This window comes from Phoca vitulina, unplaced genomic scaffold (genome assembly GCF_004348235.1).
Source record: "Phoca vitulina isolate PV1807 unplaced genomic scaffold, GSC_HSeal_1.0 scaffold109, whole genome shotgun sequence".
NCBI classification, from domain to species: Eukaryota; Metazoa; Chordata; class Mammalia; order Carnivora; family Phocidae; genus Phoca; species Phoca vitulina.
The window spans coordinates 1,617,194-1,671,195 of NW_022589812.1; the positions used below are offsets into that span (position 1 = coordinate 1,617,194).

General features: G+C 41.9%; 2 protein-coding genes across 2 annotated transcripts in view; both read left to right on the forward strand.

The window, feature by feature from the left end:
- LOC116628023 (acyl-coenzyme A synthetase ACSM2B, mitochondrial-like) overlaps window positions 1-11,698 on the forward strand; it is a 38,331-nt gene extending 26,633 nt beyond the window's left edge. Inside the window, exons 9-13 of the mRNA XM_032398063.1 lie at window positions 6,033-6,134; window positions 7,056-7,183; window positions 7,305-7,404; window positions 8,504-8,623; window positions 11,594-11,698. Coding sequence (XP_032253954.1) covers window positions 6,033-6,134; window positions 7,056-7,183; window positions 7,305-7,404; window positions 8,504-8,623; window positions 11,594-11,698 — 555 coding nt within the window. The remainder of the gene's footprint in view (window positions 1-6,032; window positions 6,135-7,055; window positions 7,184-7,304; window positions 7,405-8,503; window positions 8,624-11,593) is intronic.
- A 13,403-nt stretch (window positions 11,699-25,101) lies between these two features.
- Window positions 25,102-52,618, forward strand: LOC116628034 (acyl-coenzyme A synthetase ACSM1, mitochondrial-like). Its single transcript, XM_032398075.1, is given in 11 exon segments — window positions 25,102-25,303; window positions 35,023-35,233; window positions 38,204-38,411; window positions 39,948-40,088; window positions 42,657-42,816; window positions 46,389-46,468; window positions 48,717-48,840; window positions 51,547-51,597; window positions 51,599-51,628; window positions 52,187-52,288; window positions 52,591-52,618. Coding segments are annotated over 11 exon segments (1,314 nt in total). The 5' UTR covers window positions 25,102-25,111; the 3' UTR covers window positions 52,606-52,618.
- The last annotated feature ends 1,384 nt before the right edge of the window (window positions 52,619-54,002 follow it).

A 54,002-nucleotide genomic window follows, 5' to 3' on the forward strand; every position in this document is an offset into this window, starting at 1 on the left:
AGGGGGAAAGCTCTCAGTTTTTCCCCATTGAGAATGATATTCGCTGTGGGTTTTTCATAGATGGCTTTTATGATATTGAGGTATGTACCCTCTATCCCTATACTCTGAAGAGTTTTGATCAAGAAAGGATGCTGTACTTTGTCAAATGGTTTTTCTGCATCTATTGAGAGGATCATATGATTCTTGTTCTTTCTTTTATTAATGTATTGTATCCCATTGATTGATTTGCAGATGTTGAACCAATCTTGCAGCCCAGGGATAAATCCCACTTGGTCATGGTGAATAATCCATTTAATGCACTGTTGGATCCTATTGGCTAGTATTTTGGTGCAAATTTTTGCATCCATGTTCATCAAGGATATTGGTCTGTAATTCTCCTTTTTAATGGGGTCTTTGTCTGGTTTGGGGATCAAGGTAATGATGGCCTCATAAAACGAGTTTGGAAGTTTTCCTTCCATTTCTATTTTTTGGAACAGTTTCAGAAGAATACATATTAATTCTTCTTGAAATGTTTGGTAGAATTCCCCTGGGAAGCCATCTGGCCCTGGCCTTTTGTTTGTTGGGAGATTTTTGATGACTGCTTCAATTTCCTTAGTGGTTATAGGTCTGTTCAGGTTTTCTATTTTTTCCTGGTTCAGTTTTGGTAGTTGATACATCTCTAGGAATGCATCCATTTCTTCCAGATTATCTAATTTGCTGGCATAGAGTTGCTCATAATATGTTCTTATAATTGTTTGTATTTCTTTGGTGTTGGTTGTGATCTCTCCTCTTTCATTCATGATTTTGTTGATTTGGGTCATTTCTCTTTTCTTTTTGATAAGTCTGGCCAGGGGTTTATCAATCTTGTTAATTCTTTCAAAGAACCAGCTCCTAGTTTCATTGATCTGTTTTACTATTCTTTTGGTTTCTATTTCATTGATTTCTGCTCTGATCTCTATTATTTCTCTTCTCCTGTTGGGTTTAGGCTTTATTTGCTGTTCTTTCTTCAGTTCCTTTAGATGTAGGGTTAGGTTGTGTATTTGAGACCTTTCTTGTTTCTTGAGAAAGGCTTGTATTGCTATATACTTTCCTCTTAGGACTGCCTTTGCTATATCCCAAAGATTTTGAATAGTTGTGTTTTCATTTCCATTGGTTTCCATGAATTTTTTTAATTCTTCTTTAATTTCCTGGTTGACCCATTCATTCTATAGTAGGATGCTCTTTAGCCTCTATGTACTTGAGTTCTCTCCGACTTTCCTCTTGTGATTGAGTTCTAGTTTCAAAGCATTGTGGTCTGAAAATATGCAGGGAATGATCCCAATCTTTTGGTACCGGTTGAGACCTGATTTGTGACCTAGGATGTGATCTCTTCTGGAGAATGTTCCATGGACACTAGAGAAGAATGTGTATTCTGTTGCTTTGGGATGGAATGTTCTGAATATATCTGTGAAGTCCATTTGGTCCAGTGTGTCATTTAAAGTCTTTATTTCTTTGTTGATCTTTTGCTTAGATGATCTGTCCATTTCAGTGAGGGGGGTGTTAAAGTCCCTCACTATTATTGTATTATTGTCGATGTGTTTCTGTGCTTTTGTTATTAAGTTCCTTATATAATTGGCTGCTCCCATGTTAGGGGCATAGATATTTAAATTGTTAGATCTTCTTGTTGGATAGACCCTTTAAGTAGGATATAGTGTCCTTCCTCATCTCTTATTACCGTCTTTGGTTTAAAATCTAATTTGTCTGATATAAGGATTGCCACCCCAGCTCTTTTTTGGTGTCCATTAGCATGGTAAATGGTTTTCCACCCCTTCACTTTCAATCTGGGGGTGTCTTTGGGTCTAAAATGAGTCTCTTGCAGACAGCATATTGATGGGTCTTGTTTTTTTATCCAATCTGATAGCCTGTGTCTTTTGATTGGGGCATTTAGCCCATTTACATTCAGGGTAACTATTGAAAGATACTAATTTAGTGCCATTGTATTGCCTGTAAGGTGACTGTTACTGTATATTGTCTGTGTTCCTTTCTGGTCTATGTTGCTTTTAGGGTCTCTCTTTGCTTAGAGAACCCCTTTCAATATTTCTTGTAGGGCTGGTTTCGTGTTTGCAAATTCCTTTAGTTTTTGTTTGTCCTGGAAGCTTTTTATCTCTCCTATTTTCAATGACAGCCTAGCTGGATATAGTATTCTTGGCTGCATATTTTTCTCATTTAGTGCTTTGAATATATCATGCCAGTCCTTTCTGGCCTGCCAGGTCTCTGTGGATAGGTCTGTTGCCAATCTAATGTTTCTACCATTGTAGGTTACATATCTCTTCCCCCGAGTTGCTTTCAGGATTTTCTCTTTGTCTCTGAGACTCATAAGTTTTACTATTAGATGTCAGGGTGTTGACCTATTTTTATTGATTTTGAGAGGGGTTCTCTGTGCCTCCTGGATTTTGATGCCTGTTTCCTTCCCCAAATTAGGGAAGGTCTCTGCTATAATTTGCTCCAATATACCTTCTGCTCCTCTCTCTCTTTCTTCTTCTTCTGAGATCCCAATTATTCTAATGTTGTTTCGTCTTATGGTATCACTTATATCTAGAATTCTGCCCTCGTGATCCAGTAGTTGTTTATCTCTCTTTTTGTCAGCTTCTTTATTTTCCATCATTTGGTCTTCTATATCACTGATTCTGTCTTCTGCCTCATTTATCCTAGCAGTTAGCTCCCCCATATTTGATTGCACCTCATTAATAGCCTTTTTGATTTCAACTTGGTTAGATTTTATTTTTTATTTTTTTATTTTTTTTATTTTTTTAAATAGTAAATGTATTATTTTTATTAAAGTCTATCAATGCCTAGAAACAATAAAGGGTACATTATAAATGTGGATACAAAATAAGTAGGTCAAAGCATCACTTGAAATAGAAAAGTTTGTATGTTATTTTTAAAAGTATATCAATGAAAAAAATGTAAATTTGTTAACTTTTAATGCCATTATATGTATTGTAAGAATGTAAAACTTTAAAATATTCTTATTTAAATTCTTAAATAACTACAGAATGACTAAATATGTTCAGGATCCTTTGGGCATAAAAATTAATTATTTAGAGTCACTTAGCAAGCCACATACATCAACTTGGTTAGATTTTAGTTCTTTTATTTCTCCAGAAAGGATTTCTCTAATAACTTCCATGCTTTTTTCAAGCCCAGCTAGTATCTTTAAAATCATTCTGAGCTCTAGTTCCGACATCGTACTAATGTCCGTATTGATTAGGTCCCTGGCAGTCGGTACTGCCTCTTGTTCTTTTTGTTGAGGTGACTTTTTCCATCTTGTCATTTTGTCCAGAGGAGAATAGATGAATGAGAGAACAAAATGCTAACCAGGGTAACAACGTCCCCAGAAAATATACACTAAACAAATCAGAAAAGACCTGAAACCGGGGGAAAAGAAAGGGAAAGAAAGAAAAAAGAAAAAGATAAAAACCATCTAAAACAAAACAAAAAAAACAGAATATGATCAAATATGATCAGGCTGGTACACAGATCAGTGCCACACACTAGATTTTGTGTATATTTTGGTCTGTTAGAAGAAAGTGCCTCCCAAAATTTTAAAGACAGAAAAACTTATATATGTACAAAAATAAGGGTTAATACGATGAAGGGATGGAATATGACTATAAAGATGAAAATTATAAAAGATTTTATAAAAGGAATTGATAAGAAGTTGGTTGAAAAAAGAAAGAAGAGGATTTAAAAAAAAAAGCGGGGGAGAGAATGTGATCAGGCAGGAGACTAGAACAAAGCCATACACTAGAGATTTAGGGTATATTTTGATGTGTTACAAGAAACTGTATCTCAAAATTTTAAAGAGAGAACAACTTATATATATACCAAAAATAAGGGTAACTACTATGAAGGGATAGAATATGACTCTAAAAATGAGAAATAAAAAATATTTTTTAAAAAAAGGGATTGATAAGATGTTGGTTGAAAAAGGGAAAAAGAAAAATTAAAAAAAAAAAAAAGACAGTTAAAAAAAAATTAACTTTGAAAGACTAAAGAATCATGGTAAAAAAGCCATGAATTCTATGTGCAGTATTCCCCTAGTGCTGGAGTTCTGCCGTTCTCACTGATCGGTAAACTTGGTCTTGGCTGGCTGTTCTCGCTGATCTTCTGGGGGAGGGGCCTGTTGCCGTGGTTCCCAAATGTCTTTGCTGGAGGTGGAATTGCCTTGCCCTTGCTGGGTCCAGGGTAAGTAATCTGCTCGGGTTTGCTCTGGGGAGCTTTTGTTCCCTGAAAACTTTCCCTACAGCTTTGGAGGAGGAGAGTGAAAATGGTGGCCTCCCAATCTCCGCCCCGGAGGAGCCGAGAACTCGGGGCCCCACTCCTCAGTGCACCCCCAGAGAAAAGCAGTCAGTCACTCCTGTCTCCCTGGCCTCCAGCCGCACTCCGTGCTCACCCGGCCTGTGACCGCGCGTTTCTATCTCTGGCACACGACCCCATGTGGAGTCTCCAAACCCAGCAGATCCCTGCGGTGCGCTCCCGCGCCGCTCCTCCTGGGGGAGGAAGGGGAGTCTCCTTGGATCTGCCGCTTGTTGGGTCCCTGCTGGAGGAGCAGTGGCCCGACTGTACTGCAGATCACAGTTTATGACAACCCCGAGCTGAGAGCCCGCGCCTCAGCTCCGTCTCTGCAGCCGGCTTACCTGCTCCGATACCTGGGAGCTCTGCCACACTCAGGCACCCCCGGTCTTTCTGTGACCCTGAGGGTCCTGAGACCACACTGTCCCACGAGGGTTCCAGCCCCTGCTTAGCCACTGGAGCGACGTTCCTCAGCAGAGCAGACTTCTAACAGTTCCGATTTTGTGCTCCGCTGCTCTATCACTTGCCAGAAGCGGCCGATGGAGGCCTCCTCCCCCGCCATCTACCCTCCCGAATATCGCCTCGGATTCACTTCTCCACACGTCCTACCTTCCAGAAAGTGGTCACTTTTCTGTTCAGGGAGTTGTTGCTATTCTTTTCTTTGATCTCTGTTCAGTTTGTAGGTGTTCAGAATGGTTTGATCCCTATCCAGCTGAATTCCTGGGACCAGACGAAATCCAGATCTCCTACACCTCCGCCATTTTGCTCCCAACCTAAATTACTCATATTCTTATCCAGAGAAAACCACTTTGAATAGCCAGCAAATTAAGTAGCTAGCCATTTCTATAAATATATGCATTTTTGAAAAATAAGGGTGAATCTTGACATATCATTTTGTAACATTTTTATCTTGAACAATCTTGGATGACCATCTTTCCAGGTCAAATAATACCTACCTACAACATGAATTTTAATGACTATATAGTAGTAGATTGTATGGCTCCACTACTCTTTATGCCTTTTGTTGGTCATTGGATGATTTCCAAAATTTTCACTAGTAAAAACAACAAGCAAGATGTCTTAGTTAAAATTTTGCTCTTTTCCCTTATTATTTCGTTGGGCTAAATTCCAAGAGAGAGAATTTGTATCTATGGTTATGTGCATAGGTATATGTATCTGACGTATAATAACTTATACTCTATTCAGTGTTATTTCTAATTGCCTGCTTCTCCCTCCCCCTGACTACTATAAATACCTTTTAAAAAATATCTTCCTTCATTCTCATACAGTTCTGTGACATAAGCTGTTATCATCCCTGTTAAGACAAATGAAGGCACTGAAACATAGAGCTCAGGCAGCTCAAAGTCAACTGGTAGGGTAGCAGGGCATACTTTGAGTTTTGATCTGTCTGATGTTCAAGTTCATGGCCCTCAAAGATAATGAGGCTATTACAGGAGGCTATTACATTTACTGAGCTCCTACAGACAGAAGATTCTTCCCAAGCTCATCTGGTCCAGTCTCCATAGGGGGCTTTACCTCATCCATCCCAGGCAGATGGATTAGAAGTTGAGGTGTAAAATTCTTTGCTCTCCTTGGTTTCTGGTTCTTGTTTTCAGTCACCACTGGAGCAAGAGGGTGTTCCATCAGACCAGCTCAGCTCTTCACTCCAGCCACCTCCTGTTATGCAGAATCTTCTTCCTATCTGCTTCCTCCTTCAGGTCTTAGACGACAAGGGCAAGGTCTTGCCCCCTGGCGTGGAGGGAGACTTGGGCATCCGGGTAAAGCCCATCAGGCCTATAGGCATCTTCTCTGGCTATGTGGTGAGGAACCCACTCCTCTCCTCTGTTCCCTGTGGGGCTAGTGGACTCTGAGAGGGTTGGTGGGGGGCAAAGTTATGTACCTTCCTAGAGGTAAACCATGACAGGACATGGGACAAGGGGTGTTCAGTGTCCAAGAATGGGCACTTTGCAGAGAGAAAAAACTGGGTATTCATCCCTGCCATCCTTAACCTACCCCTAAGATTCCTTTTGAAGAATTAATCTTTCTCCCATTACCCTTTTCCACCCCCCCAAAAACTGTTTCATGCCAAAAAAATTTATTGCCCCCATACTACATACAGCAATACTCTCCCAAGGGCAACTCTGCCCCTCTCCAAGTATCTCTCCCCTACTCTATGTCATCGATTTTCTTTAGAGCCATGTTAGACATGACATTGAGACTTACCATATAGTTGAAAGCATCCCTATCTTCAGACCTTGGAATGTTAGAAATAGATGATCCTTACTTCCAACCGCCTTGCTGTACAGGTGAGGATGGATGGTGAAGTCAGAGATTATAAGAGTCAGCCAAGACCGCTACTATTGAAAAAATGGACAGGGAAGACCTCAAACACACACCTTCTGATACCAAGATGATGAAATAATCACTTAAATAATAAATGCAGTGCTAATAGTCCCTGCCATTTACTGTGTGCTTACTACAAGGTAATGCCCTAGAGCATAGGTGAATAAATGCATCAATATTATCCATCAGACTGGACCCTGGGGAATAGGTGAGAGACACTGGGTACAATAATTGAAATAAAGGAGAAAATTCCAGGTCCATCTGAGGGCTGAGGTTGGCAGGTCCAGGGCAAGATCATCATGTGAAGTTGTTCAATCTACACATCTGTTCATGCCAGCCCTGGGGCAGAGGAGTTCAGCTTTGCAGTTACAGTGACTATGACTTGGTATGGTCACTAGGACAATCTTGAGAAGACAGCAGCCAACATTCGAGGAGATTTTTGGATCCTTGGAGATCGGGCAATCAAGGATCAAGATGGCTATTTCCAGTACCTAGGGCGGGCAGATGACATCATTAACTCCAGTGGGTGAGCTTGGTTTCTGGGCTGGGAAGGGTAACCCGGATCTTTATTCTGGCTGGCTCTGAACTTTTGGGCTGGCCTAGAGGTTGCGTGTCCAGTGTTCTCTGAAAGACAGGCTCTTCTGCAGGTACCGGATTGGGCCTTCAGAGGTGGAGAATGCCCTGATGGAGCATCCTGCTGTGGTTGAGACAGCTGTAATCAGCAGCCCAGACCCTGTCCGAGGAGAGGTGACATGGGAGCAGCAGGCTGGAGGTGCAAGGGTGGGAGGTGGGGTGTGCAGATTTTGGAGACAAGGGCACATTGCATGGTGGTTAAGATCATGGGGCTGGAAAGCCCTGCCACTTACCAGCGGTGTGACCTTGGGCAAGTTACTCAGCCTCTTTGAGCCTCAGTTTCCCATCTGTAAGATGAGGTGTTATTGTGAGAATTGAATGTGTTAATATTCATAAAGTGCTTGCAACAAGGCCTGGCACATAGCAAGCACCATATGTGGTCTATTATTATGAGGCCACAGGGATTCCTTGCATTCTGCTGGTTGGCATTTGAATCAGAATTTGATTCCTGACCAGAACAGAGGAGGGATTTGAGGCAAGCGATAGAGCCCCTGAGCCATGGGCTTTACAATGAGAATATAAGGAAGAAGAAAGACCTTTCTAGGGTTATAGAAACAGGCCCAGATGGAGTCCAACAGAACTTGGTATATGTGTAGAGAAAGGTAAGGTACAGAGGTGCGAGTTAATGTCCAAGTACATTTCGACAGGGTACAAGTTGAATAACATCCTATCTCTGGCAGGTATGGGCCATATCAGCATGGAAATCACAGGAGCCACTAGGCAAGGGAGGCCCAAAGGGATCCCCTATTGAAAATCCCTCTGTGCCAAGCACTGAGCTAAGGCTTGCTATATATGATTTCATTTTATTTCCCATGAATTAAGTATGACAATTGGATCACCCTTTTATAGATGTACAAACTGTAGTTTGGATTGGTTAAACAAATCATTTAGATTTATGATCCCAGTCTTTATTTTTTGCTCTTCTCTTATAAGAAGTTTCTCCTTATCACTCTCTATTATCCCTGGATATGAGGTGGGAGTGGTTTCAATTTACAGTCCTACCTGCCCATCCAATAAGCCACTTGAGAGAGAGCTGGGACCTTAGCCATTGTTATCACTACTGTCTCCCTTTCTCTCACCTAGGTATCTGGAGGCACAGTTGAGGAGATATAAAGGGGGTAGCTGTGTTGGAAGCCTTAACCCTGCTACTGCATTATTCCAGGAGATGACAACACACTGATGCCTTCTGTCTTGGCCCTCATCTTTGCTGCAGGTGGTGAAGGCATTTGTGGTCCTGGCCCCCCAGTTTCTGTCCGATGACCCAGACCAGCTCACCAAGGAGCTGCAGCAGCATGTGAAGTCAGTAACAGCCCCATACAAGTACCCAAGGAAGGTGAGACCTCTGAGCTCCCTTGTTCCCCCAACTTGAGGAAGGAGAGCTATTTCTCTTCTTGTATTTCTCTTCTTCAGGCTCTGGATGAGGCCTATAATTCCGAAGTTCTGCCTGATTATCACCATCCAGGAGCTGTCTGGAGGCTTGAAATTTTGCCTCAGCCTTTAGCTTGCTTTGAATTGAAAATTGGGTGCTCCCATGGGAATAAGTTCTAGTCAATACCTCACCAAATTCCTACTCTCTGCATTGGGGTCTCACTATTTTTATTCAGGATTCATTCAGTTGTCAGCAACAGAAATCCAACACGAACTTTATTGCTTGCACAGTTGTCCAGGGGTGGGGGCAGCTTTAGTTGTGGCTGGTATCAGGCATTCAAATGATGTAGTCAGGGATGCTTCTTTCACCCCTTGACCTTCTTTCTGTATTGTCTTCATTTCTTAAAATGCTCCCCCTTTGTAATGGCCACCAGCAGCTCCAAACACAGGTTTTTAGCAATTTAGTAAATCGCAGTAATAAAAGAGCATCTTTCCCCGCAAAGGCACCAGCAAAAGTCTTCAGATTGATTCTCATTGGACCAATTTAGGTCATGGGCCCATCATTAAATAATCCCTAGAACCAGGGTGATGGAACATTCTGATTGGCCAGTTCTGGGTCATGTGCAGGAAAGACGGAGAGAAGACTGCTCTATACCTATGATATGGACTGAAGGGGAGAAGGGTGGCTTCCCACAGGAAAATGGAAGTGCTCTTACCGGAAAAGGCAAAAGGCATAGAATCTCCTCTACCTGTTTTCGCTCTGGGGCAGGGAACTAGGCATGGAAGTTGACACTGAAGGGGGACCCAGTTTTTGGAAGTGGGTACAAGATAGGAGCTTGCCCCAGGGGAAAGGAAAAAAATCTATATTTCTGAGTCTCGGGTAGAGATGAGAGCAACTATGTTAAGCCTAAAGCTACTGAGATGTGTACAGAACCCAGAAGTTCACTGATGCTTTGTTAGCACAGGCTAATTGTCATAGACGGATTTTCTGAGAGAAAGACTCTGGGAAGGAGATTAACATACAAGAGGTTTATTAGGGAGTGCTTTGGGATCAACAACTGGGGAAAGAAAGAGAAGGGAAGGGAAGAGAAGGGGGCAGGATTGGGCAGAAGGTGAAGGTGCACTGTGATGTAGTCTCACCAGGGGGCTTCAGCCAACCCCATGGGGAGTTCTGCAGCTAGGACAACCTTTCAGAGTTTCCTGAGCTACAGGCAAGGTTGGGAGGGTGCTTTATAGCCCCATGTCGATCAGGCTTGGATGCAGCCTGTGCTGGGATGGGGATGTGGCCCTGGGAAGGGCAGCTCTCCTTGGCTGCAGCAGTCTGGCAGTGGGGGGTGGGGGGGGTGGGAGGGTTAAATCATTCTTGTAGGGGGCTCTGAGCAGCACATCAGAGAGTCCACCACACAGACTTTCAGCCTCAAACTCATAGTGAGGCAGTCAATATAGCACAGTCTCTGGAATTAGACAGTTGCATTCCAAATTCATCCTCATCACTTACTTAACAGTCTCTCTGTGCCTCAGTTTCCTTATCTGTGAATAGGGAAAATGGTGTTACCCCTTTCCAGGTTGTTACTAAGAAGAGTTAATAATATTTGTAAGACATAAGGCACTCAGAAGACTAGCATATAATAAGCATTTAATAAGTACTTTAAAAGGAAACTAGAACACTAATCACCCAAAGTATTATGAATTTCGAGTGTAACTGAATATTTTGGAGGACCCAGGAGATCTACAATATAACATTATATTACTCAATAGATGTGTCTCTTTTTAAAAGTCTCCCCCCTAGAATGCTTTGGGCAGCATTCTTTCTATCTCTTCCCTCCTTCCTGAGATCAAACACTTCCTAGATCTCCCCTGTGGCTTCTCTTTACCCTCTATCTACACCCTTTACCCTCCATCTACTCAGTTCGGCCTTGTAGTGCTGAAGCATCCAGAGACCATTGGGAATGAATGAGTGTAGCTGTGTTGAAATAAAACTTCCTTTACAAACATAGGAGGAGGGCTGGATTTTGCCAATCCCTGCTTCATTCCACTGTGATTTTTAACAAACCTGTTCCTCAACAAAGTCCAGTCTTGCCTGTGGAAGACCCCCACATCAGCTTTTAAGAAGATAACTTTTTCTATATTGGTATCCCTATTATTATTATTTTTATCAAACCCATGACCATCTGAGTCCTAGACCAATGCCCTGGCAAGCCGAGCCTTGTAACAGGAAGTCTCAGTGAACTGTCTTCATCGTCCATATCTTGGGATTCAGGAATATTAGACATGGAGGGGTCCTCGACATCAAACATTTTTTCCCCACAGATATGAAAAATGAAATTGGAGAGATTTTATAGTTCTGCCAACAGGAAATGACTGAGCTGGAATTCAAAGTCAGGTTTCCTAACTCTTAAATATTTACTGTCTGTAGTCCAAGTTAATAACCACAGCTAATATTTTTGAGTGTTTACCCATCAAGAATTTAGCCTGCATAATTTCGTTTTATCCTCAAATAACCCAACAAAGTTGTTGCTGCCCTCCAGTTAACTCAGTGGGGAACTGTCTCAGAAAAGCCAAGTGACCTGTCCAAAGCCAGGCAGGTGGTAGAGGAGAGACTGCAGCCCAGGGAGTCTGATGTCAAAGCTCAGGTGTCTGAGGACTGCGTCATGTCGTGTTTACTGTGCTGCTTCTCCCTTGTCCTAGGGTATGTCAAACACCATTGATTAGACCTTTATGTCCCATTCCAGCCATTCTCATCTTGCCTTGGTCCCAGAGCACTTTCCAAAGCTTCTTACTGACTAGGGGCTGCCCTGGGAGTGTTCCAGGCTCAGTCCTCACTCACCTGGAGCCTCTGCCTCAAGAGATTTTTTCACCCTATAGCAGTTCTTCTGAAAAATCCAACCCCACTGAGGTTAGAGATGGCCCACCCTGGACTAACTTTTCCCAACAGGTGGAGTTTGTCTCAGAACTGCCCAAGACTGTCACAGGGAAAATCCAGCGGAAGAAGCTTCGAGACAAGGAGTGGAAGACATCTAGGCAAGCTGTGGCCCAGTGACACCTGCACGGGCATCCCTTTGGGTGCAGTACTTCTACTTACTTCCATTTCCCTTTGGGCCTTTTGCCTTCCCTTGGGGTTATGAGGTTCCTTATGACAAGACAACTGATTTCTGTCTTTCCCTGGTTATTAGCACAAAATCTTGCCATATTAGATGTTGAAAGAAGAAAGGGAGGGAATGAGAGAGAGGAAAGGAGAGGGGAAGAGAGAAAAAAAGAAAGAAAAATTAGAGAAAGAATGAAACAGCAAAAGAAAGCCATTAGGAACGAAAAGGTGGGAGGGCAGGAAGGCGGGATGGAGGGATGGAGGAAAGAAAATTGGAGGAAGGGAGAGAAAGAGAAGAAGGAAGGGAGGGAAGGAGGAAATAAAAAAGCTCAATAAATCATCAAAAGGAATGAGATCTTGCCATTTGCAACGACGTGGATGGAACTGGAGGGTATTATGCTGAGCGAAATAAGTCAAACAGAGAAAGACATGTATCATATGACCTCACTGATATGAGGAATTCTTAATCTCAGGAAACAAACTGAGGGTTGCTGGAGTGGGGGGTGGGGTGGGAGGGATGGGGTGACTGGGTGATAGACACTGGGGAGGGTATATGCTCTGGTAAGCACTGTGAATTGTGCAAGACTGTTGAATCTCAGATCTGTACCTCTGAAACAAATAATGCAATATCTGTTAAGAAAGAAAAAAAGAAGAAGAAGAATGTAGCAGGAGGGGAAGAATGAAGGGGGGGAATCGGAGGGGGAGACGAACCATGAGAGACGATGGACTCTGAAAAACAAACTGAGGGTTCTATAGGGGAAGGGGGGGGAGGATGGGTTAGCCTGGTGATGGGTATTAAAGAGGGCACGTTCTGCATGGAGCACTGGGTGTTATGCACAAACAATGAATCATGGAACACAACATCAAAAACTAATGATGTAATGTATGGTGATTAACATAACAATAAAAAATTTTTAAAAAAAGCTCAATAAAAATAGAGAGACTGAAAAAGAAAAATGATGGAAAACAGGAGAAGGGGGAGCAACTAATGATTACTTCTACAGATAGATAAACAGACAGTGGCAGAGTCCAGCAGAATCCTGGATCTTAGGAAGGAAATGAAAGGTCAAGACACTCCATCTCACCCCTGGACAGGCCTCCATACAGACAGGCTTGCACACGTGGTTAGGACATTGGAGGCCTCCCCAAGTCACCCCAAATCTCAGGATAGTCATGACCAGAGGAGGGGAAATCTCCATTTATTGAGCACTTGCCACATGCCAGACACTGTCCTAGGCATTTTATAAATACTATCATGTTTCACCTCTGTGTGGCATCTACAAACCTCAGAACATAGGTGTGAAAACAGTATAGGTACCTCAAAGAAAGTGTCCCTTCCCCATGGCTCATGTTTGTGGTAGTATCTACTCTTCCTATAATCAAGTAATAAAATCATTTTTAAATCAAGACCATGGGGATTGTCTTTGGAGAAAGTAAAGAAGGGGAGGGTGGCATTGAATGATGAGCCACAAACTTTGTTCCTGGGGCCTCTGGGGGCTTCATTTCCAACCCAGGGATGGAGGATGAATCTTCCTAGCAGGTTCAAGTGAGCTGGAGAAAGCAAAGGATCTCTGAGGGTCTAGGCTCTTCTCTGTCAGAATACTTAGTAATAATAGCAACAACAGTAATAAGAATATCAATCATTTATCAAGCCCTTGCCAAGTATCAGGCACTATGACAAACAAATATATATATTGATTAATGTTCACAGTCACCCCTTGATTCAGGTACTCTTATTTTTCCCATTTTCCAGAGGAGAAAACAAAGACTTGGAGAGATTAAGTGATATTCCCCAAAGTCACATAGCTAGTAAATGACAGCTACAGGTTCAAACCTAGACCCATTTGCCTACAACACCTATGCATCCTTTCCTTTCACTTGCCTTCTCTTCCAGCCCCTGACAAATACCCACTAGGCATGTGATCTGATGAGCACTGGGTGTTAGACTCAACTAATGAATCATTGAACACTACATCAAAAACTAATGATGTGCTATATGTTGGCTAATTGAACTTAATTTTAAAAAATGAAAAAAAATACCCACTAGAATGTGTACATCCTGTGATATACTCCTCCTGGAATCCACTGGATGACACCAGAGTTTTATGTTCGGCCTAGTAGAGAAACACAGTCTCCTAATCAAATAGCAAAACTTTGTCTTTCTCAGTCTGGATTTATCTATGTTTAAGGGAGCATCATTTAACTGACAGCTTCCAAAAATTTAAAATCGAGTAGATTGTTCATTTTGACACTTTATCATTTTTTATCATATCCCCTTCCTCCGTGCCCAGCTCATAGGCTCAGGAATGATTGATGATGGGAACCTGTATCTTTAGGGGAAATGTATGACCTACCCAAAGTATACCATCTGACTGTCCTCCCTCCACTCCGACCCCTTCTCCAGACAGCTTGTATAAAATAATCATAATATTTAGCCAGTCCTTTTCACAAAGATCGGCTTCCTGTGACTATAATGAAATCATTGAATATGGTCTTTTTCAGGATGAGATAAAGATAGACCACCTCATCCTTCCTATCCTTATCTAGCAAAAGCCTGTAAGATACCCCAGTAACCCTGATAACCAAGAAGTAAGGGTTACCAAGTCCCAGTGGTCCAGTATGGGATGTGTACAACTTCCCTGGGCAATCATTAGCTCTAGGGGGATCCCCAGGCTAACCAATTTGTGTGTGTGTTGGTGGCATAAGGTGTCCTAGGCTTGCTGCCATTATTTTTATATGGAAGGAGGAACTTCGCCTGGGAAGGTGCACTCAGTATTATTTCAACATCAGGTTCAAGTTCTGAAGTGATAAAAGGAGGATTATTTTAACACATGCATAAATGGTTTGGACTTCATCTGAAGAGTAACAGTGCATTTCTAAATGATTACTTTAGTAGCTGAAAGGTGAATACATTAGAGGAGAATTTGAGAAATTCTTTTTCCTTTTAATATTTATTTATTTATGTAATCTTTATACCCAACATGGGACTTGAACTCATTCCCCCGAGATCAAGAGTCACATGCTCTTCTGACTAAGCCAGCCAAGTGCCCCAAATTTGAGAAATTCCTAGAAGAAGAAATTCTACTTCTTAGAACTTTGTGACTTAGTGACTAAATAAGGCAGGTGGGGTTAAGGGAAAAGAGGCACTTAAGGATGATGTCTAGGTTTTTGATTAGTTACACTGGGTAGGTGATTATAACACTTTCTGAGAGAAACAGGTTTGAGGTGGGAATATTGAATTCAGTTGTGGTCATGTTAATATAGGTCATAACAAGGCCGGCATATATTTAGTAATCAGTTGGGTATTTAAGTTTGAACTCAGGGGAGAGGTCATGATTTAAATGTGGTTTTGGAACTTACCCAGAGAAAGAGAGAATGAGATTGAAAGTTCATAGGAAACAAGAAGAACTATTCGCTGAAGATAGGTCCTTCGAGGACAAGGATATCTAAAGAGAAGAAAGAGGAAGAGGATCCTGTGGACAATATTGAGATAGAAGACTCAGAAAAGGCAAGGTATGATAACAGAAAGAAGAGAGCAATTAAGGAGTTCATTAACATTGCCCAGAATGGCCAAGGGTCAGAACTGGAAGCAAGAACATTAGAAAACTTACTTCCAGAAAAAAACCCCAAACAAAACAACAGTTTCAATGAGTAAATAAGGGGAGAAAAATTAGCTATGGGTTATGACATATAGAAAAGATGGTAACAGCTAAAGTAGTCTACTCTGTCCAATAACCATTAATTGGAAGAGGAAGGAACAGAAGAAAATACATAATCAAGGAAGCAACTTTTGGAGGAGGGAGACACTTGAACAAGTGTGGTGAACATTGCTTTTCTCCTGTTGTTATGGCCTGAATTGTGTCCCCCCAGTTTCATATGTTGAAACCCTAACCCCCAGTACCTCAGAATGTGACTGTGTTTGGAAATAAGGTGTTCAAAGAGGCAATTAAGTTAAAATGAGGTTATTAGAGTGGGCCTCATCCAACCTGACCGGCATGCTTAAAAGAAGAGCAGATTAGGACCCACAGAAAGATACCAGGGGTGCATTGCACAGACGGATTACCATGTGAAGAGGTAGCAAAGAGGATGGTTATCTGCAAGCCAAGAGGAAACCAACCCTGCCAGCATCATGATCTTGGACTTCCAGCCTCCATAATTGTGAGAAAATAAATATCTGTTGTCTAAACCACCCAGTGTGTGGTGTTTTGTTATAGCAGCCCTAGCGGACTAATACACCTACTCAGTGGCCTTCCCCACAGTCACCTCTACACCACCTTGTTCCTTGCTAAAGGAACTCTGATTTTGTCCAGAACCAGAGTGAGCTCACCCTTCCCATTGAGCCAATTAGAAATTCTCAGTTTGTGACTTCTAGGTCCTCTGCTCCTGTGTGGTAGAGTAGATTTGTTTTCTAGCAAATATTTGCTCTCTACTCACCCCCTACCCCATACACACCCTCCTACAGGGAGGAATATGGCTCTTTGCTCCTTGCTGTTGAGCTTCGTCTGTGGCTTGTTTTGGCCAATAGAATGTTTTTTTTGTGTGTGTTTTAAGATTTTCTTTATTTACTTGACAGATAGCACAAGTAGGCAGAGTGGCAGGCAGAGGGAGAGGGAGAAGCAGGCTCTCCGCTGAGCAGGGAGCTGGATGCGGGGCTCGATCCCAGGACCCTGGGATCATGACCTGAGCCGAAGGCAGACGCTTAACGACTGAGCCACCCAGGCACCCCTGGCCAATAGAATGTTAACAGAGATGATGCAAACAGAAGTTTTAAATGTACTTACAGGGTTTGGCTTGATTTTGGGTGCCTCTGCTGACCACTATGGAAAGAGCCACTAGTCTGAGATTCGTGAGAGAGAAATGTGTGTTAAATAAATGTGTGCCACTGTTACGCAATACTATCATAGCAATAAACAACTGATCAAACCTTCATTTCCCTTTTTTTAACAAAAAGAGAACAAGACTGGTCTCAAGTATTTGGCAGGGAACTCTATCGGAAATGGGGTTTAATAACAGCAACAATTTTTGCTTTCTCTGTATTCATTTCTAGTTTCTTCCTTGTGGCAAGTAAAATAATTGCTTAATTAGGGACGCCTGGGTGGCTCAGTCAGTTAAGCCACTGCCTTCGGCTCAGGTCATGATCTCAGAGTCCTGGGATCAAGCCCTGCATTGGGCTCCCTGCTCAGCGGGAGGCCTGTTTCTCCCTCTGCCTGCCGCTCCCCCTGCTTGCTCAGCCTCTGTCTCTCTCTCTGTGACAAATAAATAAAAATCTTTTAAAAAATAATGATTGCTTAATTATAGTAGTGGTACAGAACTTCATTTGGACTGCCATGGGTTTTTGTTGTTGTTTTATTTAACATTTTAAGGAAATTGATGTAAAGGAGAATATTGAATAAATAAGAGTAGAGGTAATCGTGCATGGTTATAGCAAAAAAGAAGGAAGGGAGGGAGGGAGAGGTGGGAGGAAAAGAAGAAGGAAAGAAACAAGGAAAGAAGGAAAGAAAGAAAGAAAAGAAAAGAAGGTGAGATATGGCTAAGTCTGAGAAACAGTAAGAATGGGACAAGATTACAAGAGAAGAAGGAAGGAATGGGACCAGAATGAAAACCTGAAAGAAAAGGCAAATAGTGTCATCTTCACCTAAAAGGAAGTAGCTAGCCAAGGATCCATGGCGAAAGGAGCCAAATTTTATTTATTTTATTTTTATTTATATTGAAGGAATATACTTTTTAAAGTTTTAATTTAAATTCCAGTTAGTTAGGGGCGCCTGGGTGGCTCAGTCGTTAAGCGTCTGCCTTCGGCTCAGGTCATGATCCCAGGGTCCTGGGATCAAGCCCCACATCGGGCTCCCTGCTCAGCAGGAGGCCTGTTTCTCCCTCTCCCACTCCCCCTGCTTGTGTTCCCTCTCTCACTGTCTCTCTCTCTGTCAAATGAATAAATAAAATCTTTAAAAAAAAAAATAAATAAATTCCAGTTAGTTAATGGGGCGCCTGGCTGGCTCAGTTGTTTAAGCGGCTCACTCGATTTCAGCTCAGGTCATGATCTCCGGGTTGTGGAAATCGAGCCCTGCAAAGGGCTCCGGGCTCAGCGGGGCTCAGCGGGGAGTCGGCTTGGGAATCTCTCTTTCTCCTTCTGAACCTACCCCCCTCTCTAAAAAAAATTAAAAATAAAATAAAATAAATTCCAGTTGGTTAACATACACTGTGATAGTAGTTGCAGGTGTATAATTCAGTGATTCAGCACTTACATACAACACCTGGTGCTCATCACAACAAGTGCGCTCCTTATTCCCCATCACCTATTTCACCTATCCCCCCACCCTCCGCCCCGGCCCCCAAGAAACAGACTCTTAACTATAGTGCACAAACTGATGGTTACCAGAAAGGGGCCAACTTTGAGAGTGGAAGGCACCCGAGTGAGTCCTAGTTCCGTTGCTGCAGGGACCCGCCCACCGGGAACTGGTCATGCGCCAACATCACCACACAGGTGCAGTAGAGATCCCCGGGCGATGAGGCCCATGGAGGCACCTGGCTGGGTTCACACCAAGCACTAGGAAGAGATTCATGCTTGAGAGGTGCAGTGTGAGGGGTGGAGTGGGGGCCCAGAGAATCAGCTGTAGTCAAAGGTGCAGTCAGCTTGGACACAGCAAATCAGCTCTGAGAACTCTGCTCTTAATTTTAGTTACCTTTTTTTAAATTTAATTTAATTTTATTATGTTAGTTACTTTTAACCAAACCTTCAGTAGGCCAGTAGAGCCAGTCTGTCACCGAAGGAGGGATAAAGGGGAGGAGGGAGCAGGAAGGGGGCATGTGCTCAGAAGAGCAGGGCTATTTATAGAAACTAAGATCCAGCTTTTTGATGCAGTCTTTTTTTTTTTTTTTTTTTTGGTCATTCTTTTCTATCTGCTGGTGGTTATCATTCCATCTCCCATCTCCCTCCATGGTCTGGGTACTCTCAAAAAAAGTGGATCGTGGGGCGCCTGGGTGGCTCAGTTGGTTAAGTGTCTGCCTTTGGTTCAGGTCATGATCTCAGGTCCTGGAATCAAGTCCTGCATTGGGCTCCTTGCTCAGCGGGGAGCCTGCTTCTCTCTCTCCCTCTGCCCCTCCCCCCCTTGTGCTCAAGTGTGCTTTCTCTCAAATAAATAAATAAAATCTTAAAAAAAAGAATAAGGCAAAGTTACATCAAATTGGGTACTTAAAACATCCAACCTCATTAGCTGGGGAAGCCCAATGGAGACAGGCTGGAGTCCCGATTGAGAGGCCTGGGTGGAGCGTCCTCCCCTCAGCTAAAACTTCCCGCTGACCATAAGGGCCATATTTATAGGGCAAATGACGGGTTCTGAAGTGAAACATTTGTCTGCCTCTGTGCAGTTTGGAGTGAGCTGAATTCCTATGTTATCATGTCTTTACATATTCAAGGAGCCTGAGCTAGGTGTGTTTACCTCCCCTTCCCTCCAGATTCCATTCTGGGGAGGGGGCAGCCCAGCCTGGAGCCAGAAGAGATGCAAGGCAAAATATAGGTCTTACAGTCCAGACCAGAAGGGCCAGTTCTGACCTGGAAGCCATCTAATAACTAACTAGGCTCCCAAGGTCACTTATGCAGCACGGGAGTCTCACAAAACATTCTTTAGCCCTCATGTGTACATGCATTTCCAGGTGGTCGGTCAGGACAAATCACAGAAACCTCCATCCATACAATACAACAGAGAATGAGGCTGATAATGTCTTTGCCATATTTTGATGTTACTATCTCCATACAGGGTTTCCAGGACTACTGAGTCGGGGGAAGAGAGTATAGAGACCTCATAACTGCTCTTAAATGCCCTAGACCAGATGTGACTCGTGTCTGCCTAGTGTTCATTATCCAGACCTGGAATTCAGTGGCCTCATTCTGACTACAAGAGAGGCTTTGAAATGAAAAGAGAAGTGTGAATGGAATCTTCAGAGAATTCCACTATCTCTACCATAGACCCATTGTTACAGATGAGCAGACCAAGGCACAAGAGGATAAGAAACCTGCTCAATGTCACAGAGCTGGTAACTGGTGAAAGCTAGACTGAACCAGGCTGCCTGGCCCAGAGCCGGTCTTCTATGCCCACAACACCAGAGTTACAGTTCCACATGGGAGATCCACTGAGATCCAAAGTGTCTTGTAGACTTTTCTTCCTGTCCCCATTTTCTTCCTAAAAGTGACTGCCTCTTCTGCTTGAGTATCAGGGTCTTTGATACTTTGGCTGTTTAATCTTTACTTACTGTGGCCAGTCAACTTACCACTGCTTTCTCACTCACTCCTCTCCTTAAAAAGTCTGTCTTGAGCTGAAAATTGATCTTGAATGAATTGGCCAGGAGAAGGACAACCCACCTCTCGGAAGCCAGGCTTGCTCTCAAATCCAGCAGGGATGTTCTAGGTGTCTCCAGCAATCTTTTTTTTATTATGTTATGTTAGTCACCATTATGTTGTTAGTCATCATTAGTTTTTGAGGTAGTGTTCCATGATTCATTGTTTGCATATAACACCCAGTGCTCCATGCAATATGTGCCCTCCTTAATACATTGTGGTACTTTCGTCCCTGCTTCATTAGAGGGTGGGAGGGAAAAGTTCCTGTGATAGTTGGGCCAGGGTCCTGGAGATCCCCATCCCCCAGCAACACCCCCAAAATGGCTCTAGTAGACTACAATATAAGCCACTTCATGGAGCAATCCAGGCTTATTAATGCAACATCAACATCAACCCAGCGTCTACATGTCTGAGCCAAACGTTGTGCAGACTTGACCTGGTGCTGTTCTTTCAAGGATCCAAAGGAACAAATCTTATTAACAACCACACTCCTCTGTTTTGTTAGAAAAGGCCAATGGCTTGTCCATCGGCCATTTTGTAAATGGTTGAGCCAGGATTTAAGCCAAAGACCTTGGGATTCCAAAGACCTTGCATTTTGTTACTACACCGAACTGTTTCTCTCCAAATCCCCAATTAATAAAAACAGCCAATATTGATTAGGCCAAGCACTGTGCTATGTGCTTGTCATGAATTATTCCATCTAATCCTAGCAATGCAATAACAACAAGACAACCATAAGAGACAACCATAAGTTGTCACTATTATCTTTCCCATTTTACATATAAGGAAACGAGGGTAGAGAAAGGAGGTCAATGAAAGTCAAAGAGATGGTAGGTGGCAGACTGGTTACTTAAACTCACATCTTTCTGCTTCCAGAGCACAGGTGTTAACTACTAGACAACATTGCCACTTGGCTGTCATTTAAATGTGAGCACTGGAGGTATGGGGCTGGGAAAGAGAACAGGTTAGCCCCAGAGTTAGTGAGAATTCTCCATTTGACTTTGTTCCTTCACACCACAAGCCGTCCCACAAGAACTGTAATGACTTCATATAGTTTATTTTTCCAATCCATTGTCTCTTCAGTGGAGGGCTGGGATTGTTTTCCATCCTGTTCTGAGCATCTCCTCCCACTTCTGAATCATCGGATTCCTGCCAAGTTCTCCGCCCCAGAGATGGGCAGTCCTTTTTGTGTGTGCACTCCTGGGAACTTTACTGATCAGAGAGAAGTGAATATGTAAAGTCCCTGTTTCTGTATCAGTCCAAGACAAAGCCCAGCTGTTTTCTAGACACTGCCAGGTAAGGCAGGTAAATGAAAGCTTCTTTGTGAGGTGTTTGTGTGTGTGTGTGTGTGTGTGTGTGTGTGTCTATCACAGGGCAGTAAAATATTTACAGAGTCCTGAATTTAAAATCCAAAGGCCTGGGGCGCCTGAGTGGCTCAGTCAGTTAAGCAGCTGCCTTCAGCTCAGGTCATGATCCCAGGGTCCTGTGATCGAGCCCCGCATCGGGCTCCCTGCTCGGCGGAGAGCCTGCTTCTCCCTCTCCCTCTGTCTGCCGCTCTGCCTACTTGTGCTCTCTCTCTATCTCTGTTAAATAAATAAATAAAAATCTTAAAAAAATAAAATAAAATCCAAAGGCCTAATTTCAGGTTCTGACAACATCACTTATCGGTTGGTTGACTTTGGGCAAGGCTCTTAACTTCTTTGACACTTTGTTTCCTTAATGCAAAATGAGGATGGTGATATTGAATGAGAAGGATAAATGAGAATATATGTGTGATATGCCTAGCACAGTGGCTGGCATATAGAGGGTGATCTGTTTAATGTTAGGCAGCTCTGAGTGTGGTGGACTATGCAGGAGGGTACAGAGGAGAGTAGGAAGACCCAGAAAATGAACACTTGAAACAAAATTCCACTCTGCAGAAGTTGGTTCATATTATATAAAGTGAATGCCTTTCATTTAAAAAAAAAATTTGTTTTTTAAGTATCTAACTCGGGGGGTTTGGCTTCAGAATTTGCCGGGAGTTAGAGAGCATTTCAATATTTATTGAGCCCTTATTGTATATTAGACACAATAGCTGGCAATGTAATTTATACAGATTAACTCACTAATCCTGAGGGAAGTCAGGTGGTAGATTTACTAGTGTGTCTTCAGGTTCAGAGACATAAACAGTGGCCAAGATCACTCAGACTGTAGGCAGCAGAACCAAACCTGGCTATGTAACTCCAGGATCCCCTTTACCACACTAAGTATGTTGCCTCATGAAATACTTAGCTTTTTCAGTCCAAAGACTTGTGAAATTAGAGTTCTGTTGCAGGAACTCTTCAAGGCACTGTGTACCTGGGCAAATAATGCTGAGCCTAGCCACCTCTCAAAGGCACAACGCCAAACTGACCTCAGAATGCGCTTTAAAGCACTCTAGGGGCGCCTGGGTGGCTCAGTCAGGGTTGGGTGTCCGACTCTTGATTTCAGCTCAGATCATGATCTCAGGGTCCTGGGATGAAGCATGCTTATCGGGGAGTCTGCTTGAGGATTTCTCTCCTTCTCCCCCTGCCCCTCCCCCCACTCACATTCTCTCTCTCTCTCTCTCTCTCTAAAATAAATAAATAATCTTTTAAAAAATAAGGCAGTTCAAAAGATTGTTCTTTAATTTATTCCTGTTCCTTCTCTTTACACTCGAATTCCAAAGATTAAGCAAGCGAGAGTTTCCCCAGAGGGAGCGGTAACTAATAATAGCTCCCATTTCTGGAGAACTCATCTGTACTGAGTCTGTGCCTAAATGCTTTATGAGGGATGTCATTCATTCATCACCACAACTTTAGGAAATAGGGGCTGCCAGTATTTCCATATTTTAGACAGAGGTTAAGAAAATTGTCCATTTACATAGATGGTGGGGGAAGGGGCTGGAATTTGAAGCTATGATGTTTCACTCTTAAGGGCACACTCTCAGCTACCACAGTCCTCAGCTGGGCACTGTATTTGGTCCTCTTATGTGGTGAAGATGAAGTTAGAATTGCAAACACATTTATAAGACGATACCAAAGTTGTTTTATTTGGTTAAAAGAGGTGTTATTAGTTTGCTAGGGCTGCCATAACAAAGTAGCACAGACTGGGGTGGGGGCTCAAACAACAGAAATTTATTTTCTCATAGTCCTGAAGGCCAGAAGCCTGAGATCAAGCTATCTGCAGGGTTGGTTTCTCCTGAGGCTTCACTCCTTGGCTTGTGGATAGCTATTTTCATGTTCACATGTCATTTCCCTGCTATGTGTCTGTGCCCTAATCTCTTCTCATAAGAACACGGGTCATATTGGATTAGGGTCCATCTAATGACTTCATTTTAACTTAATCACCTCTGCAAAGATTCTGTCTCCAAATACGGTCACATTCTGAAGTACTGGGGGTTAGGACTTCAACAGATGAATTTTGAGGGGATGCAAATTAACCCATAATAAAGGACTAATTAATTTCCTCATTATTTCTCTCCCTTTGGTTTTTGTCTTTAGCCACTTATTCAGGGGTTGTTTGCACTGACCTTGGTCTTTTAAAGAAGATCCTGAGGTCATTTATTTACCTGTGCCTTACAATAGCAAGTGAGTCTTGTATTCCTGCTCTGAATCAGTTCATGCTTGTGGAGGGAGGTATGTGTTAGACAAAAGAACAGGGAAGGCAGATTTTTAGAACCAGCTCTATGACTAAACTTGCCTTGAAACCTTAGAGAAATCCCCTTTCGGAATGTTGGTCTAAATCAAATATTTTAAGCTCAAATATCCAGAGGCTTGACAGGTACAGTAAGTGGAGAAACTAGTAGGCGTGACAAAATAAGGAGTGGTGGGTAACCATGTGAAATTGGAGAACATTCCTTTTCAATGAAGCATACAATTCTCAGCTCCAGCCATTTGTGCCAGTTTGAAATAAAGGCCCAGTATTGCCAGACTTTCTACGTTTGCAGGAGAGACCATCAAGACTTTTAAATGAAATGTCCCAAGGTTTAAATGTTGACAATTTAAATTTTTCCTCCAAAGACCGAGAGCCAACAGGAATATGTCTGAGGGCCAGATCTGGGCCAGCTGAGATCTTAGTGTCTCTTTCTTGCTCAAAAATGCTCTGATGAAACACAAGATGGTACAGTTGATTGATAGGCACTAAAAAGGAGACATTGCTTTAAGTCATGTGGCCCAAGGTTCTGTGCTGACAAGCAAACTCTAAGGGATGAACTTTTCATATATCCATCCTCTTTTCTGCAGACATTAACTCAATTGCATATTTAGCAGTCCCTCCCCCTGCTAGGAATGTGAAGTAGGGTTCTGGGGGCAGCATCAAAATTGGGGTTAGGTTATTATTGGTCTAAACTGGCTGAAAATAAACTGAGTCAGGTTTTATTGATCTATTCTGTGGTCTGTTGTCAAACAGTATTATGTGATTGCTGAAACCAGGGGGGAGGAGGCTTTATTGGTTTTGGTGGTAAAGTGATTGGATCTCAAAGCCGTTTGTGGAGTGGTTTTCTTCAGTCAACATTCTCATGGAAAGATCGTTCTAGCTTAAGCCAATTTTCACAATCAGACTTCAATAATAATAAATGAAGTTTCTTCTCCCATGTAAAAGGGGTCTTTGTTGGGATCTGGAGTGGCAAACAAGCTTCATTTCATGGGTCAGCTATGATGGGTTGGAAATAGCTGCCTGGAATGTTGTCCTGGGAAGGACCCTCTAGGGAACGTGTTGTGATATTAGTCTGGTCTGTCCTGAGTATGGTGATGTATATTTGTCAGTATCCTGATAGTCTCAAGTGACAGAAACCCAGTTTCAGGCGGGAAAGATTGTTAGCTCACGGAACCCAGGACAGGATATTAACAAGAGAGGGGGTAGAGATGTGGATGGGCCTTGTGCCTTTCAAATTCTGGTGAGCTGAAACAAAGCTATTACTCTAACAAAGCTATTGGCTTCCTTTTGTGGAGGAAATTACCATTCCATGACCAGTCATCTCTTCCCAAGGCAGGTAGTGACGTGAAAATTCTGTGCCGGCTTCCTGAGGACTGCCCACCATGCAGTGGCTGATGAGTTTCCGGGTCCTCTGGGGCATCCGCAAACCCTACCGTGGCTTTCACCCTGCCCCTGGGTACCTTCGCTGCCAGGCTTTATCAGGGGTTGGAGCCCCGAGATGGAATGACTACAGTGTACCCGAGGAATTTAACTTTGCAAGTGATGTCCTAGACTACTGGACTCAAATGGAGAAGGTAAGGAGCCACCCATGATGGGAGGTGAGGACAGGAATGGCCTCACTGGCCTCATCATGCTCCTAGTAGGCTGAGGGGCACAGAACCAGGAAAGGCTTCTGTATCAGGTTACCATTGTTGTGGGAAAAGCTCATGTTTGGGGGTTCAATTCTCAGCCTGGCCACTTTCTCACTTCTCTGAGCCTCAGTGGTCTTATCTGTGAAATGGGGATAATCTCATTTAAGAAACAAACAAGATGGTGGGTGAAAATATCACATAATTGTGACCAAGTGCAAAGTTTCTGTTCACAAGGTCAGCAAGTTGATGTTAGTCTGAATTCTTACCTTCACCTAATGAGACTATGAGCCTAACTGGCATTTGTCTCATCAAACTTCGGCTTAACTTCAGGCTACACTCATAGGGAAAGGACAGATCACCTGATTGTACACATGAGCATCTGGCATCTATAGCAAGTCCTGTCATCTGTCGTTCTGTGAGGATGTCAAGTGCAACTGTATTCCTCCCTATCAACTGCCTACTTGAGCATGGCTTTAGGGTCTGTCCAGAGAAGAAAGTCTAGAGGTTACACGTCTCTGCAGAAAAACCCAGGTGCTTGGTTTGTCTTTCCCCAAGAGACAGATCAGAGAGTTAATATAAGATGGAGTCAGGAAGCTAATATGTTAATTAATTGAATTGAAATAAAATAAAATAAAATTTTTTAAAAAAGAGAAGGGTAGAGAAAGTTTAACCTACACTTGTAACATATAGCCGGAGGTCATAAATAGTAAAATGATGTATTTTTACCAAAAAAGAGGAAGTTCATGTAATTTTAAATTTCCCATGAACCTGCATTTATGTTAGTATTCAACTACCATGGGGGCTTCCTCCCCACCTCCTTCTTTTTCCTTTCTCTGAATTTCCATAGTAACACCAAGTAAAATAGAGGGCTCAATTAGGGAAAGCATTTTTTATATGCCATGTCAGGCACTTTGCATTTAATACTATGATTAGATGGGCACTCTCATCATCCCCATTTTCCAGACAAGAAAACCAAGGTTCCAAGGGTTTAAATAACACTCAGAAACTACCACGTACCCAATAAATGAAGGAACAGAATTTGGGTCCAGGCTAAGTCTATAATACTTTATTTAACCTGGTCTCACAATCTGGTGATGCCAAACATCTCTGCCTTCAGACTCTAAAATGACTTTTGTCTCTGCGCTGACCAGTAATCTAGTTAAGAACTTTTGAACCATGAGACAGGCTGGAGAGGGAGGAGGTAGAGAGGAAGAAGGGATACCATCACTTTTCCCCTGATTTATCTTTATATAGTCCTTATAGTTAGTTAGTGCATCAACCCATGGAGATAACCACCAAGTAAATAGACCCCAGGGATGCTTCATCTTTGTTGGGTTTTATATCTTCATGTCAATCCTTGCCAATTTCTCCATGTCTCCAAATTCTCCCCAACCCCCCCAGGATCCTCATCCCCTTAATATTTATTCTCACAGCACTTCTCATCTCTCCATTTTCACTTTTCCATTTTCCTTGATCATGATCAGTGTCTCTCTAGTGGTGCATGGTGCCTGTCACCTAGCTCTAGCTGTCCTTCAATAAACATTGGTGGAATAAAAATTTTGAAACCTGACTAACAAGCCCCATAGGTCTTGACGTTGTTTCTATGAAAGACCCTTCAGAGGGCCCACTGCAGTCCACTCTGGCTTCCTGGACCTCCCTTACAACTTAACAGGTATCACGCAAGAACTGATCCATGGCCCAAACAACAACACAACCAAAACCAGAATAGATTTATTTATTTTAACTCACATTTCAACGTATTTTACTCGTAAAATATGTTAGAAATCCAACATTTTTTTGCGAAATCTTCTGTGTGTGTGTGTGTGTGTGTGTGTGTGTGTGTGTGTGTGTTGGCAAAGAATTTTATAAGACAAAAGAGAGTACCTGGTAAGCCAGACAACATATGTCCAAGCATGGAATACAGACCACCAATTTATAACCCCTGACTATTCTTGGAAATTAAATCCTTTGTTACTCTAGGCTCCTAAGATAGTACACACAACTTTAATTGGTTCCTGGAACAGCCTCCCAAATCTGTTCACAAGAGGTCACATTCTGTCCAAATTCATTCATTCATTCATTCATTCATTCAGCTAAGACTTAGTGAGCCCCTACCATGTGCCAATTACTATTCTAGATAATGGGGATAGGAAAGTTAACAAAATGTACAAATCTTCATTTTTTCTCTTTAGACAGTGATTCCCCACTTCATGTCTTAGGAAAGGTGAATACAGTGTTAGTGGAGTTACATTTTGTTTGTTTTGACAAAAATCATAACAGAAGCAAATTCTTCTTACCACCCTTGATGCACCTTAATATTACACATTGCTCAATAGAGTCAAATGGATATTAGCCACAAAGCTGAACAAACATCCACAAACAGATGAATGACATTACCCCATATCGCCTGGCTCTTTGTCCCATATTTCCCTAAAGAAATTAATTTATGAACTGCCAAACATTCCAAGCTCCTTACTATTCAACAGTCAGTTCTGCCTAGATTTCTCTGAGTCAGTGACTCTTGTTTTTTGTTGCTCCTAAATTGAATTCTGTAATTTTTAAAGACTTTTTTTTTTTTTCATTAGAAAGAGAGAGAGCAAGAGCACAAGCAGGGTGGGGGGAGTGGCAGAGGGAGAGGGAGAAGCAGACTCCCTGCTGAGCAGGACTCAGGACTCGATCCCAGGACCCAGAGATCATGACCTGAGTCCAAGGTAGACGCTTAACTGACTGAGCCACCCAGGCGCCCGTAATTCTGTAATTTTACACAAGAATTTAGCAACATTCCTAGGACCTGTACAGTTTAAAAGGGTCCTCATGTGCTTTTAAAACTATTAGACTTTTATCCCAGCATCCCATAAAGGAATCCTCCATGGTATTCACAAAAAGTCTGTATGTTTTGTAACTCTGATACATGAGTAGGTTCAGCGTCACTAGAATGTAAGTTCAATGAGCGAGTGGAATTTTTACTGTTTTGTTAACTGTGGTACCCCAGCATGTAGAACAAACCTGGCACATTTAACTATTTGTTGAATGAATTTGAACGCATCAGCTCCCTGCACAGCCAGCACAAGATAAGCAATGTTGGTGTCTGGCCATAACTTGGTTGTATTTCGCAATGGGCTGTTAGCTTTCTCACGGATGGGTTGTAAATACGTAGATGCGAAGAGGGAAGGCTTTGGCCCGAGGAGCCCTCATGCAGAGAAAGCAACAGAGTGCAGGAACCAGAATCGGGCTTTGGGGTTTCTTTTGTAAAGGCACATCTCATAATACTAAACATTCATTCCTATATTGCAACAATCATTTGGTAGAGCTGAATGGCTGCTCCCCGTTGAGAGACACCTGGCTCTCCAGTTTATCCCAGAGGGACGTGGCCAGGCTTCTCCCATTTATGTTACTTGCCCAGCCCCTGTAACCTCTGAGTTTGCCACTGCTGGTAGAAAAACAAGATTATCTCAACTTATTTAAAAGCATCCGTTTTTCAAGTCAAACTCTTAATACACTTAGTATGCACACCAAAACTTTTAGACATGAAATCTGGAGTTTTCATTGCAGGAAAGCTTTTAGAATGGATTTAACTTCTTTAATAGATACAAGGTTATTAAGATTTTGATTCTATCAGTTTTGGCGAGCTGAATTTTTTTTTTTTTTTTAGCAATTTGTTCATTTCATACTAGTTGTCAAATTTATTGGCATAAAATTATTCATATTTTTCCTCTTGTTGCTATTTTAATGTCTGTAAGAATTGTAATTGCAAGGACGCCTGGGTGGCTCAGTTGGTTAAGCATCTGCTTTTGGGTCAGGTCATGATCCCCCAGGGTCCTAGGATCCTTGGGATGAGTCCCAGATCAGGCTCCTTGCTCAGCGGGGAGCCTACTTCTCCCCTCTGCTGGCCGCTCCCTCTGCTTTTGCACTCTCTCACTCTCTCTCTCCCTCTCTCTCTGACAAATAAATAAAATCTTTAAAAAAAAAGAATTGTAATTGCATACACTTTTTCATTTCTAATATTGTTAATATCTTTATTCTCTTTTTTCCCTTGAAAAGTCTTCCTAGGAGTTTATCAATTTTATTTATCTTTTCAAAACCAGCTTTGGCTTCACTGATTCTCAGTTGTGTTATTTGTTTTCCATTCCACTGATGCACACTCTTATCTTTATTATTTCCTTCCTCCTATTTTCCTTTGATTTGATTTCCTTTGATTTCTTTTTTCGGCTTCTTGATGTGAAAGCTTTCGGGCCTGCCTTCTTTTCTAATGTATGCATTTGAAAATACAAATTTCCACTAAGCATTCCTTTTAGGTGCATTGTACAAATTTTGATATGTCATATTTTATTATCACTCAGTTGAAAATATTTTCTATTTGCCTTATGATCCTTCTCTGACTGATAGATTATGTAGAAATATATTGTTAGTTTCCACATACTTGGGGGTGGGTTTCTCATTTCCTTGTTGTTAATGATTCCTAGGTTAATTCCACTGTGGTCAGAAAACGTACTCTATTTTAAACTTTTGAGATTTTTTGAGGTTGGTAAATGTTCCAAATGCAATGGAAAAGAATGTGAATTATATCATTATTAGGCAAAATGTTCTATCTATGTCAATTAGGATATAAATTCTATTAGTCTATCATATTCCATCATTAATTTATGGAAAACATTGAATTTCAACTTATATTTCATTGTAAATAAGACTGAGGCAATTTTTTCTATAGGCCATAAACTCTTACATGTTTGTTTGTTTTTTTTTTGTGTGTGTTTTTTTTTAAAGATTTTATTTATTTATTTGAGAGAGATAAGAGCACAAGCAGAGGGAAGGAGCAGAGGGAGAGGGAGAAGCAGACTCCCTGCTGAGCAGGGAGCCCCACATGGAACTCCATCCCAAGACCCTGAGATCATGACCTGAGCTGAAGGTAGACACTTAACCAACTGAGCCACCCAGGTGCCCCTCTCATGTGTTCTGATATTCCGAAAGAATCATCTCATTTTTGAATACTTAAAGTAATTGATCTACCTTTCCAATTTTCCTTCTTCAAAGTATATTTTAGTTAGAGATTAGCAAAGAGTAGCTATGTAGGTTTTTGTTTATTTAAATCAACTATGTTGATGTATAATTTACATAGAATGAAATGCACACCTTTTTAGTGTAAACTTGGAGTTTTAGAACATTTCTGTTACCCCAGAAGTTTCCTTTTGTTCTTTCCTAGTCAGTCCCTACCCCACCCCACTCTGAGCCCCAGGCAACCACTGATCAGCTGCTACTGGAGATTATATTTCTCTTTCCTAGGGTTTCATAGAAATGGAATAATACAAGATGCACCCTTTTGTGTCTGATTTCTTTGATTCAACATTATTATTTTTGAGATTTATCCCTATGTATTTGTTGTTCATCCTTTTTATTGCTAAGTTAAATACTAAGCATTTTATCTTTTGAAACTATTTCACAATTTCCTTTGGCTTCAAACATTACCACATAAAATTTAAATTTCAACTCCAAGTTTAGAGGGTGTTTCTATCTTCTTGGAAAACAGCTTTATGTGAGTATCACATCATCAGATTAATCCTTAACACAAAAATCCATCACTGTGTAAGCAATATCTTCTTCAAGTTGTAAGAGTTAGGGTCTAAAATACTGCCTGAGTTCTGAGCAACAAATGTTTTCTACCAGCTTTTCCATCATTTTTAAAACTCCTACAATAATATTACATACTCGGCTCCCCTCATGTAATGTACATAACTAGTCATTACACTTGCTAAATATTCTGTAATCTGTTGGGCAAGAATTGTTTCATAACACTGTTTTTTTCATAAATATGAATACTTACATGTGAATATACATATATATTAACCTTACCTTATCTCAGGTGAGATACACTCTTTTGTTCCAATCATATGGGGCAAATATGATGGGATCAGGTTTGCACATATGTGGGAAAAAATTGCTGGAAGAATATACACCAGATAATTATCAGTGTTGACCTTCAGGTAGTGAAAATGTGATGGGACACTTGAAGGCATTTTTCTATTTACAAGAAATTTTTCTGTTCATAAGATTCTGCATTGCCTGCACTTTTACTCTGGACATGCTTTGGAAGTTAATTAAAAAAATAAAATCTTTTTAAAAAGCATGCTCATTATAGAAAACTTAAGGAAAATAAGAAATTTTACTTAAACAAAAAGTGATAATTGGCTGTAAATATTTAAAACCAGGGTGCCTGGGTGGCTCAGTTGGTTGTCTGCCTTCAGCTCAGGTCATGATCTCAGGGTCCTGGGATCGAGTCCCATATCGGGCTCCCTGCTTAGCGGGAGTCTGCTTCTCCCTCTCCCCCTCCCTCTCTGCTCTCTCTCTCAAATAAATAAATAAAATCTTTAAAAAAATATTTAAAACCATGTACATATGTGTGTATATGTATATCTTGTTCACCATTGTATCCTTTGGTCTAAGAACAGTGCCTAACAGATAATGAGAATTTAGTAAATATGTATTGAATGAATGAATGGATACTACTGTATACATTTGGATTATAATGTAATATTGCTTTTTAAAATTAATATTGTATTGTGAAATTTTTATTCCAAAACAATTTCTGAAAGTGTTTGTATGGTTTTATCATATTCCATCATTTAGAAATAACAGTTTTGTAGATAGTATATAGTTGGATCCTGTTTTCTTTTTTTAATCCATTCTGTCAATTTATGTCTTTTGGGGATTTTAGTTTAGTTTGGGGAATTTAGTGCACTTACATTTAAAGTAATTACTGATAAGTAAAGACTTACTATTACCATATTGTTAATTGTTTTTTTTTGATGTCATAGCTTTTGGTCTCTCATTTCCTCTCTTACTGCCTTTCTTTGTCTTTAGTTGATTTTTTCGTAATGATATGTTTTGATTCCCTTCTCATTTCCCTTTGTGTATATTCTGTAGATAATTTCTGTGGTTACCATGGGGATTACATATAACATCTTAAAGTTATAACAATCTATTTTAAACTAATAACAACTTCATTTGCATACAAAACCCCTAATCTTTTCCAGCTCCCTCTTACCTCCCCATGTTGTGTTATTGATGTCACAAATTACATATTTATATATTGTGTACTCGTTAACATAGAACTATGATTATTTTCTATGCTTTTGTCTTTTAAATACTGCAAAACAGTAATAGCTGGAGTCTCAAACCAAAATTACAATAATATTGGTTTTTATATTTGTCCATGTATTTATCAAAGAACTTTATATTTTTGTATTCAAGCTACTGTGTGACATCCTTTTATTTCAACTTGGACTCCTTTTAGCATTTTTTTTTTTTTAATATTTTATTTATTCAAGAGAGAGAGAGCACGAGCAGGTTGAGGGGCAGAGGGAGAGGGATAAGCAGACTCCTCACTGATTGAGGAGCCCAATGCAGGCCGATCCCAGAACCCTGAGATCATGACGTGAGCCAAAGTCAGACACTTAACCAGCTGAGCCACCCAGGTGCCCTTCCTTTTAGCATTTCTTATAGAGAAATGAACTTATAGGCCATCAATTTTTGGTAAGGAATTCCCTCAATTTTTGTTTATCTGACCTAATTTTTCCCTCATTTTTGAAGGACAGTTTTGCTGAATATAGAATTTCTGGATTGACAGGTTTTCCCCCACCACTTTAAATATATAATCCCACTGTCTTCTGGTCTGCTACCCACTAATAATCTCATTAAAGATTTATACATGATGAGTCACTTTTCTCTTGCTGCTTTCTGTCTTTGGCTTTTGTAGTTTGATTACAGTGTGTCTCTGTGTGGGTCTCTTTGGGCTTTCTTATTTGGAGTCATTGAGCCTTTTGTATTTGTATATCCATATACTGAATGAATGAATGAATGGATGGATGAATGAATGAATACTACTATATAAATCTGTATTTAATGCAAATATGGTTTTGCTTTTTCTCAGCCATTATTTCTTCAAATAAGCTCGTTGCTCCTTTCTCTCTCTCTTCTTCTTCTAGGACTCCCATAATGTGTATATTGCTCTGATTGTTTATATACTATGTCCCTTGGGCTCTATTCACTTCTCTTCATTGTTTTTATCCTTTTTGCCCCTCAGACTCCATAATTTAAAATGACTTGTGTTCAAGTTCACTGATTCTTTCTTCTGTCTGACTGAGTCTGTTGTTGAATCCATCTGGTAAAGTTTTCAATTCAGTTATTGTATTTTTCAGATCCTGAATTTCTGTTTGGTTCTTATTTTGTTCATATATTGTTTTTCTGATTTGCTTTAGTTCTTTGTCATTTTCCTTTAGCTCTTTCAGCATGTTTAAGACAATCATTTTAAAGTCTCTGTCTAATAACTGAAACCTGTGTCTCTTTAGGGTCAGTTTCTGGAGATTTGTTTTATTCCTTCAAATGGGCAACATGGCCTTGTGATCTGGTTGTTGAAAATTGGATATTTGAAAAGAGCAGCCAGTCTCTGTCTTTGCAGCTGGCTCTTTGCAGAGAAAGGCCTTCAGTAATCTAACCATATGAAAACTTAAGGTCTCGGGCATTTGTCTTTCCTAGGCCTATGCATGTGCTTTTTTCTCAATTTTACCAAATACATTGCTACTTTTTCATGTTTTAATTTCCTTAAAAGTCTCATACGTGCTTCTTCTTGGGGCCCTAGATGTTATATTGCCTTCCTCTGTCTGTAGTCTGCCCTGTCCCCCCCCTTCTCTGAGGTGGCCACGATCTACAGTTTCCATTCATTGTGGCATCTGCCACTGCTTTCAGACACCTCCAACTGATATTCAAACTAGGTCACCATTCCTATCTGAGTTCCCAAGTCAGATGAGGCAGAAACCAGTCCTGACAAGCCAGAATGTTGAAACAAATTCCAGTCTTTTCTTCTGTCCCAAGGGAGGGGCTGGGAATCGGGTGGCTTCCCCCGATCATACTTCACAACACCAGAGAGGGGATGGGGCAAAGGTAAACAAAAACAACATAAAATTTCTTACCATTCTGAATATGAATTTTTATCATTTGGACATTTGTTGGTTGCCATAGATCCTTGACTATTTCTAGAGTTCCTACAAAGCTATTTTAGTCTGTTGATTATCTGATGTTTCTGTAAGGGAACAAGGGTTACCTGGGAGCTTCCAGGTCTGTCTTCTTGCTTATTTCACCTCTAGAGGTATCTTAATTTTAAAAATAAACTCCCCCAAATATTCAGGAATTAGATTAGTCTCTTGTTCTGTTGTAATAATAATGATAGTAATTTTATTGAGCACCTACGATGTACCAGGCACTGTCATATACACTTTACCTGTTTAAATAACTAATTTAAACTTTACTACCTTCTAGGTAGTATTGTACCCATTTCATAGATGAGAAAACTGAGGCACAGAGGAGAACCTACTGTCCATATGGAACTAAGACAGACACATGGGGAAATGAAATTTTAAGGCTTTAATAGGTGACATGAAGGCTATTCATGGTTTTATGTGACTTGAGAGGAGGTGGTGACAGTAGACCAGAAGAAGTTGGTGGGATCACACCCTATCCCCAACTTTTCTTGGTTCTATAAATGCTTTAAAATGGGATCTCAGTCCTCGAGCTACATTTTCACTGGAATGTGTCTTTGGTAGTAGATTGGCCAAATAAGTGCCCTTTTCCTTTGAAGTAGGAAGTAACACATGGTGTATGATCTTGACCAGGAGGGCAAGAGAGGTCCAAACCCAGCCCTGTGGTGGGTGAATAACCAAGGGGATGAACTGAAGTGGAGTTTCAGAGAGTTGACAGACCTATCCCGCCATGCAGCCAATGTCTTCACCCAGACCTGTGGCCTGCAGCAGGGAGACCGTCTAGCCTTGATTCTGCCTTGAGTGCCTGAGTGGTGGCTGGTGGCCATAGGCTGCATCCGAGCAGGTCAGTGACTGAAAGAGACCCCAACAGACTTTAGGTCTGGCCCAGAGCGAATTGGTCCTGAAATATTAATATTCCCCTAACTTTTTTCATATTCTGCACAGTCTTTGTCTTTCTCAGACTCCCTCAAATATTCTTTTACTCCTTCTCACTCACTCTCTCTTTCATACTTACACACCCTCAAACACAGTGTCATAACTCTCTAAATCATCCACACACACACTTTCTCCTGCATAGTCTCATTCTTTTTTTCAAAGATCCATCAGGTAATGAGCACTGCATGTTATATAAGACTGATGAATCACTGAACTCTACCTTTGAAACTAATAATACACTATATGTTAATTAATTGAATTTAAATTTTAAAAAAATAAAGAAAAAAGATCCATCCGTTGTTAACATTTTGCACTCCTCCCACACTGAGTCATTTATTTTTTTTTTATCATAAGTGTACTCTTTTTTAAAAATTTTTTTATTGTTATGTTAATCCCCATACATTACATCATTAGTTTTAGATATAGTGTTCCATGATTCATTGTTTGTGCATAACACCCAGTGCTCCATGCAGAACGTGCCCTCCTCAATACCCATCACCAGGCTAACCCATCCTCCCACCCCCCCTCCCCTCTAGAACCCTCAGTTTGTTTTTCAGAGTCCATCGTCTCTCATGGTTCGTCTACCCCTCCGATTTCCCCCCCCCTTCATTCTTCCCCTCCTGCTACATTCTTCTTCTTCTTTTTTTTCTTTCTTAACATATATTGCATTATTTGTTTCAGAGGTACCGATCTGAGATTCAACAGTCTTGCACAATTCACAGCGCTTACCAGAGCACATACCCTCCCCAGTGTCCATCACTCAGTCACCCCATCCCTCCCATCCCACCCCCCACTCCAGCAACCCTCAGTTTGTTTCCTGAGATTAAGAATTCCTCATATCAGTGAGGTCATATGATACATGTCTTTCTCTGTTTGACTTATTTCACTCAGCATAATACCCTCCAGTTCCATCCACGTCGTTGCAAATGGCAAGATCTCATTCCTTTTGATGGCTGCATAATATTCCATTGTATATATATACCACTTCTTCTTTATCCATTCATCTGTTGATGGACATCTTGGCTCTTTCCACAGTTTGGCTATTGTGGACATTGCTGCTATAAACATTGGGGTGCACGTACCCTCACACTGAGTCATTTAAGTATCAGTTGCAGACATTGTGACATCCATAAACACCAGATAAACACCCATAAACACTGGAGTATGCATCTGCTATGATCCAAGATATTCTCCTCACCTAACCACAACAGAGTTGTCACACAAGACATCTAACACTGATACATCCATAGACAAAATTCTTTAATTTTTTTGTTTGAATCCAAAATCCAGTAGAGGATCATGCATTGCATTAAGTTTCACGTCTCCTCAATCTCCTTCAATCTGGACTTTTCTGTATGACCACATTTTGGAAATGTCTAAGCCAGTTGTTTTGCAGAAGATCCCACAAAATTTGTGTTTCTGACTCTTTTCTCAGGATTACATTCAGTTAAACATTTTTAGTAGGAGTACTAAAAGGACAATTTTCCTATCTCAGTGCTTTACATCAGGGGATACATCAAGTTGGTTTGTCCTATCATCAGTGATATTTACAAACACCTTTGCAAGGCATCTTGTCCCTTTATAGTTAGTAAGTAATACTTATGAGACTGTGTTGAGTATCCTGTTCTCCAATTGTCTTTCACCCTGTGACTTGAGAATCCATTAATGATTCTTGATTGAATTGAATAATATTATGGTCGTTTTATATGAAAATTTTCTACATATTATTCTTTCTACATTTATTAGTTAGCATTCTGTGGCTATTTCCCTTTCCTGTTTAATTGCCTATCTTTTTGTGTAATTTAGAATTGGTGTGGGACTCATGGATTCTCTTTTGATTTGCTTTATGATGCATGTTCATATAGTCTCTCACCAATAAAATACTAGATTAATCCATCAAGGTCATGTGGAAGGAATGAAGAATTAACAGCAATGGCAGAGAGAGTATAGAGAAGCCATGTCATCTGTAGAGCTAAGAGATGGCCCATGGGAAATCCAGACATGAGCTTAGCCCTCTGGTATAGGCAGATTTAAAGAGGGATAGAAGCAAAGGAAGAGAATTCCAAGAATGGGCAGAAGGCAGGAGTCAGGAGAAGCCTGTGTGAAGAACAGCCATACTGAAATAGTGAATAGATTTGCAGGAGAGAAAGGTGGAGGGTGGGCAGTGCCTTCAGTGTTGGGGAGAGTATGGTGTTTTCCTGGAGAGAGGGTATAGGTGCTGGTGAAGAGAAGAAAAGCGGAGTGGGAAAAGTCGGTGTTCTGTGGAACCTGAACAGGTAATAATATGGAAGTTGGGTAGTAGGAAGACTCAGGACAAGACACCTGGTGGAGAGATGAGAACGCACGTGGTGGAGAGATTAGAACCCAACAGGGGCACATGAAGACTTGAACTAATTGTTGGTGATAGAAGATGGAAGGGAAAGCAGGGCAGTTCAAAGGATAATGTAGTTAAATTTAGATATGCAGAGTGAGGGAGAGGAGATTCAAGATGACACAAGGGACTGACAGAGGAGGAAATGAGACGAAAAAAATGGAGGTAGGGATGCAGCTAATCCTAATGTCAGGGACACTGTCCTACTTACATGCTTAGTCCCAGATCCTGTGTAAAGTAGGATCCACCAGTCTCCTGGCCAGATCCATCTAGAGTAGTAGAGGTCAGGGCAGGCTTTTCAAATTTCAATGTGCGTAGGAATCGCTTGGAGACCTTGTTAAAGTGCAGATTCTGATTCGGTAGGTTTGTGATGGGGCATGAGATTTTGTGTCTTAGGTGGTGCTGATGGTGCTGGTCCGTGGACCATACTTTGCACAGCAAGAGGCTAGTGGATTTCTATGCAAATAGGCCAAGCCTGAAACCCAAAATTTCCTTTTTCATTCCCAGGAATAATCTTCATGCCAGGAACCATCCAGTTGAAGGCCAAGGACATTCTCTACCTATTACAAGTGTCCAAAGCCAAGGGCATCGTGACCACAGATACCCTTGCCTCAGAGGTGGATTCTTTAGCTTCCAAGTGTCCTACTCTGAAAACAAAGCTCCTGATATCTGACCATAGCCATCAAGGGTGGCTGGACTTACGATCATTGATTAAGTGAGTTTCTGTTCTGATGAATGTGCTTTCTAAGGAAGGGCAGGGGAAGGCCATTCACTCCCAAGTGCTGGTAGACAAACAACCAGTGGGAGGAGACTCACCAGGTCTGATGGCGGAAACCTTCTCTTCCCAGTTATGCCACTGATTTGCTGTGTGACCCTGGGCTGGTCCCTTCCCCTTCCTTGGATGCAATTGTTTTATCTGTAAAATAAGGGTATTGAACTTCCATGCCTCTGTCACTAAAGTATTATCAACCCCGTGCAAAGGAGATGTATAAAGTTAGAGGGTTGTTGTGTTGTGTCTTCCTTGTAGGTAGGGAATCTGAAATATTATGTTTATATAAAAAATAAATATATGAAGAGATTGAATGAAAGATTAAGGGATGAATTTTTAAGGGAAAGCTTGAGACTGTAAGAAAAATTGGGGCTGTGGCTGTCAGGCAGTTTGGGGAGCAAACGTTTTCCATCTCTTAGAGGTTGCATAACTTTAGGGACACCTTGCAGGAAAGGTTAGGGAAGTGTTGGAGGTAAGTAAGACCACTTCCACCTCCAAAACTCTGATTCTGTAGATCTTCAGGCATTTTTCATATCACCCACAAACCATGCTGGGTTTGTTTTCTTGAAGTAACCCCTCAGTTTTTAAAGTCCTTTACTTCAGCCTCAAAAGGCAAATATCACACTGAAGTCACACCTTACACTGGATTTTAAAGTCAGACAATTAAAAGAAAATGGTGTAAATAAAGAATATTCTCTAAAACTCCCTTAAATTGCCACAATTATATCACAGCAAGAGTCAGTGTGTCCTGCAGCCTTGGGATCGTTTGCAGTTTCTCCAATCAAACACCATAGGGAACTTGCATTTATAAGCCCAAGAGACTCCCAGTCTAGGAGAAGTCCCCAAGAATCAAGGTACACTAGGGTACCCTACAGATTCTACCCTCCATCTCAAGCTTACACCAGGGCAAATGTGCATCCTCATTTTCTCTTCCCCACCCCTCATTGCCAAGATTATGGGGTGAAATTCCTATTAAGTTGGTTCATGTAAAAAACAAGCTTAGCAGTGTGATTAACAGCATAGTCTTTGGATCAAACTGAGTGAATTTGAATCCTGGCTGGACCACTTGCTGGCTACATGTCTTCAGGCAAGTTATGAAAAACCTTTCTGAGCCTCAGTTTTCTCATCCACAGAATGGGAACAATAAGAGCAGTACTTGCCTTTTAGGGTTGGTCTGAAGATTGAATGAGTTCTTATTTGTAAATCACTTAGAGCACTGCCTGGAAGTGCTATTTCAGTGTTTGTTACATGCAAAACAATCCACTGTATTTCCCCCCTTTTTAAATGAAGAGATGTCAGCCTACTTATCTAACTCACTCTCAAACTCCATTTGATTCCTAACACTGGGAGAACTGGTTTCCCCTCCAGTGTTAGAAACCTCCATTTTTCTGACTCCAAGCCTCATATTGTTCCTTTTGCTTCTCTGGGAATGAAAAAGCAGGAAATATGACTTCTCCCCTTTTGTACTGAATCCCTTTGCAGATCAGCCTTCCCAGATCATACCTGTATTAAGTCAAAGACTCTGGACCCAATGGCCATCTTCTTTACAAGTGGGACCACAGGCTTCCCCAAGATGGCAAAACACAGTCATGGATTTGCCTTGTGATCCTCTTTCCCTTCAAGGTAGGAAAGAAGGCATTGAGTTATGGGCTGGGCCACACATCTGGGGTGGTGTGTGCATGTGTGTGAGTGAACATGTGGGTTGGGAAAAGAGCTCTAAGCAAAATTGACTCCATCCTGCTTCTCCCTTCTGTGCTCTTTGGTTCAGACTGATGAAAATCTGAGAGGTAAATGCTGGGAATCCTAACCATTTGCTGACAGAGGCCTCTGATGACAAAGGAGGCATATTTAGGTCCTGCCTGAGCACCTTGACAGGAGGTGTCCCTGTCAGTTGACTCAGGGTTTGGTGGGGAAGGAGAGAATGTGCTAACAATGTAACCTGAAACAACAGGTCCTTTCCTCTCCCCAGTTATGGACAAATGAAGCTTGGAGTTACCCAATTATGAGCTGTTAGGGAAAATAATACCTGGAACCAAGCCACACCATGCCACTGTCCCTAATCTAGAACAAACAATCATGGAGGCTGAAGCTGTAGCCTTGGGTTAATCATTTAATCAATTTTAAACTAAGCCTCTTCTCCCCTCTGCCCCTCCCCCAGAGTAATATTCAGACCAAAACAAGTTCAATATATTTCCTAACTTATTAACCAGACCAGAGGGTGCCAGGAGGTATCTGGTGGACCTCGGCTATCTGTGCTGATGCAAAGTTACACAGTGATAACAACTGAATAGCAAAACCCTGGAGGAATGGGGGTGGGAAGAAGGGGAGTTCTTTCTGTGCAGTCTGAATAACAAGATCAAAGGCACAAAGATATAAAAAGTAGCATTTATAGAACTACTGAGATTTGAGGGTAGCTGGTGCTCAGAGTGTGGGGTAAGGGATAGACGGGAGGAGTTGGGAAAGTAAGCAGGGCCCCAGATCTTGTAGGATCTCGTGGGCCTTAGTGTAGCGTTTAGAGGGTTGTTTGTTTGTTTGTTTTTGAGAGAGAGAGAGAGGGGAGGTATTAGAGCAATGTGACATATTTTAGCAAGGGAAAGACCTGATCAGATTTGTGTTTTGAAAAGATCACTGTGGCAGTAGCTGGGTGGCTCAGTCAGTGAAGCATCTGCTCAGGTCATGATCCAGGGTCCTGAGATCGAGCCCCACATTGGGCTCTGTGCTGAACGTGGAGCCTGCTTGAGATTCTCTCTCTCTCCCCTCCCCACCTACTTCCCACTTGTGCACATGCACGCTCTCTCTCTCAAGAGAAAGAAAGAAAGAAAGAAAGAAAGAAAGAAAGAAAGAAAGAAAGAAAGAAAGAAAGAAGAAAGAAGGAAGGAAAGAAAAAGAAAGAGGGAAGGAAAGAAAGAAAGAAAAAGAAAAAAAAGATAAAAGATCACTGTAGTTGCAATATGGAGAATGGGTTGGGAAAAATCAGAATGGAGTTAGACCAGTTGGAGGGTCTTAGAATAATCCAAGATGGTGGTGGCTTGGCGAAAGTGTCAGAGACATGAAGGAAGTTAACATATTTGAGATTTTAGGAGGTAAAATGGACAGGATCTATTGGCTAGATGTGGAAGATAAGAGAGGGGCCAGTCAAGGTTGACTCTCAGATTTTGGGCTTGGACAGTTTCATGGACAGTAATGACATTCACTAAAATACAGAGAACATTGGAGGAGAAAGAATTAGTCCAAGGGAGTCAGGAGAGATTAGGATCTAGTGAGTTTGAGGTCCCTGAGAGACACCCCAGAAGAGATGTTCAGTAGGTAGTGGGTCTAAAGCTGAGAAGACAGATCCTCCTAGCTAGTAACGTCTTACGGGTGAGCCACAATCCTAAGAGAGCTGGGATGAGGGAGGGTGGATTGCCCTTCCCTATTAATAGTAAAGTTCCTTAAAGCCGTCTCCTGCTAATGGGAACGTTGTGTTTTCTCAAGGACTTATGCACACAGAGGTCTCTCAGAAGCAGTAAGATAGGGTATAGAAATGAGAAACCTTCTCCACTCCACCTTCCAATTATTGCCTATTGTCTAATTGTTTCCAGTCCTTTGCCAAGATGGGATATTAAGAATTAAGTCTCTCTCTCACCCTCTCTCCCTCTTCCTGTCTCCCTCTCTCTCCCTTTGTCTTTCTTCATCACAAATGACAGAAAGCCCAATCTAAACCTCTTTAAGCCAAAAAATGAGTACAGGAATTTATTGGATCATGAGGCAGGGCACTCCAGGGTTTGGCTTCAGACATAGCTAGAGAGTCTCTGGATTAGGTTTTCGTCTCTCCATCTGTCAGCCCTGTTTCTGCTGTGTTTTGATGCTCTTCTCAGAAAGGCTTATTATCTCTTGTTATCCCCAAATGGCCAACATTATCTAGGACTATATCAGTAACAGAGTCAAATCCAAGAAAAGAGCTACAGATTTTGTCCCCATATTCCCAGCCTTAAGGATAATTATAACTAAACCAGTTGAAGGCACACATGCCAGAAAATAGGATTTGGCATACTCTAGGGACCTGGTGTGGGAGTGTGTCTGGAGCCCCACGCAAACCACATGCACTGAGGATGAGGGGTGGGGCACCACCTGAAAACCAGAGTCCCCAGCCCTTGATCACGTTCTCTCATGATCAATCACATACCTGAGGCCACTGTATTTTGGATTTAGCAGGAAATTGCTGCAACTGAAGACATCTGATATCTTCTGGTGCCTTTCAGACACAGGCTGGATTCTGGCTGTCTTTGGGTGCCTGTTGGAACCATGGACAGCAGGGGCTACACTCTTTGTCCATCATCTGCCCCAGTTTGACCCCAAGGTTGTTGAACAGGTAAGAAGACTAACCTTCTGGTATTGACAAACTCCTAGAAGAAACTCATGTTTCAAACTCAAAAGCTGGACCCTGCTGAAAAATATTTTATTTAGCAGAGGGTCCCATAAGCACAATATAACCCTGGTTCTGGGTTTCTCAAAGTGTGGAGCATTGAATCCATCACGGTATCTAAATCACATTTGATGAAACCTTGAAGAAAATGCAGATTCCAAGCCCTTCCCCCAGGCCTATGGATCAGATTTTGTGGACTTGGGACCCTGAAAACACATTTTAAGAAATTAAAGCAACCAGAGTAAGCTCAGGTATCCTGGATCCTGGATCTGCCAGAGCCAGGTAGTTGGTGTGTGTGTGTGTGTGTGTGTGTGTGTGTGTGTGTGTGTGTGTGACTGTGTGTGTGTGTGTGTTGTTGTTGCTCAATTTATTGAAGTGTTTAAAAACAGAGTCCTTGGAAAATGAGAAATCTAGTTTCTTATCCCACGTTCAACATTTATTTGTGGTTTACTTGCTACCCCGAGCCTCAGTTTCTTTATCTGTAAAATGGGAGTTTTAATAATTACTACATCACAAAATTGTTGGAATATAAATGAGATGGTACAGGTGAAGTGTGTGGAGTGCTTAGTCCTAAGCTGGCACACAGGCCCCTCCACCTCTCAAAGTCCAGTCCCCTCCCCACAACCTCTGTGGAGCCTGCTCTTTTCTCTGTCCTTCTCTTAGGAGCCCTTCTCATTAATCTCCCATCCATTAAATCTTTTCTCCTGTATTTTTAATCTCTCACTTTGCTCCTCTTCATTAATCTTTCATTTATTAAATCTTTTCTCCCATAGTTTCAGCCTCTTGCTCTTCATTAACTCTGTACCCTGAGTCCATAAACATATTCATGGTTCCCCATCCTAAAAAATACCTTCCCTTCACCCTGCTCCACACTGGACCAACCCTGTCTTTCCTCCCTTAGTATCAAACTACTCTATAGAACATTCTCCACTTGCTGCAGCCACATCCTCTTCACCCAGCTTACTCCTGAACACTGCAGTCCTCCAAGGGTCTGCCCTCACCTTTCCTCTTCCTTCTAACCAATCTCCTCTACTTCCATTTCACCAGCATGCGCATCCATTCAGGGGGTTCTTGAAACTATGCCTTAGGTCTAGTCTTCTCCCTCCATGCAAATTCCCCCTTGTTTATCTCCCCCAAGTCCATCTGATGATCCCTCCAGCACATCAGACTGCATTTTCCATTCCTCATTCCCTGCCCACATGTCAATATTTGCCTCTCTATCATTGTTTACTGCACACATCCTGCCAGTCCCGAGGCTTAAAGCTGCACAAAAAAAAAAACAAACAAACAAACACCGAATCCACCTTCCCCCCACCACCTCCACTACATGGGTGTCCCAAAGTCTCAGTGTGCTTTAAGCTTGAACTATTTCAAAGTATTAATTCTACAAATTTATTTTTCATTTGTTACTTTTGTGATTTTAATGATAACATTTTTAGCTTCAGTTCCTCTTACTGAAGATGAGAGATACTGATTGAAAGAAGGAGTGTTAAGTTAAAAATGTACTATCCATTTTTTAAAATTTTTTAAGATTTTATTTATTTATTTGACAGAGAGACAGCAAGAGAGGGAATACAAGCAGGGGGAGTGGGAGAGGGAGAAGCAGGCCTCCTGCTGAGCAGGAAGCCGGATGTGGGACTTGATCCCGGGACTCCAGGATCATGACCTGAGCCAAAGGCAGACACTTAATGACTGAGCCACCCAGGCACTCCCTAAAGATGTACTATCCATTTAACTCAACACAAAACCCCCCAAATAATCCAATTGAAAATGAGCAGAAGACATGAGCAGACATTTCTCTAAAGAAGACATCTAGATGGCCCAGAAACACATGAAAAGATGCTCCACATCATTCGTCATCAGGGAAATGCACATCAAAACCACAATGAGATATCATCTCACACCTGTCAGAATGGCTAAACTCAACAACACAAGAAACAACAAGTGTTGGCAAGGATGTGGATAAAAAGGAACCCTCATGCACTGTCTGGTGGGAATCCAAGCTGGTGCAGGCAGTATGGAAAACAGTATGGAGTTTCCTCAAAAACTTAAAAATAGAATTACCATATGATTCAGTAATTGCACTACTGGGTATTTACCCAAATAATATGAAAACACTATTTCAAAAGGATATATGCACTCCTATGTTTATTGCAGTATTATTTACAATAGCCAATTATTAAAGCAGTCCAAGTATCCATTCATAGATGAATGGATAAAGAAGATGTGAGATAGATAGATAGGCATAGATATGATGGAATATTACTCAGCCATAAAAAAAGAATGAACTCTTGCCATTTGCAACAACTTGGATGGATCTAGCAGGTATAATGCTAAGTGAAATAAGTCAGAGAAAGACAAATACCATATGATTTTACTCATGTGGAATCTAAGAAACAAAACGAACAAACAGAAAAAAAAGAAACAAATAAAAAAATAGACTCATAACTATACAGAACAAACTGATGGCTACCAGAGGGGAGGTGAGTGGGAGGATGGGTGAAATTGGTGAAGGAGATTAAGAGTCCACTTACCTTAATGAGCACTGAGTCATATATAGAATTGTTGAATCACTATATTATACAACTGAAACTATATAACACTGTATGTTAATTATACTGGAAAAAAGGAAGGAAGGAAGGGAGGGAAGGAGGGAGGGTTGATGGGACTCCGAAAGAGGACTGAAAGTGGACGCAGATTTCCCCCATGTACCCATTACACCTCCCTGTGGTTCTGTGTGGAAGATACAGATATTCTCATTTTACAGATGAGGAAACAGAGTTGCAGAGGAATTAGTAACAGGATTGAAGTCAAGCAGGCTGACCCCAAACCCACATTCTCTCCTCTTTAGTGTTCCTTGTTCTCCCAGTGTATCTCCACCCTGATCTGAAACTGAAAGACTCCCACCTCTAGTAAAACAACAGTGAACACCAGACATTTTAGACTCTATATAATCTGGCTCCAACTAACCCCAATCTTCCTAAATTTACTTCCTGTTCCTCTCCTGTCTAAATAAACCGTATTATTTGACTTCACTTAAATGTTTCTTCAACTCTGGAAACTTTACTCCTGTTACTCCTTCTATCTGCAAGAACCACCCCGCCCCTTCCTCTGCCTGTAGACACCATTCCATTTGTTAAATACCCCAACTAAATGCCCCCTGTTCCATGAGGTCCCTGGATCACCCATTCAAAAGGAATATGTCCCTCTGCTATGTTCTCCTTCTTCCAATCTCTCTTATGACATCTACCAATTTCCTTCTTACCATGTGAGTCCTGTTTTATCTCCTCTATTACTACTTACTCTCAGTTGGGATGTTATCTTACTCTTCTTGCTTTTGCCCAACAGTGCCTGATGCATGCCGTGTACAAAATTCACGCTCAGTATAGGTCTATTGAAAGAATTAAATAAATAATGGGCTCTCCTTAGAGGGGAGATCAGAATTAAAATGCTAATAATTAACTGATATTTTAAATCTTTATTATAAAAATAAAATTCCTTCTTTTCTCATTTTCTAGATGTTGTTCAAATACCCCATCACCCATTGCTTTGCTGTGCCATTCGTATATCGAATGATTCTATGGCACAGTTCTACCAGGTATAGTAGAAGTGGTGGTAGCTGGTCATAACAATCTTTGGGTAGGAATTTAAGGAATCCAATGTACCATGGTCTATTTTTAACTGTGGTTCTTTGAGGGGTGTGTGTGTGGGATAAGTGTTGGTGGTGATAATTAGTTCATTAAAGCAGGACTCCAAGATCCAAATGAAACACTCAGTAAGCCTTGCATCATTGTGGGTTTATTCTTTTTTAAACTTTTTCTTATGCAAGGACAAACATACAGAAAAATACATAAGACATAAATGTATAGATTAATGAATTGTTGAAAAACACCTGTGTCACCACTCACTGAATCAGAAAAATAGAATATTGCCCACACCCCAGAGATCTCTTCATGGTTCTCTTTCTTCCCTAAAGGAATTTACTATCTTGACTTTTATGGTGTTCATTTCCTTGTTTTCCCTTATAGTTTACCTCCTAAGGAAATACCCCTAAACAAATTATCATATTTTACTTGCTTTTGACCTTTATGTGCGTAATCAGATATTACTCTGTAATATTTGGCTTCTTTTCTCAGCATTATGTTTTTAAGATGTGTCGATGTTGCTGCAGGTTGCTGTAGTTAATTTTCATCGCTGCATAATATCCCATTGTATAAAAACATCATGTGTTTTTTATCTGTTCTCCCATTAATGGACACTGGGTAGTTTTCATTTTGGGGCTATTAGTGATTCATGCTGCATTGGATTCTTGTACATGTACGCTGGTGCATATAAGCATGCATTTCTGTAGCATTTTTCTGGAAGACGAATTGCTAGTTCACACTGACATGACATTTTACCATGCGATTTTCCAAAGTATTGAAATGCTCCCATTAACAGGAGAGGAGAATTCCCATTGTTCCATAACATTGGCAATATTTGTTATTGTCAGAGTTTTTAATTTTTGTCAATCTGATGGATATATAGTGTTATCTTACTGTAGAGTTTTATTTTTGCATTTCCCCATGTTTGCAGGTTAATTTCAGCTAAACTGAAACCTGCTCTTTGAAACTTATGGGCATTTATGTATCTTTTAAAGAGTCTGAGATTAAAACGGCTACTTCAAAAATCAGAGTAACATGTCTTAAATATAGAATTAAAATATTAAGGTGTTCTATGGCTACCCTTATGAAGCTAACTCTGAAACACAGTTTTGATTTTATTCATAAAGCCTCAAGCGATTTGGATCCTGTTTCCATCTGTATTTCAAAGCTCATATTAAGCTACTTTTTGAACATTCCTCAGTCGATGATCTTTGTCCAAACCCAGTAAAAATACAACCAAAGCATAGCTAATGACTGCATCAGAGAATCTGCCCATTTTACCTACTTTGGATAAAGCTACAGAAGAATGAAGAAGACACCCTCAGTGAACTCAGCCCTCCTGTCCCTGACTCTGACTCTGATGTACCAGGACAGGGTGATGAGGATGAGAAGGTGAACCAGATGTCTGCTACCTCTCTCATCCCCAAGAGCTGACCCGGCTCAGCCCCAGGCCACCTGGTACTCAGACCTCAATCACTTCTCCGCATGTCCTTCAGGGAATCCATCATTATTTTGTGGTTGTTTTTTTATAAGCAGAAAATTTTACGGGGAAAAATGAAGAAGAGGATTTACATCATGCAATGTACCTACTACAGATGTTCACAGCCAACTTTTTGGCTCCCTGAAATTCTTTCTCTCAGGGCTGCTACAATAACCCTTCTCTCCTTTCCTACACGCATCCCAGTCTTCCTTGATGTCCTGGGCAATTCATTTCTACCCTCTAACTTGCATTCTCTGCTCAGAAATACAAAAGCCCTTCAATTCACATGACCCTACCCTTCAGAGAAGGCAATGCAGTTCTGTTAGCATCCTAACATGCTCTTGGGATTTTATCCCCCATCACATTACAGTTTATAAAATACCCCTCATAGCCACAGAGAATGAAGACAAGGTCTGATAAATACATCTTTGCCATCTTTTTATGTCAACTTCCAAAGTTGATCCAAACCTTTGATCCAAACCCATTAGCCTCACCACCACCACCCAGCCCTTGCCAGAAGAGTTAACATGAACTGACAGGAAGTGAGTGACTTCCAGTTGGCTTTGACCACCAGCAAATTGCCCAAAAGGCAAGTAAGAACATGAGGAAGCAGAAGCATGAATGATCCAGATGACGAGGCTCTGAGTCTTAACACTCTGGGCCTGGGGCAGAACATCCAAAGCCTGATTGCAAGTTCTCTTGTCACTTTGCCTTCCCCTAAGTCTCAGGTTCCCTACCCTGGAGCACTGCAGTGCTGGCGAGGAGGCTCTGCTGCTAGAGGATCAAGAGCAGTGGAGAAAATGGACAGGTCTTCTGCTCTACGAGGTCTACGGACAGTCAGAAACAGTAGGTAGATGGTACTTTCTTGGTCAGTCAGGATGTGCTGAGCCACTGAGCCCAGCAGACGAGCTGAACCATGTATGTGCAGAGGCCCCACTCTGCTCACAGCATTGCTTGAAGCCAATGGGAGGCTTCAGAATTCTAGGCTAATTTGCCCCAAATCAATTTGCACAAAGACAATTCACAGCTCATCAGTTTGTCAAGAGGCCAATGTACTGAAAACTATTGGACAAAACTTTGAAAAGGGGTGTAAGGACATGGTGCTACCATCCTTGTGATCATTAGCTCTAGGGAGCCCAGGAAGGGTGGCGGGATGGGAGGTTCTCTCCAGTAACATGGAGCCCACCATCTGCAAGTCCTGCCTACTTCATCCCTTCCTAGGGTGGCAACCACAGGCAGCCAGGAGCTGGCCCCAGCAGTTCATTTCTGGTGTTCACGTGGACAGCACACAGGTTTGATTGTGGGACACTAGCTAGAGTAGGGGAGGGAGCAGAAACTTCCTGTATATACCAACACACACACACAGACACACACACACACACACACACACACACACAGTGTGACTCCCAAAGGCATCACTGACTAGCCAGGTGACAGGGCATTCAGAGTACCAGGCATGTCTTGAACCACAAAAACGTTATTAATGATAGTAGGGGCAGGGGCAGGTATCTTTCTTCCAACACAATTCTCAAGTCATTTCTGTTGCTGGGCCACTTTCCCCAGCCTCCTTGTTATCCCTGTAACTGACAGACAGATGACTACCATCTCAGGAGCTGGAGCAAAATGACTATTTTAGCCTCAATTCACATACTTGTCTGACTTTTTGCAAAAAAATATGCTTTTAAATCATCAGTTAATTGGTCTGCTTCCAGGCCTAAGAAATATTAAGACTCTAGGTTAGTTCTTGTATGTTTCATAGTTTATATTTGGACAAGGAGGAGGGTGGGATGAGAACTACAATATACCCATGATCCAGGTTCCTTTGTATCAACTATTTGCAACAACAGAATACTGCCTTATACCCAGGTGGTGCTGTATTTCACAAAGTATTTTCATAGCCACTGACTCATCTGTGGAACATTTTCCACATGCCTGTACTGTGAGCAGCAACATAGCAAAAGAGAAAGAACTTTCCCTCTCAGGAACTCAGACCCCGGTTCAAATCTCAGCTTGCCAATTACAGGCTTCAAGACCATTGGCATAGCATTGAACCTTCCAGAGTCTCTGCTTCTCTGTCTCCAAAATGGAAATATAACCCAGTCTCGCTGGGTTGTGATAAGGGAAATGAAAGGAAGTATATAAAGCTCTGGCTACAATGTCCAACCTCTTGTACATGCTCACCTTGCCGTTACTCTTGTTTTTAAGTAATGTCGCCCTAGATGCTAGGATAGTAGAGATGAATGGGGCAATCTCTATTCTCAGGATGCTTGTTATCCACTGAGGGAAACAGACAAGCAAAAATAAGTATAATTGGGAGCTCCTGGTTGGCTCAGTGGGTTGAGCTTCCGACTCTTGGTTTCAGCTTAGGTGGTGATCTCATGGGTCGTGGGATTGAGCCCCCGCATAGAGCTCCATGCTCAGCAGGGAGTCTGCTTAAGACTCTCTCTCCCTCTGCCCCCCAAACCCCATTCAAGCACTCTTGAGCTCTTTCTCTCTCTCTAAAATAAATGGATAAATATTTTTAAAAAAAGAAGTATAATGCTCTGTTGGCTACAATGGAAGTGTGGGAAGAAATACTACAGAAGGAGAATCTCCCAACTGACTTTTCTTGGGGCCAGAATAATAGCTAGTTGTAACTGTTTATGGAACTAACTTGGTGTGCCAGGCACTGTGTGAAGAGTTTTCCACACACTCACAGGTACTATGAGAGCTAAGTGTTGTAATTACCCCCCTTTACAGAGGAGAAGATGAAAGGGGATTAATTGGCACATAGCTGGAGTCAAGATTCAAATCCTTGGGTGGCTCAGTCGGTTAAGCATTTGCCTTTGGCTTGGGTAGTGGTCCTGGGATCGAGGCCCGCATTGGGCTCCCTGCTCAGCTGGGGAGTCTGCTTCTCCCTCTCCCTCTGCCCCTCCCCCTCCACCCCTACTCTGTCTCTCGTTTTTCTCTCTCTCAAATAAACACACAAAATCTTAAAAAGAAAAAAAAAAGATTCAAATCCTGGTCTGGCTTAGCTTTAGAAAGATATTTTAGAGTACCATAAAGGAGGAATAAAGTTCATCAGGAAGATAAATGGGGGTGGGGCAGTTGCCTAGCAGAGGGGACAACACAATCTGAATATTCTCAGCACAGCTCTGAGTCGTTGAGACAGTGTTCCTATCACTGTTTAACAGCCTGAGTCAATGTTAAATGATGTCATGGCCTTCCTCTAACAAACGGACACATGTCTGACATACAGTGCGTACTCCACACCTCACATTACATGCCCACAGCCCCGGGCTCACCCCTTTGCTTCTTTTTGGCCCCTCCCACTGGACCCGGTAGCCCCAGGAGCTAGCACAGGCCCAGTCCATGTCAGGTGTGGTGAATATCTGCTGACCAGAATTGGGTCAATGCCTTGCACCTAGAATCTGGGCCTTCTAGCTTCCCCATAAGGGTTCTTTGCATAGCATCGAATGACATGGATGAGTGAGGATGCTGTGTGTGGTTCTTAATGCTTTGTAATCAGCCTGGACTCTTTGACCAACCCCATTTTCTTTCTTTTATGAATAGGGAGTAAGTTGTGGCACTCTCCGTGGAATGAAGATCAAGCCGGGTTCCATCGGGGAAGGCATCCCCCGCCTTCGATGTCCAGGTCTGGTCCTAAAGGCATTTGCTGGGTGCAGTTAGGGCTCAGCTGGGATTGGACAATTGTGGGACACCAGGTGACAGAACCAGCTGTGCCCACTCCACCCCACCCCCACCCCACCCCAGTTGTTGTCCTTCTTCCTCTCCTCCTGTTTTCCCGCCGATTTCCTGGGGAGGCTTCAGTTGAGAACTGCAGTATCCTGGGCATGAATGCTGCTCAGCCTGGCAGCCGGAAGCCTCATACACAACAGATGGGACCAGAGCACCTGGAGGGAGCCCTGGCAGCTCTCTCCATCAGCTGGTGCTTCTAGTTTTCCCTGATCTGTGTTTTCTAGCTTGAAGACACGTTTGCCACGTCTGCATGTCCATGAGACCAGTAGACCCATAACTTGGGTTTCACCACTTCCTGACTTCAAACTCTTCTGACAGCTGTAATCTATTTCCCAACAGGGCTCCTCCCCCCATTTATTCTCACCAGTGTCACACAAATAGTCAGGTACTGTGTGGGTGGGGCAGGCGTGTTGGGGTGGCCCTGCAGGGTGGGATTCACAGCCTGTTGCTCCAGATCATTGACGACAAGGGCAACAGCCTGCCGTTCAACACTGAAGGCAGCACTGGCATCAGGATGAAGCCCACCAAGCCCATTGGCCTCTTCATGGGCTACGAAGTAAGTGGTGATCCTCACCTGCCCACTTCCAGGCCCCCAAAACCCCTTCAGGGAGCAGTGTGGGTGCTAAGGGGGTGGATACAACTCCGCAACACGAGCCTTCTTCACACCTCCCTTCAGTCACTCCAACTCAATGAAGCCTCTTCTAACTAATCTCTAAGCTCCTAGCGTGTTCTCACATCCTTTCCTGTCCGAAACCGTCTGACACTTAAGTGCTGACAGGGTAGAAAGAAGCACCCCAGACTTGGGTTCCAATGATCTCTCTTTTTTTTTTTTAAAGATTTTATTTATTTATTTGACAGAGAAAGACACAGTGAGAGCAGGAACACAAGCAGGGGGCGTGGGAGAGGGAGAAGCAGGCTTCCCGCTGAGCAGAGAGCCCGATGTGGGACTTGATCCCGGGATCCTGGGATCATGACCTGAGCCGAAGGCAGACGCCTAACGACTGAGCCACCCAGGCGCCCGTCCAATGATCTCTTGAGGTTGAGTATGCAGGAAGCTTTGACTGAGTTCAGATCCTACAGTCCCACTTACCAACAGGCTGTGCACAAATCTGTTAACCTTGCTGAGCCTCCAGAGAGGACAGTGGTGCCCCCACTTCACAGAGGAAGAAACTGCAGATTGGAAGCTTTGTATGTTTTCCCCACGTCAAATAAATGGCAGGTCTAGGATTCAAACCCACATCTTTTTGGTTCCCAAACCCTACGTAAGAAATCCAGGGATTACATAAAACTGTGACAGGCTCTAAGGAAACCTGAAACTCTTGACTAAATTCTCAGCTTCCAAGATTGTCAGGGGAGAGTGGACAGACCTTGAAGTTGATCTCAGACCCGTCTCCTTTCTCCACAGGAACAACCGTTGGTGTCCCTGTTGGCCTCACTCTATGCCTTGGGGGTGGGTGGTGCTGCTCCTTTTGTGCCATTATTGACCAAAAGCAAATAATGCAGGCCCTAGCCTTAATTCACAGTAGTACGATTTTAGGCTTGGATAAAAGAGAAAATAAACAGAGTAACAGATATATAGATCAGTGGTTCTCAACCCTGCCTGTATGTTAGAATCAGTTGAGAAGATTTAAAAAAATAATTCTTGGATCCAACCATAGAGATTCTGGTTAAATTAAACTGGGATGGTCCAGAGCAACATCAGTTTTTTTTTTAGTTGGAAATAACATATTTTATTTTACAAAGATGTCCTCCTCTATGCCCACACCTATGTAGATATATACCCCATTTCACATGCTCTCTTGACTATATGTTGTCACTCCTCCACTGAGATTTGTTTGCTTTTTTCCTTTCTTTTCTTTACTGAGGTAAAATATATACAATTTACCCTTTTCACCATTTTTAAGCATACAATTCAGCAGCACTGAGTAAATCACAACATTGTACAGTTACCACCATGCATCTCCAGAAATTTTTTCCATCCCAAATGGAGACTCTGTTCCCATTAAATAATAACTCCCCCCTCCTCCTCATATCCCCAGCATTTGGTAACCTTTAATACACTTTTTGGCTTTAAGAATTTGCCTATTTTAGTTACCTCTATTAAGTGGAATTTTACAACATTTGCCCTTTTGTGTCTGGCTTATCTCACCTAGCACATGTTTTCAAGGTTCATCCATGTTGTAGCATGTGACCAAATGTCATTTTTTTTCAGGCTGAATGGTATTGTATGGGTGTACCATATTTTGTATATCCATCAATTTCTTAATAGA